The 71,751-nt window shown below is 45.7% G+C and overlaps 1 long non-coding RNA gene across 1 annotated transcript; it reads left to right on the forward strand.

Annotated features, from left to right (window-relative positions):
- Positions 1–47,408: 47,408 nt before the first annotated feature.
- LOC117095296 lies at positions 47,409–58,025 on the forward strand. The gene is made up of 3 exons (XR_004441903.1): positions 47,409–47,635; positions 57,704–57,798; positions 57,905–58,025. It is a non-coding gene; the product is annotated as an uncharacterized LOC117095296 (long non-coding RNA).
- Positions 58,026–71,751: the final 13,726 nt, after the last annotated feature.

A 71,751-nucleotide genomic window follows, 5' to 3' on the forward strand; every position in this document is an offset into this window, starting at 1 on the left:
TGCTATGATCAAGACTTAGAAGTTGCTTAAGAAGCTATCTCGGCCGGGCGCGGTGGCTCAAGCCTGTAATCCCAGCACTTTGGGAGGCCGAGACGGGTGGATCACGAGGTCAGGAGATCGAGACCATCCTGGTCTACACGGTGAAACCCCGTCTCTACTAAACAATACAAAAAACTAGCCGGGCGAGATGGCGGGCGCCTGTAGTCCCAGCTACTTGGGAGGCTGAGGCAGGAGAATGGCGTAAACCCAGGAGGCGGAGCTTGCAGTGAGCCAAGATCGCGCCACTGCACTCCAGCCTGGGCGACAGAGCAAGACTCCGTCTCAAAAAAAAAAAAAAAAAAAAAAAAAAGAAGCTATCTCACCTCCGAAGGTGCTGGAGCTGGTCTGAGTGGGTGAGGGCAGCGGTGCGTGGCGCCGTGTGCATGGTGGTAGGGGAGGTGGGAAAGAGATGGCCAGCCTGGTGGTGCTGGCAGTGGTGGGAGTTGGTGCGTGGCGCCGTGTGCATGGTGGTAGGGGAGGTGGGAAAGAGATGGCCAGCCTGGTGGTGCTGGCAGTGGTGGGAGTTGGTGCGTGGCGCCGTGTGCATGGTGGTAGGGGAGGTGGGAAAGAGATGGCCAGCCTGGTGGTGCTGGCAGTGGTGGGAGTTGGGCAGCAGGGCGCCGTGTGCATGTGGTAGGGGAGGTGGGAAAGAGATGGCCAGCTGGTGGTGCTGGCAGTGGTGGGAGTTGGTGCGTGGCGCCGTGTGCATGGTGGTAGGGGAGGTGGGAAAGAGATGGCCAGCCTGGTGGTGCTGGCAGTGGTGGGAGTTGGGCAGCAGGGCGCCGTGTGCATGGTGGTAGGGGAGGTGGGAAAGAGATGGCCAGCCTGGTGGTGCTGGCAGTGGTGGGAGTTGGGCAGCAGGGCGGCCTTTCCTACGTGGTGTCCGTCCCGTCCCTACATTGGACATTCATGACTTGTTTCTTCTCCCCAGAAGGCACTGTCTGGTACTCTCTGCCTTCGCATCTTCCTCTAGTCTGGGGTCCCTCCTTCTGGGCCACCAACTCCAAGACAGTTTGCAAATGTCACCTCTGGGCAAGAAGCCCCCCATCTGAAACCGTGCTGGAAGCTTCTGGAGCCAGAAGCATTGCTGAGCATAGGTAGTAGGGCCCAGGAAGGCTTCCTAAGAGACGGGGCTGATGCAGGGCCCCAGAACAACTTGCCCGGCCTGAGCTCACGGCCACAGTTTCTGTTATTTGCGGTTTTCGGAGTCTTACCATTTGCCCTGCCATGCTAGGCAATGGGTGACCACCGGCCACTCACAGGCTAGACACCCCCAGATGGGGCTGCACAGGATTTTAGAATTTGTTGAATTAGATGCCCATTCAAAATTTGGGAGATTTCACATGAAGTCAGAATTTCTGACTTCTCTTGAAACATAAGAAGACAGGGCCCCATTTGAGGTGACTAACCATGTTGGTTTCCTGGGACTAACCCAGTTTGGGCACAGAAAGTACCTTGTCCCAGCAAACCCTGGACAGGCTCCCAGTGCCCTGCAGGACAACAGTGAACTGGAGTGTACTTGCTCACCCTCCAGGGCTCGTCAGCCCTGTTAGGGGCTAAATTGTACCCTTTTCAAATATGCATGTTGAAGTTCTAACTGCCAGTATCTCAGTATGTGACCTTATTTGGAAAGAGGGTCATGGCAGATGTAATTAGTTAAGATGAGGTCATACTGGAGTAGGGTGGGCCCCTGATCTGACTTCTGTCCTCGAAAAAGGGGAAATGGGAACACAGACATACACAGGGAGGACACCACGTGCTGAAGACAGAGACTGGGTGACGTGTCTCCAAGCCAAGGAACGCTAAAAACGGCCAACAACCCCCAGAAACTCAGGGAGAGCCCTGGAATGGATCCTTCCCGGTGCCTTTGGAGGGAGCATGGTGCTGCCAACACCTTGATTCCAGGCTTCTGGCTTCCAGACCTATGAGTCAACACAGTTCCATGGTTCTAAGCCATCCAGTTTGTGTGTACTTCGTTACGGCACCCTAGGAAACCAGTACACGCTCCTACCATGCCCTGCAGTTTGGTCATACATTCACCTGGTCTCCCTGCCCCAGAGGCGTTTACCTTCTCACCTGCAGAAAATCTCCTGATGAGTTAAGCCAGATGTTGATGAGATCACTCCAGGGGTCCTGAGAGGGAAGGAGAACGGTGGGTCTGGAGAGCATATGCCCCAGCCCTCAGGGGAGAGAGTGTTGGTGTCCTCAAGTAGCAAGTTCTCCAGTACTTACAGTGTCCAGGTGGTGACCAGAGACCTGGGGATGGGAGATAGGTGGGGCACCTGGGCTGGTACCAGGTGCCCAGCCTTGGCAGAGATCTCCCAAACTGTCAGGGACATTAGGAAACCACACCAGTGAGCCTGGGCAGCAAAGAAGCTGGGGCGACCTTGATGTACAAAAGATTAGGAGCTCTTCCGTGTGTTCAAGGCATCAAAGCCTCCTGGGTTCTGGTGGGTGAAAAGGGAGGTCCCAGTGGAGATGGAAAAGGAAATCTAGGTCAACCTTTCCAAATGATGTTGGCCTTGGAATTCGGTTGATTCAAGAGCAATAAAGAAAGTGTGTTACGGCTGGGCGCGGGGGCTCACACCTGTGATTCCAGCACTTTGGGAGGCCGAGGTGGGTGGATGACTTGAGGTCAGGAGTTCGAAACCAGCCTGGCCAACATGGTGAAACCCCGTCTCTACTAAAAGTACAAATATCAGCTGTGCGTGGTGGCGCGTGTCTGTCATCCTAGCTACTGGTGAGGCTGAGGCGGGGGAATTTCTTGAACCCGGGAGTCGGAGGTTGCAGATAGTGCCAAGATAGTGCCACTGCACTCTAGCCTGGGCAACAGAGTGAGACTCCATCTCCAAAAAAAAAAAAAAAAAAAAAAAGTGTGTTATTTATCCCCACTATACAAGTAAGGAAACTGAAGCTTGGAGCAGATAAGGCTCCCAAGCTCACAGTGCTGGAAAGTAGCAGAGCCAAATCTCTCCCAGCGTTGGGCCACTGGAGAGGCTAGTTTCAACAAGGTCACACTGCCGCCCTCACACTGCAGCTCCCTGTGGGCCCTCATGGGTCTTCTTGGTCAGTACTCACTGCCCGCTGGCTCCGCAAACCTCATTCTCAACCTGCATTTGAACTGGAAGCTTTCGCTCTGATTCTCTCTCTGTTTCCAGGGTGGGTTGTTTTGTTCTGTTTTGTTTTTTGAGATGGAGTCTCATTCTGTCACCCAGGCTGGAGTGCAGCGGTACAATCTTGGCTCACTGCAACCTCCGCCTTCAGGGTTCAAGCAATTCTCCTTCCTCAGCCTCCCAAGTAGCTGGGATTATAGGCACCTGCCACCATGCAGGCTAATTTTTTTTTTCCTCTCTATTTTTAGTAGAGATGGGGTTTTACCATGTTGGCCAGGCTGGTTTTGAACTCCTGGCCTCAAGTGATCAGCCCACCTCGGCCTCCCAAAGTGCTAGGATTACAGGCATGAGCCACCGCGCCTGGCCTCCAGGGTGGTTTTAAGAAGGCAAGTCTGCGGGAGCTGCCAAATCATCTCATGCAGAGCATTCAGGAAGATCATGGTCCCCCTGCCAGTTCCTGCGGTCTTCTTGAGGCCAAATAATATTCTTGTGGTTCACTCATTCATTCATTCATTCACTCACTTACTCAGCAAGCACTGAGGGAATATGTGAGGGACTGTGGATATGGAAGACTGTAGACCTGGTCCCTCCCTCCAGGAGCTTGTGGCGCTTGTGTCTGATGGCAACACGTGGTGTGGAGAAAAGAAAGCTGACCAGCATGTTAGGGTGTGCAGCAGGGTGGAGAGCTGCTGTCATGAACACAGGGAGGTCAGAGGAAGGCTCTGGTAGGTGCTAGTGAAAGTCTGAAAGGTGAGGGAGTCAGCCCAGGGCTCCAGGGGGAAGGGCCTCCGAGGCAGAAGGTACCAGAAATGAAAAGGCCCCGAGTCAGGAGCACACTTCCCTGTGGCTGAAGTGAACCTGGGAGTCCACAGGAATCCATGGGACCCTGTGAGCCATCGTAGAGATTTGGGAAACACTAGAGGGCTGGTCTGGCTGTGTGATGAGGGTGGATGGGGCGGCTGGACGTGCAGGAAGGACAGAGATGCCATGATCTACGTGAGTCGGGACGTAGGATGGACCAGGGCGGCGGCTGTGGGGGTGGGAGGAGCAGTCAGAGTCTGGATGTATGTCTAAGGAGGATGAGGGCTTGGATATGGGGAGGAAGAGGGGGAGCCCTAGGTTTTTGGCTTTCATCTTCTGGCAGTCTTTCCTTGACTTTCCACCACTAGAGCCAGTCTCTGTGTTCATCCTCACCAGGTGGCTGCGACAGGGAGGCCAGGCTCTGTGTCCTCACGTTTGCTAAATCCTCACTCACCTTTACTTGCTTTAGCCCATGGGCTCTGGAATGAGGGGCTCTCGGAGCCCCCCACTTATGATCCTGAGGTGGGGGGTGGACAGTGGAAGCTGGAAGGAGAGCCTTCCTTAGCACACAGCCCCACACCCCGCTTCCCATCCCCTCTTTTGAAGAGTGGAGGGGGAACCCCTGAGAAGCAGTGATGAGGAGTGGACCCCATCCCCACCCCATCTGCACTCTGCTCGAGTCAAGCCCTGAGAAAGCAGCACAATGTCAGGGAGATCCAAGGGGCAGTATGGCAGAGGGTGAGAGAAATAAGACAGCACCTCAGTCTGAAAGTGGAGGCTGTGTGGATGCTGGTGCACGTGAATGGGTGGAGGGGGAGGGAGAAAATCTTCCTGCCACTAGACTGCCCATACCATGCAGACTCGGAGACCTGCAGCCCAGGCTCTGCCCCTCTCAACTCGGGGCTCTCCTCCATCCTGGGGGTGGCCCTGGGCCAGGGCTGTGATACACCGCCCACCCTCACTGCACTTGAGCTCAGCTGAGAGCATATCCTGGGCACCTACCCAGTATCTAGCTTCCCCTTCTTCCTTACTAACAGTATCCTGCCTTTGAGGGGCGGCAAGGTGTCCAGCTCAACTACTCCCTCGGATCCTTTGTATGTAGTGGTGGCTATGTTGATCCAGTTCTGCCCAATGGAATAAGAGAGGGAGTCAGTGGATGGATATTTATTTTTTATTTATTTATTTATTTTTTGAGATGGAGTTTTGCTCTTGTTGCTCAGGCTGGAGTGCAATGGCGCGATCTCAGCTTACTGCAATCTCTGCCTCCTGAGTTCAAGCGATTCTCCTCCCTTGGCCTCCCGAGAAGCTGGGATTACAGGCCCCTGCCACCACACCTGGCTAATTTTTTCTCTTTTTAATGGGGTTTGACCACATTGGTCAGGTTGGTCTTGAACTCCTGACATCAGATGATCCACCCGCCTTGGTCTCCCAAAGTCCTGGGATTACAGGCATGAGCCACCACGCCCAACTGGTGGGTGGATATTTAAAAAGAAACTGATTCAACTGGCATGCTCTTTAGCCTTTCCCTTTGATCTTTGACTTCATCAGTTTCTCCTAACTTTTTGGAAGACAGTTTGGACGCCTGGAGGTGCAGCAGCCATATTCAAACATGAAGGGAAAAGCCAGCTGCTAAGTGTGGTGGAGGAGAACAGGAGGAGTCCTGATGTTCGCTGACCCCTAAGCAATGGCACCAGCCCTTGACTGCCAACTCTAAACTTCCTTTTCTGTATGAGACAAAAAACAAGCAAGCAAACAAACAAACAAACAAAAATCCCTGTTACTCTAGTTTTCAGTTACGTGCAGCTGGACACTGTCCTAATTGATACTCAGGTCATCTCATGCAAAATCTGGTAGCTACTTCTGAAAGCCCAGCACCCACCCCAGCTAGCCTAGGGCAGCCCAGCCTAGGGGTGGCTGACCTCAGGCCATGCCTCTACCCTGACCCCGCTGCACAGAGGTGATGGCCCAGAGGAGTGCAGTATGTGGGGCACAGGCTCAGAGAGGTTGAGCAACTTGCCCAGCATGGCACCACTAATAAAGAGCAGAGTCAAACGTGAATGTCAGATCTCGTGTCTCAGAGGCACTGTCTCTTCTCTAATATCCGCGTGGGTGGAGGTGGGCAGGGAAATGGGAGGTCAAAGCCCAACAATTCTGATGCAGCTCCCTAGGAAGAACCATAAAAGACCATAGAGCATCTCCTTGAAGGCTTTGCCAAATGTTGCCTCGATGAGGCCTGCTCTGATTACCCTGTTCAAAATGCTGGCTCTGGCTCCAGATTCCCCTTACTCTACTCTGTTATGTATTATTTATGTATTTATCTATTTAGTTTTATAGAACATACCACCTTTTAGCACACTACATAACTTACTTTTTAGTTACGTCTGACATATGAAGTCTGTTGCCCCTCCCTCTACCCCCAAAATGTAAACCCCACAGGGACAAGGAATTGGGCTGCTTTGCTCATAATGTATTCCAAGGGCCTAGAATAATACTGGCAGAAAGAAGGTATTTGTTGCACTGAACTAAATAGCAGTGTTTCCTGAGCCCCCTCTGCTATTTAGTTCAGTGCAACAAATACCTTCTTTCTGCCACCACTATTTGGTGACATTAGGGACATTAGGGTATCCCCTAAAAGTCTTATGTTGAAGTCCTAGCCCCAGTACCTCACAATGTGACTGTATTTGGAGATAGGTCTTAAAGAGATAATTAAGTTAAAATGAGGTTGTTAGGATGGACCTTGATTCAATATGACCGATGTCTTTATAAGAAGAGGAGATTGGCCGGGTGCGGTGGCTCATGCCTATAATCTCAGCACTTTGGGAGGCTGAGGTGGACAGATCATGAGGTCAGAAGATTGAGACCATCCTGGTCAACATGGTGAAACCCTGTCTCTACTAAAAATACAAAAATTAGCTGGGCGTGGTGGTGTGTGCCTGTAGGCCCAGCTACTTGGGAGGCTGAGGTGGAAGAATTGCTTGAACCCGGGAGGCAGAGGTTGCGGTGAGCCGAGATGGTGCCACTGCACTCCAGCCTGGGCAACAGAGTGAGACTCCATCTTAAAAAAAAAAAAAAAAATGAAGAAGAAGGAGAAGAAATTAGGACACAAACTCAGGGCTGACCATGTGAAGACTGAGGGAGAAGATGGCTGTCTACAAGCCAATGAGAGAGCTCTTAGAAGAAGTCAACCCTGTCAACACTTGGATTTCAGACTTCCAGCCTCCAGAATCGTGAGGAAGTACACTTCTGTTGTTTAAGGCACCCAGTCTGTGGTCCTGGGTAATGGCAGCCCTGCCAAACTAATACCACACCTATGTCTAGCTCAGTTCAAAGGGTTTTGCATGGGTTGCTCATTTGAGCCTAACCACAACCCTGGTATGATACTCATTTCTCAGAGGCAGGAGCTGAGTGCCAGGAAGTGATGATGAGGGGGCTGGGGAAAGGAAGAAAGGCTAGATCTTGGGGTTCTGGACCTTGTGGGGTTAGGGAAAGGAGCTTTGGTTGCCTGATCTGCCAGGCCCCATCTACATCTGAGCTCTGTGGGCAATCAGGCCTGTGGAGAACTGTGGTGCCCAAACCATACCCCTAAGCCAGCCTATGCTATAGCCCTCCATGGCCCCAGTACAGCAGTGCCCCTATGTCTCTATTCAGAACCCTGGGATCTGAGTCGCTGCCTGGCACTACCCAAAGGAACTCATCTCTATGGTGCAATTTCAGATACTGAGGCCAACAGGGGTGGGGAAGAGAAGTAAGACAGCCCTGGACAGGACATATTTCCCCCATGTACCTTGAAGGATTTAGTCATCATGTACTGACCCTCAGGCCTGCCTGGAGAGTCAGATTCTCTGATATGAGATTGTGTGGAGCCTACTGGTTCTTCAACTACCATTCCCAGTCAAGTTGATAGTATGGCTAGTATTTTTAGAGGTCCTACTATGTGCCAGGCCCTGTCCTAAGTGCATTCTATGGAGTTTCTCATTTAATTATCTTAGCATCCCTGTGAGATGGTCATGAATGTTATCACCATTTTACAGATGAGGAAACCGAGGCTTAAGAGTTCAGCTGTGGAGCTGGGATCCTGTCTGACTCCTATGCTGGCTGTTTTTTTTTTTTTTTTTTTTTGAGACGGAGTCTTATTCTGTTGCCCAGGCTGGAGTACAGTGGCGCAATCTCGGCTCACTGCAATGCCTGATATGCTGGCTGTCTTAACCATTAACTGGCACTGACTGTATACCTTGCCCTGTGCTGCCTTTGGCTGTAGTTGGCTGGACATGTTCCCCAATCCCCTTGTGCTGGGCAGAGAATCAGGAAGGAAGCTTGGGGGTAAGAAGACGGAAACTGCCAACCAGTACCACAAAGATCTGAACTCTTGTTCACGTGGTCTGTAACCGCCTGCCGCTCTCCCTCCCCCACCCATTGTCTCTGCCTGGGAGCTGAGATTATCCCCTTCTGTTTAACTTGGTGTTTGACCCCGGCCACCTGGTGTTCGTTTCATCCAGTTTCCCAGGGACACCCAGACCAGGGCACGGGAGGTGGTCCTGTTTCCAGTTCTTTGTCATTGGTAGCTGGTTGTGAAATGCCCTGGCTGATCCACACCAGAGGAGGGAGAGAAAATGTTCCTGGGCTGGAATTGCTGGGGCCCTTCCTAGAGGAACAAGCACAGCCCAGAGACAAATCTGAAGCCATGGCCTGTGCGCAGCAGTTGGGAACTGCCTGTCCAGGACACCTCCTGCAGAAGACTGGCCCAAGGCCTTGTCCTTCCCTTGTCAGGGACAGTGCGGGGAGGAGAGAGTTCCAGGGGGGTCATGTGAGCTCTGTTTCCAGAGTCTATCTGAGAACCTCTTCCTTCCCTACTGGTCCACATTCCTGGAGCTCTGTGAGTCAGCATCGAGGTGAAGGTGAGCCAGCGCAGGCCCTTCCCTGTGGCCTCTGAGTCTCAGGGATGCCATCCTCTGGGTCTGACGTGCCCTCCTTATGTGCAGGGTGGGGGGTGTAGAAGTAGAGTAAGTGTGCCCGGGAGCCCAATCCATGTCTGTTAGGAGCCTGCCTCCTGCCACTGGTCCCTGGGTGGCACACTGGAAGGTGCTTGGCATAGAACGAGGGCAGTGATATGTCAACGGACCAGACACAGAGGCAGGTGGACTGGGGGCCTTGGTGAGAAGCCAGAGGGCATGTCGAGGCTGCACAAGGCCACGACTGTCTGCTTGAGTCTGCGGAAGCTGCAGGGCCCCTGTTCCAGGTGTCTGCCAGCCACTGCGCCAGGGAAAACGCCTCTGGGCTCACATCAGAGGCTTCTCAAGCTACAGCCACAGGGGCTGGGCTTGGCACAGAGTGACGGAGGAGGGCCGTCAGGGAGGGGGCTGTTCCTGCAGGTTCTGGTAAGGCTCTCGCCTCCTAACCACAGCTGATCCTACATAAAGGCTGGTGTCTAGGCTATTCTTTAGAAAAATTAGCCTAACTGTCTTCCCTTCCACCCGTCCCTGCCCCATGACCTGCAATCCCTCTGAGCCCTTATCTTCACTTCTCAGATGCCCAACACTCTGCTTCTCATTTTCTGAATGACTCCACAGTTCTAGAAATTAAAGCCTGGCATATTCTGAGAAGGTGCTTTCTGTTTCCCCTGGCGAGTGGGCAGCACATACTTAGACTCCACAGGGCAGAATTCAAGGGTCCAGGTACTGAAATTGACTCACTAGGTGGGGGTAGGAGGCACTGAGACCATCTTGGGTGCTTGGAGAAAAGCTGGACAGGCAGGTGGCATGGGGGCAACAGTGGGGTCTAGAAGGGGAGCACTGGTGCATTCCTGACTGGAGGGATGGAGGAGAGTGGTAGGAGAGAGACTGGAAACCAGGGAGCAGCTGGGCATGGGCAGCCCTGGGAAGGCTGCCGAGGTTGAAGATGTGGAGGACACACCAGGCTGGGCAGAGTGGAGCTAAGAGGGCACTAGATAGGCAGGTTATCAAATCAGGGACTGTCCCGGGGATGTGGTCACCACGATTGTGGTCGAGGGCCCTAAAGGCATAGCTGAGCCTGCCTGGGCTCAGGCAGAATGAAGGCATAGGCCCTGCCTGCTCCTACTCCTGCTTCTGCTCTAGAGACTGTTCCAGGGATCATCGGAGGCCTGGGAGGAAGCTGGTGGCTCAGGTGCAGGTCAGGCAGGGCCAGAGGCAGGCGAATGGGGCACTTTCTTTGGGAAGAGCTTGAAGAGGGCCTTGCTGATGCCTCTACCCCAGGCTGTGAGGCACTGTACCCTGTGGGGGGCTGGTGGTTGGAGGAGGGAGCATGTCCAGGAGAGGATCTCTGCAGGACATCTAGCCATCCTGTCACTACAAGGCTGTGGTGGAGACCTGTGGACACATGACCACTAAGGGGACTGCTGCCCCAGTTTATTTACTTTGTTTATTTTATTTTTAAATTGTTACTTTTATTTTTTTGGAGACAGAGTCTCTTTCTGTCGCCGACGCTGGAGTGTAGTGGTGTGATCTCAGCTTACTGCAACCTCCGCCTCCTGGGTTCAAGCAATTCTCCTGCCTCAGCCTCCCGAGTAACTGGTACTACAGGTGCACACCACCACGCCTGGCTAATTTTTTGTATTTTAGTAGAGATGGGGTTTCACCGTGTTGCCGAGGCTGGTCTCGAACTCCTGAGCTCAGGCAATCCGCCTGCGTAGGTGTTTCAAAGTGCTAGGATTACAAGCTTGAGCCACCGCGCCAGGCCCGCTGCCCCAATTTAGGACGCAGACAGAGGCTACTGTTCCTCCAGGGACCAGGGGAGCCCCATACCACTGAAGGGCTGGTTTCTTCCCTTCATGAAGCAGTTCCTTCCAGCCACCCATGGGGACTCAGACATGTGCGGGGCATCTTGGGAGAGAAAGGCAGAGCCCCGTGTCCAACTCAACACAGAAAAAAACCCCGCATTTCTCAGAGCAGCAAAGACTCATGGGAGCATCAGGAGGAGAGGCCATCCTGGTGGTCTGGGGCTGTGGAGCCAGGCTCTGAGGGCTCAGTGGGCCATTGACTTGGGGGTGGGGAGAGCAAGGGCTAGCCAGGCAGAGCCACAGTAAAAATGATGACAGCTAATGGTAATTAGGGGTTGAAATTTGTACCTCCTTTGCTATAAGCATAAAATGAGATGCTCTGAGACAGTGTGCGGGGCCTGGCACTGAGCGCACCTGAAGTTGTAGCTGTGATTATCACTACTCAGGCAGCCACAGCAAACTGAGCACTGTGCCCTGTACCCTGGGTGCCCTTTCTGACTTTCCCTGCCCCCTCACTGCCTGGTCCTTCAGCGCTGGGACCCTGCGTGACAGCGCGACAGGCCTACACCTGTGTGGCTTGTCATGGATTCTGCCACGCCACACACTGGATTAGGATGCCTTGTTCCTTCACGTTCTCCGGGCGGTTTCTACCAGGGGACAATTAGCAAAGTGAGTGCTGTTCTGTGGTACCAGGAGAGGGCTGGGGATGACAGGCTCCCCAAAACAAGAGGGCACTGCCGAGGACTCTGGAGAGATGCCTTAGCTGTCCAGGAGGGGGTCCTGGGTGTCCTTTCGGTTATTTTTGGGCAGCCCTGAGGCACTTTGGAGAATGCTCTAGATCCCAGGCGAGGAAACTCCACCCCAGCCCCAATCCAGGGAAGGAGGAACCTGATTCAAATGATCTCTATGCCTCAAAACCTGTTCCTTATCTGGAGGTAACCAGTAATAACTGTATTGGTTATTCATCTCCTCACCACCTTTGCAACTCCCCACCTACCCACGTGTGCATCCCCCTGACCACTGGTCCACTCTGATGCTCCCATGTCTCCCCTCCTGCCCCCACCCACCTGTGTGCACGTCCCCCCAACCACAGGTCCACTCTGATGCTCCCACGTCTTCCCTCCTGCCCGGGCCCTCACCTGCTCCCATCGGTTACTGCCTTAGCCCCGTTACTGGCTGGCTCCTTCCAGGAACCCCCTCCAGGCCACTCCCACTGAGCGACACAAGAGCCTGGTAGAAATGCAGGTCCCACAGGCTTGTTTCCCTTAATGGCTTTCAATTACCTTCAAGATAAAACCCAACTTCCTGGGCTGGGCCAGCAAGGCCCCCTCCTCCTGTGGACAGGTTGTTACCTCCTACTCAGTCCTTGAAACCCCACACCTGTGAGCCCGCTCCCCCTGCCTGAAACTCCTTCCTACCCCAAACTTTTTATCCCCCGGATGCCTACTCATCCTGAATTTTATTTTCAATGTTGATGTCACTGTCTTATATCTAGGTTTTTTTTTTTTTTTTCACTCCCTCTGCTCACTGCAACCTCCGCATCCCAGGTTCAAGTGATTCTCCTGCCTCAGCCTCCAGAGTAGCTGGGATTACAGGAGCCCATCATCATGCCCAGCTAATTTTTTGCATTTTTAGTAGAGATGGGGTTTCACCATTTCAGCCAGGCTGGTCTCGAACTCCTGACCTCAGTTGATCCACCCGCCTCAGCCTCCCAAAATGTTGGGATTACAGGCATGAGCCATCACGCCTGGCCCACTTTCTTATATCTAGGTTTTTAAATGTTAAATAAAAATGTTAAAAAAAAAAAAGTGTTTGCTGGCTTATAGGAATAATGCAGGATTCTGCAGCTCAAAGGTCGCCGGCTCTGGAGGCCTCCTCAACTCTCTCGTTCTGGGTGGCCCACAAGGGTGAACACTAGGCGGCATGTATGGGGTTGCCCATGGCTGCCTCCCACACAGGACCCTACACTCCTTAGAACACATTTTCAAACATTTAATCCTCAGTGCCCAGCACAGTTCCTGAATTATATTAGGTGCTGAATGCACGGGTAGCAGCAAGTTCTATTTCCGAGCTACAGATTCGAGTTCGAATCAAAAAAGATCTTAATTATTCCACACCTCAGTCTCTATCTAAGGCCCCATTTCTGTCATGGTGGAATCCCACAGTCAGTTCCAGTTAATCCACCACTTCTGACACCCCCGGCCCCACAGTCCACTTTACACTTGATTTATTCCGTTTTCCTTTTCCTCACTTTTGTAGCAGAGTCCAAGTTGGGGGACCCCTGTGAGGAGTCCAGGCATGGACTGGGGGCTGTTCAAGTCTTGCTGGCCTGGGTTCCCTCTTTGTGTCGCAGTCAGCGTCGTCCTGTGGCCTTTGCTGAGCCGCATTTGCCACAGGAAAAAAGGGGACAAGCTCTGGGAGCAGGATCGGGTGGCTTTATTATAGGAATGGGGCCCCGATCCAGACCCTAAGAGAGGGTTCTTGAATCTCATGGAAGAAAGAATTCAGGGTGAGTCCATAAAATGAAAGCCAGTTTATTAAGAAAGTAAAGGGCCAAGTTCGGTGGCTCATGGTTGTAATCCCATCACTTTGGGAGGCCAAGGAGGGCGGATCACCTAAGATCAGGAGTTCGAGACCAGCCTGGTCAACACGGTGAAATCCCCTGTCTACTAAAAATACAAAAATTAGCCAGGCGAGGTGGCAGGCGCCTGTAATCCTAGCTACTCGGGAGGCTGAGACAGGAGAATTGCTTGAACTCAGGAGGCGGAGGTTGTAGTGAGCTGAGATTGCATCATTGCACTCCAGTTTGGGTGACAGAATGAGACTCCCTCTGAGAAAAAAAAAAAAAAAAGTAAAGGAATAAAAAAATGGCTACTCCATAGACAGAGCAGCCCTGAGGACGGCTGGTTGCCCATTTTTATGGTTATTTCTTGAAGATATACTAAACAAGGAGTGGATTATTTATGCCTCCCCTTTTAGACCGTATAGGATAACTTCCTGACGTTGGCAAGACATTTGTAAACTGTCATGGAGCTGGTGGGAGTGCAGCAGTGAGGACGACTAGAGGTCATTCTCACGGCCATCTTGGTTTTGGTGGGTTTTAGCTGGTTTCTTTACTGCAACCTGTTTTATCAGCAAGGTTTTTATGATGACCTGTATTTCGTGCTGACCTCCTATCTCATCCTGTGACTTAGAATGCCTTACCATCTAGGAATGCAGGCCAGTAGGTCTCAGCCTCATTTTAGCCAGCTCCTAATCAAGATGGAGTTGCTGTGGTTCAAGCGCCTTTGACAGCTTCATTCACATCAAAGAGCCCCTTTTCTTTGCCAATCCTGAACCTCAACATCCTACCTGAAAAAAAAGAGCAGTGAGTAGGAGGTGGTGATGAGGCAAGAGAATAGGGCCTGGAGGCAGGGAACCTGGAAACATTTCCGTGATGACAGGAAGTACCTTCTTCATTCACAAAGGCTGTACAAATGACTTTGTAACTTTACTTCATCCTCTTCATTTACACAGTAACCAATGGAAATCTCTAGAGGGTATTTAAACTCCAGAAAATTCTATGACTGGGCCTTAAGGCCGCTGGCTCTGGCTGCTCCCACCATGTGGAGTGTGCTTTCATTTTCAATAAATCTCTATAAATCTCTGCTTCTGTTGTTTTATTCTTTCCTTGCTTTTTTGGTGCGTTTTGTCCAATTCATTGTTCAAAACGCCAAGAACCTGGTAACAGTGACAGGCAGTCAAGTCCCCAGCTCCACCTCCTGCCTCATAGGTGGGGAGGGTAGGAAGGGCACCTTCTCCTAGCTTTGAATATGCAGAAAGGCCTCCCAGGTTCAGGCCAGGGTGGGAAGCAAGGCAGGTGGTTTTTGTAGGTGTCCGCTCATCATGATAAAGTGGGGAGGATGTTTAGGTGGTTGGGGGCAGGGATCGTGGCACCCACCAAGGGGTAGAGCAACTGTGTGGGAGGCTGGCAGAATGGCTGCGAGGCTCAGTAAGAAAAGGAACATCTATTTTGCCACCATCGGTGGGTTGTGACCTGTCTGTCTTCCCAAGATTTCAATAATGTTGGCTACACCCAAGCTGGCGTGCTCGCCTGGGGAAGGAAGGCAGGTTCTTTCTATCCCAGGTTTGAACCATTTCCCACCTCCTTGCCTTTGGGGAGGCTCTGGGGAAGGCAGCTGCATATACCCCAAGACTTTGGTACTGGTGTGACCAGCAGCCAAGTGACCAGTGACCTCCGCGGAGCAGGTGGTTCTGGGAAGGGGTCACCTTTGAGGAGTGGAGTCACCTGTGAAACCTGAGATATGGAGGAGGCAACCACTTCGCCCTCCTTTATGAACACATTGGCGTTTTCAATAAGCACCTAGGGTGATTTTTATGTACACTAACAATCTGTAAAAGAAAAATTGGGCCGGGCGCTGTGGCTCACGCCTGTAATCCCAGCACTTTGGGAGGCCGAGGTGGGCAGATCACTTGAGTTCAGGAGTTCGAGACCAGCCTGGCCAACATGGTGAAACCCTGTCTCTGCTAAGAATACAAAAATTAGCCAGGCATGGTGGCAGGCGCCTGTAATCCCAGGTACTCGGGAGGCTGAGGCAGGAGAATAGCTTGAACCTGGGAGGCAGAGGTTGCAGTGGGCTGAGATTGTGCCACTGCACTCCTGCCTGGGCAACAGAGAGTGAGACTGTCTCGAAAAAAAGAAAAAGAAAAAGAAAAATTGTCCCCAGACTGGTCTGGGACAAAACTTTCTGTGTGTGATGCAATTAACAACTTCCGGCTGGGCGCGGTGGCTCAAGCCTGTAATCCCAGCACTTTGGGAGGCCAAGATGGGTGGATCACGAGGTCAGGAGATCGAGACCATCCTGGCTAACATGGCAAAACCCCGTCTCTACTAAAAAAAAAATACAAAAAACTAGCTGGGCGAGGTGGCGGGCGCCTGTAGTCTCAGCTACACGGGAGGCTGAGGCAGGAGAATGGCGTAAAACCTGGGAGGCGGAGCTTGCAGTGAGCTGAGATCCAGCCACTGCACTCCAGCCTGGGCAACAGAGAGAGACTCCGTCTCAAAAAAAAAAAAAAAAGAAAACAACTTCCTTCTGGGAAAAAAATAATCAACATTCCTGATGAAATGCATAAGCAATTTTCTGATCGACTTTAATGGAATTAAAGCTGATTCTGGGAAACCAGTGCCCCTCCCATCTAGTCGCCTTGAAGAAAGGGGGGCTGGTGGACATGCCTATTTATACATATAAGGACCTGGAAAGAGCTCTTTCTCACCTCCCTCCAGAAAGAGTCTATGATACTGTTATGTATAAAGTTTCAGTGCTGCAAAAGGAATAGCATTCAAATATAAAATTTTCTTTTCAGTTCTCAGTGAGGCAAGTTACTTCTATGTAAAAGGGTGCACCCTTACAGATGGAACAGTGGTGAATGCACATTTGGACAAGGGAGGGGAAGGGGTTCTTATCCCTGAGGCATGTGGCCGCTGCTGCTGTGTCGTTGCTGTATTGGCTAGGGTTAGACCGCATGGGCTCAAATAATTCTGATTGGCTAACTTAAAGAGAATGACGGGGTGAGTGCTTTGGCGGGAGTCAGGGCAGAGCAGGTAGCAGGTAATCGGAATGAGTTAGGGTGGAGCAGGTGATCAGAAAGAGTTAGGGTGGAGTAGGTAATCGAAAAAGGTAGTTTTGTGAGGAATTTTAAAAGTAGAAGGCAAAGAATTGAACATACTGACATATTAATTCTTTGAAAAGAAATGTACAACTCATATCTAACAATACAAAAAATGTTCGCTGCAACAACAATAAAATACATGGTAGAAGGCCAGCCAGAGTTGATGCTGAGATAGATAGAAATGGGCATTCGACGACCTGTGTGCTCAGGTTGGGCCTGGAAGGGAATGCCACATCCTGAGTGGTGGGAGAGCCCAACACCAGGAGCCCGGCCCTCGGTTTCCATGTCCATATGGATACCAGTTGCCTTGCCTCCCTTGCAGGTTGTGAAAATCAAATGAGGGAAGGATTTGATGGGAACATCCTTGGGAAAGTAGAAGGCAGCTTGCAAGTCAGTCAGGGATTATTACTACTGCCATCTTATTCAGAAATAACCTGCCCCATATCAAACAAGCCCAGGATGACTTCTGGCTATACACCCAAAAGAACTGAGGCAAGGATTCAAACAGATACCTGTACACCCATGTTCACAGCAGCACTATTCTCAATAGCTAAAACATGGAAGCTATCCAAGTGTCCCCTGATGGATGAATAGATAAGCAAAATGTAGTCTCTCCATACAATAGAGTATTATTCAGCCTTAAAAAGGAAAAAACTTTTGACAGATGCTACAACAGGGATGAGCCTTGAGGACAGTATGCTAAGTGAAACAAGCCAGTCACAAAAAGACAAATACCTTATGATTCCACTCATGGGGGTACATAGTCAAAATCATAGAGACAGAAAGTACAATGGTGGTGCCAGGGGCTAGGGGAGAGGGAGAATGAAGAGTTACTATTTAATGGATGCAGAGTTTCAGTTTTACAGGATGAAAAGAGTTCTGGAGTGGATGGTGGTGATGGGTGTGAGGCAGAAGAGGGTCTGGAGGCAGGGAACATAAGGCCGATTCATGCTGATTTCCTAGAACGAAATCAAATGGAAACACTTCAGCTATGACAGGAAATAGGACGTACGCCAGGTAACCAGTGGAAACCTCTAGAGAGTACTTAAGCCCCAGAAAATTCTGTAACGGGGCTCTTGAGCCCCTATGCTGGGGGCGCTCCCACCCTGTGGAGTGTGCTTTCATTTTCAATAAATCTCTGCTTTTGTTGCTTTATTCTTTCCTTGCTTTGTTTGAGCGTTTTGTCCAATTCTTTGTTCAAGACACCAAGAACTTGGACACCCTCCGCTGGTCACAGTTGCACAGCAAGATGAACATAATTAACACCCACTGAACATTACACTAAAAAATTGTTAAGATGGTACATGTTATGTTCTGTGTATTTTGCCACAAGAAAAAAAAATAAACTTTTTAAAAAGCAAAGAAAGAAAAACTCAGGATGCATGTTTTATGCTGATCTCCCTAAAATAGGCCTTCATTTCAAGAGCATGTGATTCCCCTGTCACCTGCTTCAAGATTTGTGCATCTGGCCCTCTGCATTTTCTCTGTTAATTGTGTCTGCTCGTGATTTGAAGCACTCTGAATCACGTAGGCTTCCCCGTCTTCCTGACTCTCCTCCTTGTGCCCTCGCACCCAGAATCTCCACCATTCAGGCCACTGCTGCATCAATTGCAGCAAAGCCTGGGCCACAAGAGCTGCTGTTCCCTTGTACGCCCTCTGCAGGCTGTCCTCCGCCTGTCCCCACCCCCAGCACAGGCACCACGTCTGTCTCTCTGCTGATTATGAGATAGCACATGGCTGTTAGGTCTGCTTGAATAAGCTCTTTTGTCCCTGAGAATTTTCCCATGTCAAACATTTAGTCTGTTGTGCTATGGGTCAGTGAACAAGGAGATAAGTCTGAATTCTTAAACAACCTTGTGGACACAAGACATCTGTCTGGAAGACAATCAAACAACATCTGTCACACTGTCCCCAACTTTCAAATCCCTTTCTTAAAAAACAGACCATTATTTTATGCTTTAAATCCTAAAGAAATATGAAAGTCTCTCCTAAATCTCCCCACTCGACCTCTTTTTCCAGCACCTATTAACTATTGCTAATAATTTGTGTCTATTGCTTGGATTTTTTTATCTGCATCTGCTAACACAGATATTATTATCATCATCATCCTTATTATCATGTTACCATAGATATTGTTTTGCAACTTGCTTTTTGACTTAACATATCTTGAACTTTTTTTAGTATTAGGATCTCATTCTGTTTTTTTTTTCTTTTTTCTTTTTAGACGGAGTCTCACACTGTCGCCCAGGCTGGAGTGCAATGGCACGATCTCAGCTTACTGCAACCTCTATCTCCCGAGTTCAAGTGATTCTCCTGCCTCAGCCTCCCGAGCAGCTGGGATTACAGGAGTGTGCCACCACGCCCGGCTAATTTTTTATATTTTTAATAGAGACGGGGTTTCACTGTGTTAGCAAGGATCGTCTCGATCTCCTGACCTGGTGATCTGCCCACCTTGGCCTCCTAAAGTGCTGGTATTGCAGGCTTGAGCCACCTCATCCAGCTTTGGATCTCATTCTTTTAACAGTTACAAAATGTTCCATTGTGTCTGTTAAGACATATTTATTTAATGAGTTCCTTATTAATCGGTATTTGAAATTCTACTTATCCCCTCCCAATTTCTATAATCCTTTATATAAACAATACTGCAATGGATATCCTTGAATATATATTTGTATACTTGCGATAATGTTTGCGGGTATAGGATATATTTCTAGAAGCAGAAATACTGGGTCAAAGGTACATATTTAACATTTAGTAGGGGCCAGGCACTGTGCCTCACGCCTACAATCCCAGCACTTTGGGAGGCCAAGGTGAGTGGATCACCAGAGCTCAGCGGACCAGCCTGGGCCACATGGTGAGACCCCGTCTCTACAAAAAAATAAAAAAATTAGCCAAGCATGGTGGTGCACGCTTGTGGTCCCAGCAACTCAGGAGGCTGAGACGGGAGAATCACTTGAGCCTAGGAGGTGGGGTTGCAGTTGGTCAAGATTGCACCACTGCACTTCAGCCTGGGTGACAGCGTAAGACCCCTTCTCAAACAAAACAAAGCAAAGCAAAACAAAGTAAAACAAAACAAAAAATTTAGTAGGCATTGCGGAATGGACAAGGCAAGTATAGTTATGGATCAGCTTGTGGAATAGTTGAAACTTGAAAATGCCACTGGGTACCTGGAGGAGGAACTAGTACCAGCAATGAGAAGAAACCATGGTGTACCCTGGGTACATCTGACGGTGTTTCCTTTTTTCTTGAGACAGAGTTTTGCTTGTTGCCCAAGCTGGAGTGCAGTGGCGCGATCTCAGCTCACTGCAACCTCTGCCTCCCGCTTTCAAGTGATTCTCCTGCCTCAGCCTCCTGAGTAGCTGGGTGTACAGGCACGCGCCACCACACCCAGCTAATTTTTTGTATTTTTAGTAGAGATGAGGTTTCATCACGTTGGCCAGGCTGGTCTCAAACTCCTGACCTCGGGTTATCCACCTGCCTCGGCCTCCCAAAGTGCTGGGATTATAGGGGTGAGCCACCAAGCCTGGCTTCCTGATGGTGTTTCTCCAGGTGCTTGTAAGATTTTGTGTGAGTGGACCAACCTAGGAGAGGATAGGGGCATGAATCCTTGGTCTGGGAAGGAAGAAGGCATCAGTTGAGTGAATTCCAAGAAAGCTGGATCTGAATGGTGTGGATATCTATGAGCTTGTCTGTCTAGCACCTATCCATCTTTTGGAAACAGTATATCCCATTGGAGAGGCCTTCTTTAGGAGACCTCTCCCCACCTCCAACGCCAACCACAGGGGCCTCATGGAAGCTGCCTATTCTATTGTTGGCCAGACAAGCCAGGGGTCAGTATAATCTCTGGCTAGTTAGAAGCCTTCCTTAGCAATTTTTGAATGGGAAGTAAATGAAAAGAGGTCTTGTTCCAAATGAGGGGACTGGAAATATGTGTGTCCAGAGTCTGCTACGGGCCATGGATTGTAGAAAAAGACATTTGGAATTAGCTGGGCATGGTGGCGCACACCTGTAATCCCAGCTACTCAGGTGGCTGAGGCAGAAGAATTGCTTGAACCTGGAAGGGGGAAGCTGCAGTGAGCTAAGATTGTACCACTGCACTCCAGCCTGGGGAACAGAGGAAGACTCTGTCTCAAAAGAAAAGAAAAAAAAAAAAAAAAGCAAGCAAGCAAGCAAGCAAGCAAGAAAAAGACATTTGGAGAGACTGAAGCTAACTTCTAAACAGAAGCTGAGACAAAAAGCTAAGAAAATTCCAGAGCCCAGGTGGTGACTGGAGCCCTAATTCTTGCCATCTCCAATGCCAAGGATTTCTGGTTCCTTTCTATACTCTTGTCATAGGTCAAAAAATTAGCTTTGTCTATTTTTGACTTTCATATAATGGAATCATACAATTTCTACTCATTTCTCCTAGCTTCTTTCACTCAACAGTAGGTGAATGAGATTTTATCCAAGTGGTCACACATAGTAGGAATCTTTCATTTTTTTTCTTTGAGACGGAGTCTTGCTCTGTCGACCAGGTTAGAGTGCAGTGGTGCGATCTTAGCTCACTGCAACCTCTGCCTCCTGGGTTCAAGAGATTCTCCTGACTCAGCCTCCTGAGCAGCTGGGATTACAGGCACCCGCCACCATGACCAGCTATTTTTTTTTTTCTTTTTGTATTTTTAGTAGATACGGGGTTTCACCATCTTGGCCAGGCTGGTCTTGAATTCCTGACCTCGTGATCCACTTGCCTTGGCCTCCCAAAGTGCTGGGATTACAGACGTGAGCCATCGCACCCGGCCGAGTCTTTCATTTTAATTGCTTCATAGTATTCCAGTTATCTTGCGTGGAATTTTGGGGGTCAGATGGTAACTCTGTGAACCTTTTGAAGAACTGCCAAACTGTTTTCCAAAGTAGCTGCACCAATTTAAGCTCCTACCATCAAAATACGAATTTCTCCACAACCACACCAATACACATTATTGTGTCTTTGAGTATAGTTATCCTAGTGGGTGTGGTTTTGATTTACATTTCCCTAATGACTAATTATATTGAACATCTTCCCACGTGCTTGTTGGCCATTTTTATGCCTTCTTTGGAGAAATGTCTATTCAAGTCCTTTGCCCATTTTTAAATTGGGTTACTTGTTTCTTTTATTGAGTTGTAGTAGTTCTTTAAATATTCTGGATGCTAGACCCCCCTCCCTCTTTTTTTTTTTTTTTTTTTTTTGAGACAGTCTCACTCTGTCACCCAGGCTGGAGGGCAGTTTCCCGATCTCAGCTCACTGCAACTTCTACTTCCTGGATTCAAGCAATTCTTATGCCTCAGCCTACTGAGAAGCTGGGACTACAGGCACATGCCACCATGCCTGGCTAATTTTTTGTATTTTAGTAGCGACGAGGTTTCACTGTGTTGGCCAGGCTGGTCTCGGACTCTCAACCTCAGGATGTTACGGGAAAGGGGTCAGGATTCAGATCCCAAGAGAGAGTTCTTGGATCCTGTGCAAGAAAGAATTCAGGGCGAGTCCATAAAGTAAAGTGAAAGCAGTTTATTAGGAAAGTAAAGAAATAAAAGCATGACTACTCCACAGGCAGAGCAGCCCCGAGGGCTGCTGGTTGCTTATTTTTATGGTTATTTCTTGATTATATGCTAAACAAAGGGTGGGTTATTCATGCCTCCCCTTTTAGACCATATAGGGTAACTTCCTGACGTTGCCATGGCATCTGTAAACTGTCATGGCGCTGGTGGGAGTGTAGCAGTGAGGACCACCAGAGGTCACTCAGGTCACTCTCTTGGTCATCTTGGTTTTGGTGGGTTTTAGCCAGCTTCTTTACTGCAACCTATTTTATCAGCAAGGTCTTTATGACCTGTATTTTGTGCTGACGTCCTGTCTCATCCAGTGACTTAGAAGGCCTAACCATCTGGGGATGCAGCCCCGTAGGTTTCAGCCTTATTTTACACAGCTTCTAATCAAGATGGAGTCACTCTGGTTCAGATGCCTCTGACAAGGTGATCCACTCATCTTGGCCTCCCAAAGTGCTGGGATTGTCACTGCCCCAACACCTCAACGCTATCTTGTTTTGTTTTTCTTATTAAGAAGACAGGAATGTCAGGCCTCTGAGCCCAAGCTAAGCCATCATACCTCCTGTGACCTGCATGTATACATCCAGATGGCCTGAAGCAACTGAAGAATCTCAAAAGAAGTGAAAATGGCCAGTTCCTGCCTTAACTGATGACATTCCACCATTGTGATTTTGTTCCCTCCCTACCTTAACTGATGGATTAACCTTGTGACATTCCTTCTGGCTCAGAAGCTCCCCCACTGAGCACCTTATGACCCTCGCCCCTGCCTGCAAGAGAAAAATCTCTTTGACTATAATTTTCCACTACCCACCCAAATCCTATAAAACTGCCCCACCCCTATCTCCCTTCACTGACTCTTTGGACTCAGCCCATCTGCACCCAGGTGATTAAAAAGCTTTATTGCTCACGCAAAGCCTGTTTGGTGGTCTCTTTACACGGATGCATGTGACAGAGATTACAGGCATGACCCACCGTACCCAGCCTAGGCTAGACCCTTAATCACATGTGGATGGCAGATATTTTCTGGAGCTGCTTTGTGTTTTTAAAAGATCTCTCTGCCTGCTAGTTTGACAGTAGATTGTGCGGAGGAAGTGGAGCTACAAGCAGGGTGAACAGAGAGGAGTGAATGCAGTCATCTAGAGAAGAGATGACAGTGGTCAGAATAAATTTCGACTCCCTAAGGTGTGAGGCACAGCCTTGGGTCTGCTTCTGGCCCTGGCACTGCCTTTGACCCTGGCTTCTCCAAACCTCTAGATTCTGATGTGTTTTCCGTCCATAGTTTTGCTCACCCAAGCCTGATTTCCGTTTATGTCTGTGTCCCCATTTTCCCTTCAATTTCCTTATATATTAATTTTTTTACAGGGTCTCATTCTGTTACCCAAGCTGGAGTGCAGTGGCACGATCATGGCTCACTGCAGCCCCGAACTCCTGAGCTCAAGCGATCCTCTCACCTCAGCCTCCAGATAGCTGGGGTTGCAGTCGTGTGCTACCATGTCTGGCTAATTTTTTTAAAAAATGTTTTTGTAGAGAAGGGATCTTCCTGTGTTTTTCAGGCTTCTATACTAATTTTGTCTTTCCAAATTGTAGGCAGTTTTGTGCATCACTTCACATCCGTTTTGTAATGAGAAATGGGAATCAGCATGAGAAGATGTAGGGGGGTAGATAGGAAGCTGAAGGATGGACTTCTGGCCTCCGTGGACTCACAGAAGCTGAGCCACCGCTCCTTCTCTTCATGCTGCCCTTCCCCCAGCTAGTATGGCTCTGACTTGAAGTTCCATTTCCTGGATTTCCAGTTGCCTGTGATGCACTGGGAGCCTGGTAAGTGACTCAGGAGTGGAGAGGGGCAATAGAAAGCTTTGGGGGAAAGCCCACAGATCCTTGAAAACACAGACACTCCATTGTTTTCTAGTCTGAAACATCACTTTCAGAATCTGCCTGTCACTGAGCTTTCTTAGGCATGAACCGAATCAGGAATGTCCCACCCTTTATTCTGGGAGTTAAGACTCAAATACAAAAGTTGCTGGATACAAAGTCTATATGCAAGAATCAATGCGATTTTTACAAACTAGAAACAAACCAGTAGAAATAATTTTTCTCAGCTGGGCGCAGTGGCTCACGCCTATAATCCCAGCACTTTGGGAGGCGAGGTGGATGGATCACCTGAGTTAGGAAGTTCGAGACCAGCCTGGCCAACATGGGGAAACCCCGTCTCTACTAAAAATACAAAAATAAGCCAGGTGTGGTGGCACATTCCTGTAATCCCAGCTACTTGGGATGCTGAGAAAAGAGAATTGCTTGAACCCAGAAGTTGGAGGTTGCAGTGAGCTGAGATCGTGCCACTGTACTCCAGCCTGGACAACAGAACAAGACTCCATCTCAAAAAAAAAAAAAAAAAAAACACCCAGGCTGGAGTGCAGTGGCACGATGTCGTCTCACTGCAACCCTTTCTTCCTGGGTTCAAGCGATTCTCATACCTGTGCCTCAGCCTCCTGAGTAGCTGGGATTACAGACACCTGCCACCACACCTGGCTAATTTTCATATCTTTAGTAGAGATGGGGTTTCACCATGTTAGCCAGGCTGGTCTTGAATTCCTGATCTCAAGTGATCTGCCTGCCTCGGCCTCCAAAAGTGCTGGGATTATAGGAGTGAGCCACTGCACCTGGCCAGTTTTTCTTTTAAATTTTAGAGACACGGTCTTGCTATATTGCCCAGGCTGGAGTATGATAGCTATTTACAGGCACAATCATAGAACACTGCAGTCTTGAACTCTTGGCCTCAAGCAATCTTCCTGCCTCAGCCTCTTGAATAGCTGAGATTACAGGTGTGCACCACTGTGCCAGCCCCAAACAATTTTTTTTTTTTTTGAGTCTTGCAATCATGGTGAAACCCTGTCTCTGCTAAAAATACAAAAATTAGCTGAGTGTGGTGGTGAGCTCCTGTGGTCCCAGCTACTCGGGAGCCTGAGGTGGGAGGATCATCTGAGCCCAGGGAGGTCAAGGCTGCAGTGAGCCAGTATGGTGTCACTGCACTCTGGCCTGGGTGACAGAGTGAGACCCTGTCTCAAAAAAAAAAAAAAAAAAAAAAAGACTGAATTTTACTGTAGGTAAATTACACTTTAATTTTTAAAAAAGGAAAAAACAAAGTAAGGCCCTTGGGCTGTTGGAAACTAGCTGCCCTGACGTAGATCAGCCAAAGTACCCCAGCTCTATAAGCTCACATCATGTGAGCTGGAGCCCTGTATGCACTTCGCCCCACTCTTAAGGGCACCACAGAAGGAAATGGAAAGTTCAAGACGCAGGAAGAAGTCAGAAGAGCCATGTGATGAATATCTAACTCTATTCAGCTTCAGTTTCAAGATGTGGTGAATATGCAGAAGAGAATGAAAATCTCCCACTGCCTCTTGTCCCCAGGTTTTAGGCAGGAAACTTGATTATCAGTAAAATAATTAAGTGATTGGTTTATTGGATAGACAAGTGACAGGAAACATCCCACCCTCACCCCCGCCCTCCTGCCCACTCACACCTGCTGTTTGACATCATCTTGTCTATTTCTGCTGTCTTGGTTTGGGTGTCCCTGGAAACAGACCCTGAGGCATGAACTGGGTATAAATAGCGAGGAAGTGAGATAGGAAAGGGAATGGGCCATTAAAGAGTGAGTCTTCAGGCCAGAGGTCACAGCATTATCCCTTGGCGGGGGGGGGCAGGAAGCTGTGGTACTTAGCCAATGACTTCCTGTCCCTCCTTGGTTGAAGACTACTTCCAGGCACTTGACCCCTCCAGCACTTCCTGTTTGCCTTGCTCGAGGGTTGAGCACCCTCCCTGGCTGGATAAAAGCCCTCAGGCAGAGGCTTGGGTATTGGCAATACAAGCCTTCCTGCATAGGTTGAATGCCCGGGATGTGGGCACAACAGGGCTCACTAGACCTGGTTAAAATCTGGGGATGACCCATAGTTTTTCCAGGACCTTTTAGTTATAAGAAAAGACTCCTTTTAATAATAAAAAAGTCTTATCTCTTCTAATATTCAATATTTTATCCTACTAACGTCCTCTACCCTGCTTCAGCTGGGGCCTTAGTCCGGGAACTGTGGGGAGTGGTCTGATCGCTTTTCTGACTCTCAACCTCTGGCCTCCTTCACCACCTGTTCTTTTGGTCTCTGCAGAACTAGAGTGGGCAGGGGAAGAGAGGTGAGGAGCAGGAAGGGCTTTGGTTGACCTGCTGTGTTGTAATTTTAAGCGGGAAATCCAGGGAACTGGATGACTCCTGCTGCCCAGTTAGTCACCAATGCAAGGCTCCTGCTTTCTGATTCATTCGCCTGCTTTACTTGCAGCAAGTTCTCCTGGGCAGAGTCTCTCTCAAGGAGACCTGGCCCAGCTCCCTTCAGCGAGCCCATCTCTGGCCTCCGGGAGATGCACATCCATCCTTGTCCCACCAGGCTCTGGTGCAGGCCCTTCCCACCACCGTCATGTCTCTTCCTGTATTTGCCAAGCAGGGTGAGTTCCAGCCATGGCCTCCAGGCTTTAGACTCTTTGGGTGTGGCTTCAGCCCCGAGTCCTTCATGTCTATCTCTCCAAGGGATTCCTTATTTTGTAATTTATTTATTTATTTTTGTCTTTTGAGATGGAGTCTCACTCTGTAGCCCAGGCTGGAGTGCAATGGTGTGATCTTGGCTCACTGCAACCTCCACCTCTTGGGTTCAAGTGATTCTCCTGCCTCAGCCTCCTAAGTAGCTGGGATTACAGACATGTGCCACCATGCGCGACTGATTTTTTATTTTTAGTAGAGATGGTGTTTCATCATGTTGGTTAGGCTGGTCTCAAACTCCTGACCTCAGGTGATCCACCCACCTCGGCCTCCCAAAGTGCTGGGATTACAGGTGCCAGCCACCGCAGCCAGCCTCCAACAGATTCTTTTATTTTTTTTTTTTTTTTTTGAGACGGAGTCTTGCTCTGCCGCCCAGGCTGGAGTGCAGTGGCCGGCTCTCAGCTCACTGCAAGCTCCGCCTCCGGGTTCACGCCATTCTCCTGTCTCAGCCTCCCGAGTAGCTGGGACTACAGGCGCCCGCCTCGTCGCCCGGCTAGTTTTTTGTATTTTTTTTTTAGTAGAGACGGGGTTTCACCATATTAGCCAGGATGGTCTCGATCTCCTGACCTCGTGATCCGCCCGTCTCGGCCTCCCAAAGTGCTGGGATTACAGGCTTGAGCCACCGCGCCCGGCCAACAGATTCTTTTAAAGCCCCTCACTTGGCTTAAGGTGGTACAATCTGCCCTGTGTTGCCAGCTTGTCAGCTGGGAAGCTTTGGGTTGCAGGAACGCCAAATCTCAGTTAAACTGGTTTAAACTGTAAAGCCTTTAACTAACTATAAGACGTTCGTTGTTCCAGGGCAGACTGATCTCGTGGTTTTAAGACATCTCCCATGACCCAGGGCCTTTAAGTCTCTCTGCTCTGTTGCCCACCCTGTTGGCGGCATCTGAAGATGGCTGTTACCAGATGTAATCCAAGCCTTATGCTTTCTGGTTCATGTCTAGTGGTTCACATCCTTCTCAAGGAGCCCTCTGTCCTTCTATTCTAAGGAAGAGTGTTGAGAGTCACTCTGATCGGCCCAGTTAAAGATGTGTCCACCTCCAAACCAACGACTTATGGAGGAGAAAATAAAACATGCTGATTGGCTAAGCCATCTCAATGGTTTCCTGTATGCAGAAGGGGTAAATATACAAACGAAAATTTGGGTGTTGTTAGGAAGAGGGGAATGGATGCTGAGTAGACAACCGCATTAGTTTCCTGGGGCTGCTATAACAAAGGACGGTCATGCGTCGCCTAACAACGGATATATTCTGAGAAATGCATCAGGGGATTTCATCAATGTGTGAACATCATAGGTTGCACTTACACAATCTAGATGGTGTAGCCTCCTGCTGGTACCTAGCGCACCTAGGCTACATGGTATAGCCTACCGCTCCCAGGCTATGAACCTGGACAGCATGTTACTGTATTGAATACTGCAGGCAATTGTAGCACAATGGTATTTTGTATACCTGTTTTCTTTTCTTTTTTTTTTTTTTTTTGAGATGGTGTCTCGCTCTGTCTCCCAACCTGTAGGGCAGTGGTGCTATCTCGGCTCACTGCAACCTCTGCCTCCTGGGTTCAAGCGATTCTCCTGCTTCAGCCTCCCAAGTAGCTGGGACTACAGGCGTGCACCACTACACCTGGCTAATTTTTGTATTTTTAGTAGAGACAGGGTTTCTTTTTTTTTTTTTTTTTTTTTTTTTTTTTTTTTTTTTGTTGAGACGGAGTCTCGCTCTGTCGCCCAGGCTGGAGTGCAGTGGCCGATCTCAGCTCACTGCAAGCTCCGCCTCCCGGGTTTACGCCATTCTCCTGCCTCAGCCTCCCGAGAAGCTGGGACTACAGGCGCCCGCCACCTCGCCCGGCTAGTTTTTTGTATTTTTAGTAGAGACGGGGTTTCACTGTGTTCGCCAGGATGGTCTCGATCTCCTGACCTCGTGATCCGCCCGTCTCGGCCTCCCAAAGTGCTGGGATTACAGGCTTGAGCCACCGCGCCCGGCCAGTAGAGACAGGGTTTCATCATGTTGACCAGGATGGTCGTGATCTCTTGACCTCGTGATCTGCCCGCCTCAGCTTCCCAAAGTGCTGGGATTACAGGGGTGAGCCACCATGCCCGGCCCAATTTTTATTTTTATAGCCTATTTTTCCTGTAATTTTCTATGTTTTGATATACAAAATATCGCTGGGCGTGGTGGCTGACACCTGTAATCAGCCAGCACTTTGAGAGGCTGAGGTGGGCTGATCTGTATTTCTATCCAATGTATTATTTTTTATTACGTAAACAAATGTTTAAATTACATAAACAAATCATGTTTCTTGTAGATCAAGTGGTTTTGGGGGGTGTGATTTTGTACCCCAGAAGCAACATGTCACAGTCTGGAAACATGTTATTTGTCACAGGTTGGGGTGCTACTGGCATCTAGTAGGTAGAGGCCAGAGGTGTTGCAAAACATCCTACAAGATACAGGACAGTCCCCGGGACAAAAAGTATTTGGTCCTAAATGCCAATAGTGCTGAGGCTGAGAAACTCTGCTACAGGACAACATAAAGTTCAAAGAAGCAGATGGAAAAATAATGACAGCTGGGGATTTCCACAACGAACATTTTGGCTAAATTCTTTCAATTTGCAATGTACAAAAATATATATGGAAATAATTACAGATGTATAAAGAAAGAAATGTGATTATCATATACATGCTGTTTTGAAACCCAACTTTTTTCACATAATAATATTGTTCCAAGTCAGTAATTTTATATCTGTTACATCATTTTTTCTCATTAGAAAACTAGCTTTTTAAAAATAAAAATGTAACACTCATGTGGTTAAAAAATAAGAATTGCAAAAGTTCAAAAGAGCAAATGTGTTTTCACAGTAGTTATGTGTATTTTAGAACATGTGAACTCTTAATCCACAAATTAGACTATGCAATGGCACTGCTGTGTATTTTGCTTTCATTATTTAATAATATATTAAATATATTAAATAATGTACTCATATTTAATTATGCTTACTTTTGCACCAGACTAATATATTAAGTAATAAATTATATTAGGACAATTTCCATACCCACACATAGAGACCCACCCATTCTTTTTTTTTTTTTTTTTGAGATGGAGTTTCGCTCTTGTTGCCCAGGCTGGAGTGCAACGGTATGATCTCGGCTCACCTCAATCTCCGCCTCCCGGGTTCAAGCAATTCTCCTGCTTCAGTCTCCTGAGTAGCTGGGATTACAGGCATACGCCACCATGCCTGGCTAATTTTATATTTTTGGTGGAAATGGGGTTTCACCATGTTGGTCAGGCTGGTCTTGAACTCCTGACCTCAGGTGACCCACCTGCCTCGGCCTCCCAAAGTGCTGGGATTATAGGCGTGAGCCACTGTGCCTGTCCCACCCTATTCTTTTATTTTTTTTTTTTTGAGACGGAGTCTCGCTCTGTCGCCCAGGCTGGAGTGCAGTGGCCGGATCTCAGCTCACTGCAAGCTCCGCCTCCCGGGTTCACGCCATTCTCCTGCCTCAGCCTCCCAAGTAGCTGGGACTTCAGGCGCCCGCCACCTCGCCTGGCTAGTTTTTTTGTATTTTTTAGTAGAGACGGGGTTTCACCGTGTTAGCCAGGATGGTCTCGATCTCCTGACCTCGTGATCCGCCCGTCTCAGCCTCCCAAAGTGCTGGGATTACAGGCTTGAGCCACTGCGCCCGGCCCACCCTATTCTTTATAATGCTGTATAGCATCACCTATTATCTTATTGACAGGCTGTTGGCTCTTTCTATTTTTGCTATCACAATCATTGATGTGTGGTCATTTGTATACAACCTCTCTGCAGGCTCTTGTGAACACACCCTGAAGAACTGGAATTGGTGAATTGAAGGATACATTCTTACATTTTCATAGCTATTGCAAAGGTACTCTCTAAAGAGTTTGCCTTGTTTATGCCTTCCACTGCCTCCTTCCCCACAGCCTCCTTCCTCATAGCCTCACCAATCAAGTATTTAAATGTTGCTAAATGGATTTAATAAAAATGGTATCTAGTTGTTTTCATTTGTATTTCTTTTAAAAAACTGACACATAAACATTATACATGTTTATGGAGTACATGTGATATTTTGTCTTATTTTTATTATTTTTTATTTTTGAGAAGGTGTTTCACTCTTGTCGCCCAGGTTGGAGTGCAATGGCGCGATCTCGGCTCACTGCAATCTCTGCCTCCGGGGTTCAAGTGATTCTCCTGCCTCAACCTCCTGAGTAGCTGGGATTACAGGCACCCGCCGCCACACCCGGCTAATTTTTGTATTTTTAGTAGAGATGGGGCTTCAACATGTTAGCCAAGCTGGTCTTGAACTCCTGACCTCAGGTGATCCACCCGCCTCGGCCTCCCAAAGTGCTGGGATTATAGGAGGGAGCCACTGCACCTGGCCTGTTTTGGTGTTAAAAGTTTTAAAATGGCCGAGTGCAGTGGCTCACTCATGCTGTAATCTCAGCACTTTGGGAGTCCAATGTAGGTGGATTACCTGAAGTCAGGAGTTCAAGATCAGCTTAACCAAAATGGTGAAACCCTGTCACTAATAAAAATACAAAAAATTAGCCAGGCATGGTGGTGGGTGCATGTAATCCCAGCTACTCGGGAGACTGAGGCAGGAGAATCCCTTGAACCTGGAGATGGACATTGCAGTGAGCCTATGTTTTGCCATTGCACTCCAGCCTGGGCAACAAGAGCAAAACTCCATTTCAGAAAAAAAAAAAAGTTTTAAAACTTGCCATGGTGTTCAGGCTGGATTCAAACTCCTAGTCTCAAGTGACTCTTTAGCTCTCAGAGCAGCTGGGAATACAGGTGCACCACTGTGCCTGGCTCACCATGTTTACATGCATTACACATGCCTACAATGTATAATGACAGTACGTAGCATACCAACCCCCTCAAACACTTACCATTTCTTAGTGTTGGGAACATTCCAAATCTCTTCTAAGCTATTTTTTTTTTTTTTGAGACACAGTCTTACTCTGTCACCCAGGCTGGAGGGCAGTGGCATCATCTTGGCTCACTCCAACCTCCGCCTCCCAGGTTCAAGCAATTCTCCCACTTCAGCCTCCCGAGTAGCTGGGATTACAGGTACTCGCCACCACCCACCAGCTAATTTTTGTGTATTTTGTAGAGACAGGGTTTCACCATGTTTGCCAGGCTGGTCTCGAACTCCTGACCTCAGGTGATCTGCCTCAGTGATCCACCTGCCTTGGTCTCCCAAAGTGCTGGGATTATAGGCATAAGCCACCACACCCAGCCTGTTATCTTGAAATATACAATAAATTATTAACTATAGTCACCTGTATTTCTTTAATTACTAAAATTATGTATTTTTTTCATGCTTAATGGCTGTTTTTATTGTTTCCTATCAACTATTCATTCCATTACCCATTTTTTTTCTACTTGGGTTATCTCTTATATTGTCGATTATTAAGACTTTATTGGATTTAAGTAAAGTAGCCATACATCTGTAAATACTTTCTCCTGGTTTGTCTTTTCTTGAAGAAGTCTGAAGTTTTTATTTAGACAAAAATTAAACAAAATTTTCCTTTTATGGTGTCTGAATATATCATGCTACAAAGGCCTTCTCTATGCCAAGAGTGTAACTAAATTCATATGTTTTCCTCTTTTATGACTTAATTTTTGCATTACATTAAAAAAAACTCTATCTTAAATTTATCCTGAGGGTAAGAATGAAAGATCGCTAGTAGCCGTGAGACCATTGATTGAATCATGTATCCCACTCTAGTAATTTAAAATGATACCTTCCTTTTATTCTTTATCCCATAGGCACTTGGGGGCTATTTCTGGACTTTCTGTTTTATTTCATAGATTGGTCTATTTTTGCTCTGATGACAAACTTTTAATTACTTGTGCTTTATAATGTGCTTTTATATATAGCAAGTCTAATCCTCCCATTTTTCTTCCTTTTCAAAAATTTTCTGAATAATTTAAATATTTGTTTAAAAATAATTATGTAGGGCCGGGCGCGGTGGCTCAAGCCTGTAATCCCAGCACTTTGGGAGGCCGAGATGGGCGGATCACGAGGTCAGGAGATCGAGACCATCCTGGCTAACACAGTGAAACCCCATCTCTACTAAAAAATACAAAAAACTAGCCGGACGAGGTGGCAAGCGCCTAGAGTCCCAGCTATTCGGGAGGCTGAGGCAGGGGAATGGCGTGAACCCGGGAGGCGGAGTTTGCAGTGAGCTGAGATCCGGCCACTGAACTCCAGCCTGGGCGACAGAGCAAGACTCCATCTCAAAAAAATAAAAAAATAAAAAAAAAATAAAAATAATTATGTAGGCTGGGTGCAATAGCTCACACTTATAATCCCAGCACTTTGGGAGACCGAGGTAGGAAGATTGCTTGAGGCCCGGGGTTCAAGACCAGCCTGGGCAACATAGCAAGACCCCGTCTCTACCCAAAATTAAAAAATTAGCTGGCCATGCCTGGTGGCTTATGTCTGTAATCCCAGCACTTTAGGAGACCGAGGTGGGTGCATCACCTGAGGTCAGGAGTTCAAGACCAGCCTGGCCAACATGGTGAAACCCCATCCCTACTAAAAATACAAAAAAATCAGCTGGGCATGGTGGCGCATAACTGTAGCCCTAGCTACTCAGGAGCCTGAGGCAGGAGAATCACTTGAACCTGGGAGGTGGAGGTTGCAGTGAACCAAGATTGCGCCACTACACTTCAGGCTGGGCGACAGAGCAAGACTTCGTCTCAAAAAAAAAAAAAAAAATTTTGCTGGGTGTGGTGTCATGTGCCTGTAGTCCCTGCTACTTGAAAGGCTGAGGTGGGAGGATTGCTTGAGCTCAGGAGGTCACGGCTGCAGTGAGCCATAATTGTGCCACTGCACTCAACGTGGACGGCAGAGTGAGACTCTGTCTCAAATAATAGTAATAAAAAAACAATGTAATAAATCAAATATATAAAAATGTACAGAGAAAAATATAATGAACATCCACTTAAAAAATAAACAATGGCTGAGCGCTGTGGCTCACGCCTATAATCCCAGCACTTTGGGAGGCTGAGGCAGGTGGATCACCTGAGGTCAGGAGTTCGAGACCAGCCTGACCAATATGGTAAAATCCCATCTCTACTAAAAGTACAAAAATTAGCCGGGCATCATGGTGGGTGCCTGTAGTTCCAGCTACTTGGGAAACTGAGACAGGAGAATTGCTTGAGCCCAGGAGGCGGAGGTTACAGTGAGCAGAGATCGCGCCCTTGCACTTCAGCCTGGGTGACAGAGCAAGACTCCATCTCAAAAAAACAAAAAAAAGTTACTAATACAGCTGAGGCTTCCTAGACCACATCTGCTGCCTCTTTCAGTGGCAACAATATTTCTGAATCTAATGTTTAGCATTCTCATGGATTTGTTATGCTTTTAACCTCTCTTTATATTTATCCTTAAGACTATTAAATATACGCAGTACTGTTCACTCTGTCAGGGTAGAATGGCTGTAGACACAGTCAAGTTTTCAAATCTTTGGTGATATCCAGAGCCCCCAGCCATCAGAGGTGGGTGGGACTTGGATGGGCCCTCCCCCTGGCCCGGACCCTGGGCAGTTCCCCACCAGAGTCTGTGGAGGCCTCCAGCTCCGGCAACATTCTCCCCAAGTGCCTGGGCTCAAGCCTTCTGTGCCTGGGAGATTTCTCAGATGCCATGGGGGCTTGCAGGACTGCAAGCTGGAGAAAGAGAAGCTCCCCACAGTTATGGCCCCTGGAACAACCCCAACCAGGGGAGGATGGGAGAGAGCAAAAAGTGGCCCAGCAGCCTGCACCCCCCGCACCCCTCCAACCCCCTGCCACGGGTGAGTTCTAGATGCTTACCCAGAGGGTTCCTGCTGGGAAGAAACCCACATGTCCACCCCTCACAAATGGGCCGTCTGATGGCTTTTCTCCTCCTACTCCCATCATATGTGGGTCCTGAATTTGTCTCTCACGTAAGTGCCTGGCTCCCAAGCCCTTGCTCAGGCCTGTCTGGGGAGCAGGGAAACTGAACTAGGTCAGCCTCAGTCTCCCACTCCTCCTAAAGCTCTTACAGTGAAGCAGGTCTTCGAGTGAATCCAGGATGCGTCACAGAAGTACAGGGAGGGGGCCTGGTAGATAATGTTGATGACTTTGGTGTTTAAGCAAGATGGGAGCTGTTAGAGGATTTTTTTTTTTTAAGGCCTTAATAGACTTTACTTTTTATTTTAAAATTTTATTAATTAATTTATTTAAGACAGTCTCACTCCGACACCCAGACTGGAGTGCAGTGGTGCGATCTCAGCTAGCTGTAACCTCTGCCTCCTTCTTTCAAATGATCCTCATGCTTCAGACTCCCTAGTAGCTGGGATTACAGGCACATGCCACCACAACCAGCTAAATTTTGTATTTCTAATAGAGACAGGGTTTCTTTTTTTTTTTTTTTCCTTTTTGTGGAGAACGGGGTCTCACTGTATTACCCAGGCAGGTCTCGAACTCCTGGGCTCAAGCTATCCTCCCGCCTCTGCCTCCCTGAGAGTTGGGATTACAGGCGTGAGCCACCGCGCCCGGCGAGACAGGGTTTCATGATGTTGGCCAGCCTGGTCTTGAACTCATGACCTCAAGTGATCCACCTGACTCAGCCTCCCCAGGTGCTGGGATTACAGTCATGAGCCACCACACTGGGCCAAATAAACTTTAGAGCAGTTTTAGGTTCACAGAAAAATTGAGCAGAAGGTACACAGATATTTCATATACCCCATGGCCTCACACATGTACAACCTCCCCCACTGTTAATATCCTCCACTGGAAGGTATATTTGTGAGAAGTGACGAACCTACAATGACAATCATAATCACCTAGAGTCCATAGTTTTACATTAGAGTTTACTTTTGGTGTACATTTTATGGGCTTAGACAAATGTACAATGACATGTATCCACTACTATAGTATCATATAGACTGGTTTCACTGCCCCACAAATCCTCTGGGCCCCACCTATTTATCTCTCTCTCCCCTAATCTTTGGTAACCATTGATCTTTTTGTTTGTTTGTTTGTTTTTTGAGACTGAGTCTCGCTTTATTGCCCAGGCCAGAGCAGAGTGGCATGATCTCGGCTCACTGCAACCTTCACCTCTTGAGTTCAAGCAACTCTCCTCCCTCAGCCTCCTGAGTAACTGGGATTACAGGCACCCACCACCATCCCAGCTAATTTTTGTGTTTTTAGTAGAGACGGGATTTCACCATGTTGGCCAGGCTGGTCTTAAACTCCTGACCTCAGGTGATCCACCTGCCTCGGCCTCTCAAAGTGCTGGGATTACAGGCGTGAGCCACTGTGCCCGGCCACTATTGATCTTTTTACTATCTCCATAGTGTTGCCTTTTTCAGAATGTCATGTAGTTGGAATCATGAGGTATGTGGCCTTTTCAGATTGGCTTCCTTCACTTAGTAATACACATTTAAGTGTCCTCCATGTCTTTTCATGGCTTGGAAGTTTGTTTTTAAGCTCTGAATAGTATTCCAGTGTCTGGATGTACCACAGTTTATTTATCCATTTACCTACTGAAGGACCTCTTGTTTGCTTCCAAGTTTTGGCAGTTATGAATAAAGCTGCTATAAATATTGGCGTGCAGACTTTTGTGTGGACATAAGTCTTCAGCTCCTTTGGGTAAATACCAGGGAGCATGATTGCTAGATTTTATGTTAAGAGCAAGTTTAGTTTTGTGTAAAAGAGTATATTTGGTATGTTTAGAAACCACCAACTGTCTTCCAAGGCGATAGCACTATTTGCATTTCCACCAGTAATGAATGAGAGTTCCTATTGCTCCACACCCTCGCCTGCATTTGGTGCTGTCAGTGTTCTGGATTTGGGTTATTCTAATAGCTGTATAATAGCTCATGGTTTTAATTTGCATTTTCCTGATGACATATGATGTGAGCGCCTTTTTGTATATGTATTTGCCAACTCTTCTTTGGTGAGGTGTCTGCTAAGGCCTTTGGCTCATTTTTCAATTGGGTTGTTTTCTTATTGTTTGCTGAGTATTCAGAGTTCTATGTAAAGTTCTATATAAAATATATAAATTTTGAGCAGGGGGCAGTGGCTCACACCTGTAATCCCGGCACTTTGATAGGCCAAGACAGGCGGATCGCCTGAGGTCATGAGTTCGAGACCAGCCTGGCCAACATGGTGAAACCCGGTCTCTACTAAAAATACAAAAAAATTAGCCAGGTGTGGTGGCACGTACCTGTAGTCCCAGCTACTTGGGAGGCTGAGGCACAAGAATTGTTTAAGCGCAGGAGGTGGAGGTTGCAGTGAGCCAAGACTGTGCCATTGCACTCCAGCCTGGGCAAAAAGAGTGAAACTCCATCTCAATAAAATAAAATAAAATAAAATAAAATAAAACAAAATAAAATAAAATAAAAATTTTGGATAATAGTCCTTTATCAGATCTGTCTTTTGCAAATATTTTCTCCCAGTCTGTGGCTTCTGTTTTTATTCTGTTGACAGTGTTTTTCACAGAGCAGAAACTTTTAATTTTAGTGAAATCCAGCTTATCAATTATTTCTTTTATGAATTGTGCTTTTTGTGATATATCTAAAAAAATCATTGCCAAACTCTAGGCCATCTAGATTTTCTCTTATGCTATCTTTTAGGAGTGTCTTAGTTTACTTTCTGTTGCTCATAACTGGATAACTAAAACTGGGTAATTTATAAAGGAAAGGAATGTCTTACAGTTATGGAGGCTGAGAAGTCCATGGTGAAGGGCTGCATCTGGTGAGGGCCTTCTTGCTGTGGGGACTCTCCATACAGTCCCAAGGTGGTGCAGAGCATCACAAGAGGAGGGGCCTGAGTGTGCTAGATCAAGTCTCTCCTCTCCTTTTAAAGCCACTAGTCTCATTCTCATAGTAATACATTAATCCATTAACCCTTTAATCCATTAATCCATAAATGGGTGAATTCATTCATGAGAGCAGAACCCTCATGACCCAATCACCTCTTAAAGGCCTTAATCATGCCACATTGGGGATTCAGTTTCAACAGGAATTTTGGAGGGGCAAACACCTAAATCATAGGCAGAAGTTTTATAGTGTTCCATTTTCCATTTAGGGCTGTGATCTATTTTGAGCTAATTTTTGTGAAGGCTGTAAGATCTGTGTCTGGATTCATTTTTTATAAGTGGATTGTATTATTCTGTTCTCACACTGCTATGAGGAAATACCTGAGACTGGGTAATTTATAAAGGAAAGAGGTTTAATTGACTCACAGTTTCTCATTGCTGGGGAAGCCTCAGGAAACTTATAATCATGGCGGAAGGCAAAGGAGAAGCAGGCACTTTCTTCACAGGGCAGCAGTATGGAGTGAGTGCAAGCAGGGGAAATGCCAGAGACTTCTAAAACCATCAGATCTTGTGAGACTCACTCATTATCAGGAGAACAGCATGGAGGAAACCTCCCCCATCATTTGGTTACCTCCACCTGCTCCCACCCTTGACACATGGGGATTATTACAATTCAAGGTGAGATTTGAGGGGGGGACACAGAGCCAAACTACATCATGGATATTCTGTTGTTCCAGCACCATTTGTTAAAAAGACTATCTTTGCCTCACTGTATTGCCATTGGAGGATTTTAAGCAAAGGAGTGATGAGGTATAAATCACACTTTAAAGGATCATTCTAGCTCCAGGTGGAGATGTTAAGTAAGCAGTGGGTGTTCAGGTGAGCGGTCTGGCTAGCTGACGTGGGTTTGAGACTCATCAGCATGGAGCTGGAACCTACAGCTGTGAGACTGGATGAGGTCTCTGAAAAAGAAGTCTAGTCAGGAAAGGGAAGAGATCCAAAAAGTGAGGCTGGGACACCTCCACATTTAGAGGTCTGGGGTTTAGAGAAGCATCAGCAAAAGAGACAAGAAAAAAAAAGCCCAGCTGGTGAGATGGGAGGAATTCAGGAGGGGTGACGTCCTGGAAGCCAAATGCAAACAATATGTGAGGAGGAGGGAGTGGCTGGGTCTGTCAAATGCTGCCAAGAGCTTCAGTCAGCTAGAGGATGAAAGTCAACCATGAGACTCAGCAATATGAAGTTTGCTCATGACCTTGACCAGAGCGGTATTGGTGAGTGGTGGGAGCAAGCAAGGAGAGGAGGAATTGGAGGAAATAAACAGAGCCCTCTCTTGCTCTCTTGGGAGCAGCTGGCTATAAAGGCAAGGAGAGAAAAGGGGGAGGGGCTAGAGAGGGCAAAGGAGCAGGGGAAGGTTTTTTTGTTTTGTTTTGTGTTTTTTTTTTTTTTTTGAGACGGAGTCTTGCTCTGTCACCAGGCTGGAGTGCAGTAGCACCATCTCGGCTCACTGCAAGCTCCGCCTCCCGGGTTCAAGCGATTCTCCTGCTTCAGCCTCCTGAGTAGCTGGGATTACAGGCACGTGCCACCATGCCCAGCGAATTTTTGTATTTTTAGTAAAGATGAAGTTTCACCATGTTGGCCAGGATGGTCTTGATCTCTTGACCTCGTGATCTGCCCGCCTTGGCCTCCCAAGGTGCTGGGATTACAGGTGTGAGCCACCTCACCCGGCCAGAAGGTGTTTTTAGGATGGGAGACTATAATAGCCTGCCACACAGAGCTGCCTGCTCTACAGATGACCCCAAACTGCTGGAATAATTTTCTTTTAAAAATTCATTTCACTGCTCAAGTGTTGCTTACCTCTGTTATTTATCTATTTATTGAGATGGAGTCTCGCTCTGTTGTCCAGGGTAGAGTGCAGTGGTGCAGTCTTGGCTCACTGCAACCTCTGCCTCCCAGGTTCAAACTATTCTCCTGCCTAAGCCTCCCAATTACCTGGGATTACAGGTGTGTGCCACTGCACCTATACTTATCTATCTATCTATCTATCTATCTAATCTATCTAATCTATCTATCTCACTCTGTCACTCAGGCTGGAGTGCAGTGGCACAATCATAGCTCACTGCAGCCTCGAATTCCTGGGCTTAAGCGATCCTCTTACCTTAGCCTCCCGAGTAGCTGGAACTACAGGTGCAAACTACCATGCCTGGCTAATTGAAAAACAAATTTTTTATAGAGGTGCGGTCTCGCTATGTTACCCAGGCTGGTCTCACATTCCTGGACTGAAGTGATCTTCCCACCTTGGCCTCCCCAAGTGCTGGGATTACAGGTGTGAGCACTGCATCCAGCCACGTGTTATCTCGTTAAAGAGATCTTCCCAACCTCTGCAGCCTATTAGTCACCCCTTTTTATTGTCTTCCTAGTCCTATTTACCATTTGAAAATAGCTTGTGAATCAATCAATCAATTCTTTGATCTTTCCCTTCTAGAACATATGCTCTCCTGGGGTTATCACCTTGTCTGTTTTGCTCATTGCTCTTTTCTCACTGTCCAAAACAGTGACTGGCCAGTGGTTCGTGGCAAACCAACTCTCTGAGGGGAAAAACGTCCTGATTTGTAGCATTTGCCAATTACTATGGTGTCAATATTCCTACCATGGTTGATTTCAAACTACCAACATGACATCATTAAACGTGGAATTGGAAAGGAACATGCACAATTGGTTTTCCTGCACTGGTGCACACTGGCTGGACTGTCCATAGCATGTAGGTGGTGCTCAGTTAATATTGGTTGAATAAATGAGTGAATAATCATTAGCTTGAACCATTATTTCACTAATGGTAGGTCCCTGGATATTCTTGGAAGGTTTATATTTTCCCTGTTGCTCCTTAGTCATCTATCTTTTCCTCCCCTGGGAAGTTCTGCCTGTCTCCCACACTGCCTTGTTGAAAACTGCCCATAATGCTGCATATATCAAACTTATACTGAAGGTGTGAGGCAGTGGAGGGGAGTTCTGTTGGGTCCTGAGCCAGGGAGCATCTTCCCAGTTGTTTCTGCACAGAGTGCCAGCTGGCTGGCTGTGTTCCTTCCTTTTCTTCTCCACCAGCTGCCTCATAAGAAATGAAATGTTTCCTCCAGTTCATCTCTCTTTAGGCCCGCCACACTAAGCGTGGATGCCTAGCTTTCCATAACCAAAACCCCTTTAATATGTTCCTTCACCCTAAAGTGCATCTCTACTCAGTATCTTCTAGCATCGCAGTGCAGTAGGAGAAACCCTGCAATTTTTCATTTTCTCCTGGGTAAGGTTAAAATTGTCAGCAGGGTTGCTTTCCTGGTTCTCCTCTCCTCACTATTCCTCAGTAATTTTACACAGCTTAGATGACAAAAAGTCTTCAGTGAACTTATTTTTTCTTCACTGTAGAAAAGTCCCTTCCTTCCTTCCTTTCCTCCCTCCCTCCCTCCCTTTCCTTCCTTCCTTCCTCCCTCCCTCCCTCCCTTTCCTTCCTTCCTTCCTCCCTCCCTCCCTCCCTTTCCTTCCTTCTTACTTTCTTTCTTTCCTTCCTTCCCTCCTTCCTCCCTCCCTCCCTCCCTTCTCTTTCTCTCTCTCTCTCTTTCTCTCCCTCTGTCTGTTCCTTCCCTCTTTCTCTTTCTTCCAGTCTTCACTCTTTTGATCAGACTGGAGTGCAGTGGCTTGATCACAGCTCACTGAAACTTGCCTCCCAGGCTCAAGCAATCCTCCCACCTCAACCTCCCAAGTGACTAGGACTACACATGTGAATCACCATGCCAAGCTAATTTTTGTATTTTTTATAGAGATGGGGTTTCGCCATGTTGCCCAGGCTGGTGTCAAGCAATCTGCCTGCCTTGGCCTCCTAAAGTGCTGGGATGGCAGGTGTGAGCCACTGCACCCAGCCAAAAAATCTCTTCTTATAAGAAGAAAGAGTGTAAATGGGTTGAGAATGACAGATGCAAAAGCAGTCACTGGGTGTCATATTGAAATGACTTCACAGTTTGGGCTGCAAGTGTTTGATGGTGTCTCTGGTCAGTATGTCTGTCTTAGCCATTACCTGGAAAGTTTTCTAACTTAAGAGTTGAGAAAGATAGCAGGGCCGGGCGCAGTGGCTCATGTCTGTAATCCTAGCACTTTGGGAGGCTGAGGTGGGTAGATCACTTGAGGTCAGGAGTTCAAGACCATCCTGGCCAACATGGTGAAACCTTGTCTCTACTAAAATTACAAAAATTATCTGGGCATGGTGGCAGGTGCCTGTAGTCCCAGCTACTCAGGAGGCTGAGGTGGGAGGATCTCTTGAACCTGGGAGGCAGAGGTTGCTGTGAGCTGAGATCATGCACTTCAGCCTGGGTGACAGAGTGAGACTCTGTCTCAAAAAACAAACAAACAAAACAAAAAACAAAAAGGACAACAGAAAATTAGTAGCTATAGGAAGTTCTAAGATGAATTTCTGATTTCTGATTCTTCTTGAGTCAAAACTCACCTGAGCAGTGCTTTGGAATAGTTACTTCTCTGGTCCCACCTGGATTTCTCTTTCATTCTGTCCCAGTTCAGCCCATTTGGTTCCAGGTGTCCTACAGAGATGCTGCCCTGCCCTGTGTAGCTGGGAACTCCATAACTCAATTATCAATGGCAGGAACATTTCAGTCTCTCTGCCTGCAGCTGTTCCAAGTGAAATCAAATCCTTTTTCAGCTGTGATGGAGAGTACTTTGTTCTAGTGATTTCTGCAAAAAGATTTGTTGCCAGTTATTTGTAAGCTTGGAAATGAAATGATTTTTTTCCTTTTTCTTTTTTTTCCAGACAGGGTCTCACTCTGTCACCCAGGCTGGAGTGCAGTGGCGTGATCTTGGCTCACTACAACATCTGCCACCGGGCTCAAGTGATTCTCCTGCCTCAGCCTCCTTAGTACATGGGATTACAGATGTGTGCCACCATGCCCAGCTAATTTTTATATTTTTAGTAGAGACAAATTTCACCATATTAACCAGGCTGGTCTTGAACTCCTGACCTCAGGTGATCTACCCGCCTCCGTCTCCCAAAGTGCTGGGATTACAGGCGTGAGCCACCATGCCCGGCCAAGGGCATTCCTTTCTTATGATGTGTGTTTATTACACACAAATATAAAGGCCATTAAACTTCCTGTGTAACTCTCTTAAGCTTCTTCCCTAAGGCTGGGAGATTTTCTGTTTTAGCATTTTCCTCTCATGAGCTGTTAAACTCCCTTGGCAACTTTATGAACTGATTAAACACTCTCTTCAACTTTTCATTTCTTCTCCAAACAACAGTGAAAATGGAAATAATGGCAAAAATAGTTAACGTTTATAGAGTACTTACCACAGGCCAAGAATTCTGTTCTTTGCACATACTTTTTAAAATGTATCTTTCAGAACATGTTATAGTTATTTATATTCTCATAGAAGGAAATAAGCACGTAGAAAGTAATGTGCCCTAGGCCAGGTGCAGTGACTTACATCTGTAATCCCAGCACTTTGGGAGGCCAAGGCGGGTGGATCACCTGAGGTCAGGAGTTTGAGAAACCCAGTCTCTACTAAAAATACAAAAATTAGCCAGGCATGGTCATAGGGACCTGTAATCCCAGCTACTTGGGAGGCTGAGGCAGGAGAATCACTTGAACCCAGAAGGCAGAGTTTGCAGTGAGCTGAGGTAGCACCATTGTACTCTAGCCTGGGCAACTGAGCGAGACTCCATTTCAAAAAACAAAAAAACAAAAAAACCCAAAAATCACACAAACCACACACACAAAAAAATGAAAGTAATGTGCCCTAGGCCACTCAAAGTAAATGACATTTTTAGAAATCCAACCGATGGCTGCCTGACTCCAAGGTGTCTTGGTTCTAACCTTCTCAGTAAATTTTGAGATTTGTCTCTTCCAGGGCTCGTTGCAGCCAGAATATTTTCTGGGTTGGAGCGACAGTGACCAGAGCCATATTCACCTTCATTGTAATGAAATTAAGTCAGGGGCTAGCGTTGCCCAGTGAATGGAGGATTGCCACCTTCAGATAGCTCATGCTCTAATGACTTCTGTTTCTCTGATCAGTGCCCATTGAGGTTGCCTCTTTAAAAATTATTTACAGGGGCCGGACGTGGTGCCTCACTCCTGTAATCCCAGCACTTTGGGAGGCTGAGGCAGGCAGATCACCTGAGGTCAGGAGTTCGAGACCAGCCTGGCCAATGTGGTGAAACCCCATCTCTACTAAAAATTCCAAAAAAAATTAGCCAGGCGTGGTGACTGGCGCCTGCAATCCCAGTTACTTGGGAGGCTGAGGCAGGAGAATTGCTTGAACTCGGGAGAGGGAGGTTGCAGTGAGTGGAGATCTCACCACTGCACTCCAGCCTAGGCAACAGAGTGAAACTCCATCTCAAGAAGAAAAAAAATTGTTTACGGGGAGGTCCAAGAGATATCCAACATCATGGAAAGCATTTATTGCTCTGCATTAGATAGTCTAAGATGACTAATGTAAGTGAAATGGACGCATCTCATGATGATGAGGATGATTTTTTTTTTAGTTGGAGCTTATTTCTTGACCTTGCGACCAAAATGTCAGAATCTTGGACTTTTCTTAAAAGATGTTTTTATTCCTCTGGTGGGTGCAAGGAGCCGTCTTTCCTGGTAACACTCTGCTTGTAATGAAAAGCCCTTTTCTCAAAACTTGACTAGACTCCAGATGTACCTTCTTCTTTGGGAACTTGAAAGAAATGCAAATTCTTTGGCCTCGAACCAGAGTACTGAATCTGAGCCTTCGAGGGCGAGGCCCCACAATCTGTGTTTGAGAAGCCCTCCAGGTGAGTGAGCTGCACGCTCGAGTTTGAGAAGCACAGGGTATCGTCACTCACACAGCTCCTCTTACCCACTCACCCTCCCAGGCAATGTCAGCCACCCCCGAGGCTTCAGTGGCTTCCAGACCTGATCTGCAGCCCAGGCTGGCTTTCTTTTTTTTTTTTTTGAGACGGAGTCTCTCTCTGTTGCCCAGGCTGGAGTGCAATGGCACGATCTCAGCTCACTGCAACCTCCGCCTCCTGGGTTCAAGCAATTCTCCTGCCTCAGCCTCCAGAGTCGCTGGGATTACAGGCATGCGCCAAGACACCCGGGTAATTTTGTATTTTTAATAGAAACTGAGTTTCTCCATTTTGGTCAGGCTGGTCTCAAACTCCCTACCTCAGGTGATCCACCCGCCTTGCCCTCCCAAAGTGCTGGGATTACAGGTGTGAGCCACCACACCTGGCCCAGGCTGGCTTTCTGAGCTGTAGACTTATTATAAGCACCTGTCCAATGACGCGGCTACTTGGATCTGTCACAAGAACCTCAAATTCAGCATCTTAATATGTATTTGTTTCAACTTAAGTGGTGCTTTCTCATTGGACTAGGTTTGTCTGACTTGCCATCTCTGCTATTACATTTTATTAAAATTCCTTATTTAAACTATGTGTTGCACTATACCAGGAGCTCAGGGATGGGATCGGTTTAGGGATGGCTCACTTAGGATCACAGTTAATATTAACTGTGTGAATGAATGAAAGCTCCTGTATTCTCTCTACCAGAGGTAGACAAATTGTGACCCATGTGCCAAATCCAGCCCATGGCCTGTTTTGTAAATAAAGTTTTATTGGAACACAGCCATGCCCATTTGTTCATAAGTGGTCTAAGGCTGCTTTTGTGCTACAGTGGCAGAGTTGAGTAGTTGCTACAGAGACTTTACGGCCTGCAAAGTCTAAAATATTTACTATCTGGTCCAGTATAGAAAAAGTTTGCTCCAAGGGCCTCCCTGATGTGTCTCCAGGAAGGCCAGGCTCAGGTACTCTTCTGCGTTGTGATTACACTGAACTCTCTAGAATGCCAGCCTGGCTTGCCAGGACTTCAGGCTGCCTCCCAGCTGGCAGAAATGCACCTGAGCAAAACCCAGTGCTACAGGGGGAAAACTACTAATGGGCTCAGAATTTATAAAGGAGTTTTGGCATTTACATAAACCACATTTTCAGAAAGGAGAAGGCTGGAGACCAATAGCCCAGTTTTCCTTAACACATCAAATCCATACACTTTAATCTATACATTTTCAAGAACAATTAAGAGATGACTGAGAAGCTGGGCATGGTGACTCATGCCTGTAATCCCAGCACTTTGGGAGGCCGAGGTGGGTGGATCACCCGAGGTTAGGAGTTCAAGACCAGCCTGGCCAACATGGTGAAACCCTGTCTCTACTAAAAATACAAAAATCAGCCGGGTGTGGTGGTGGGCACCTGTAATTCCAGATACTCGGGAGGCTGAGGCAGGAAAATTGCTTGAACCCGGAAGACGGAGGTTGCAGTGAGCTGAGATTGTGCTCCAGCCTGGGTGACAGAGTGAGTCTCCATCTCAAAATAAAATAAAATAAAATAAAATAAATGACGGAGTATTCCTTCAATGCAGTGGTTGCTATGTAATTTTGATTAACTTTTTATTAGCCAGGGTATTTTACAACTCTAAGAGGTAGAGGTTAACTTGCAGAAAAGGAATAATAAAATAAAGATTCTTATTTGAAAGTTTTGTAAATGATTCTAGCCCATAGCAATGAAAATGCATTTTGCATTGGAGAGATATCATTATTTACTGTCTTGTAGAAAAGATGATTTATATAGTTTATTGCCTAGTAGTATTTTAACCAGTTTTGCATAGATTAGCAAATTCATCTCAGCATTCCTTTGACTGGACTGACAACGTAAATCTCAATTCTTCAAGTTCTCCTTTGAACCAGTTTCAGCGTATTTCTGGTTCCCTTGTTAATGAAAGATTTGAATCAAACCATTGACATGTTCATTTTATATTTGCATGTTTCTAAAGTGTTTGAAAATTCTAAATATAACCTACTGATCCTTCCATGAATTGCTGTGAGGCAGCTGGGCAGGAAGGGCCTCATGGCAGGCAGGGAGGGAAGATGACGCCGTGTGACACTCAGCAGCGGTGGGAAGGTGAAGCAATATGGTCCACTGTCAACATTCTTCAAAAAGGCCAAATGAAAAGACTACTGATCACAAACATTTGAAAGAGGTCGCAGTCTTCATCTAGTAAGCATTTCGGATTTATGAACGATTCTGTGTTGGTGCTGGGGAGATGTTAAGATTTCTTTGTCGCTTGCAAGTTTTAACTTTCAGGATTTGTGGCATGAAGTTCTCTCGTTTACGGCGGCTGCTTCTCTTTCCACAGAACAGGGAAACGGGCAACTCCAGGTGCTGTTGTACTTGCTGCGAACGCCTAGTTGCCCCTGGCGGATGCTATGGCTAGATATTTCCTGGGGCCGGAGCTGTGAGGCCATCTTAGCCATGGCTGTCAGTCGGAGAAGACATATCTCTTTCTGTATATGGGACCCCTCCCAAGTGTTTGAGGTGTTTGGTTCTGTGTCTGCCAGAGAGAGCTCCCACTGGTGAGGGGCCCTTTCAAAGCCAGCTCTGTCTGGGATCCATTTCCACATCCGCCACCTCCAGAGCAACGGTCAGATGGCGTGCATTCATTCACGCCGTGCGGATGAATCCCCTCCCCGAGACGGCACCCACTTACAACAACCCACTTCTTATCTCCCCTCGAAAAGACAACTGTCTGCCGTTGTTAAGCTCACTCCATAACCCAGTGTTTTCTTCTCTGCTCAGGCCACCTCTGAGTCTCCACTGAAAGCAAGCCCTCACAATGTGAGAATCTACAGAGCAGGCCACGGAAGCTGGCAGGCCCCGTGCTCCAGTGGAGGCCGTGCAGTTGGGTATCTAGGTGCCACTTTACTTCTCTGCAACTTCAGTGTCCCCTGCATCACTGCTGTGTGCCAGTAGAAGTCCGAGTTGCTCTGGAGGCCGCGCTTCAGAGCATTCTAGCCTAGAGGGAAATGCAGGGTGGGCAGAAGTACATTGTTCCTGGAGACTCCCAGGTCCCCAGTGACCTAGGAGGATGGAAAGATCATAAAGGGGATGCAAGAGCATCAAAGACACAGTATCCACGTCACAATTTGAATGAAGTGTTCTCTGTGTGGGCCATAATCCCATTTGTGGGCACATGAACTGCCACATACCAAAACCATCTCGTGCACCTATTCTTTATGTTATTCCACCTTCATTTAGAAGTAAATAATGGCACTGTGACCTTGATTTTGTGATCTTCGTTTAGAAGGTTGAGAAGAGTTCTATTTTTCCGGGATGGACAACAGGTTGACTTACAAGAAGAAACGTTACAGGATGCTTTGAAAGGAGACTGTGCAATAGCAACATTCTGCCACGAGAGGGCAGTGTAGACTTTCTGGAGAATCTGAAGAGAGGCATCAGGTTGGGGTGAGTATGGGAATTTTAGGGGAGAGAACCCGTGGTCAAACGCAAATTTCAAGTAGAGTTTTACTTGCTAAAATCAGAATAAAAACCAACCTTTGTTCTGCCTTTCATTCTGTGTGCTCCTACTGATCAGAACTGACACCTGCAGAGGTCAGGAGCAGGTTCCAGGAGGATTCCTGATGTCAGGTTGTTCACTGGGAAGGTCTAGGGAGGGTGTCCAGGGCAACAGAGGGTGGAGGGAGAACCTCGAACGGTGTGTATGGAGAATAATTTCCCTCTGCACTCTAAGGAGTTGGTAGCTGAGTCTATGAAATAAACTATCAGGCCCTGCATGGTGGCTCACGCCTGTAATCCCAGCACTTTGGGAGACTGAGGTGGAAGGATGGCTTGAGCCTAGCTGTTTGAGACCGCTTGGGTAACATCATGAGACACTGTCTCTACAAAAAACAAGAAAATTGGCTAGGCTGGTTGTGCATGCCTGTAGTCCCAGCTATTTGGGAGGCTGATGTGGGAGGATTGTTTGAGACCAGGAGTTCCAGGCTGTAGTAAGCTATGATGGCACCACTGCATTCCAGCCTCAGCAACAAAGCAAGACCCTGTCTCTAAAAAAATTTTAAAAATAGGTTGGAGGCAGTGGCTTGTACCTACAATCCCAGCACTTTGGGTGGCTGAGGTGGGAGGATCGCTTGAGCCCAAGAATTTGAGACCAGCCTGCACAACATAGTAAGATCGCTTCTTTAACAAAAAAATAAATAAAATTATCTGGGCGTGATGGTGGCGTGCTGTAGTCCCAGGTACTCAGGAGGCTGAGGCAGGAGGATCACCTGAGCCTGGGGTGTTGAGGCTTCAGTGAGCTGTGATTGTGCCACTGCACTCCAGCCTGGGTGACAGAGCAAGACCCTGTCTCAAAAACAAAAACAAACAAACACTAGCCAGGCTCACACCTGTAATCCTAACACCTAATACTTTGGAAGGCTGAGGTTGGAAGATCACTTGAGGCTAGGAATTTGAGACCAGCCTGGGCAACAAAGTGAAACCCCATTTACACACACACACACACACACACACACAGCAGGCCAATTACATGAGCAAAGGCACACAAATTTATTATGTGCACTGGGGCATCACAGGAAAGAAAAGGGAACACTTTCAAACTAGTGAGACTGAGGAGCTTGAATACCCTCTTCATAGTGGAGACGGACAGGGAGATGCAGGCAGCTTAGAGAGGAATAAATGGTTTTGGGGAGAGATGAATGGGACCTCAGAAGCAGAGATAATGGTTTGTGACAAAGTTTGTCCAGCTCTGGGGTATTCTTGTCTCCTCTCCTGGGGTAGAAGTTAATCCTCCCTAGTCCCTATTTATTTATTTATTATTCTTCTTTAAATTCTGGGATACATGTGCAGAACATGCAGGTTTGTTACATAGGTATACACGTGCCATGGTGGTTTGCTGCAGCCATCAACCCATCATCGACATTAGGTATTTCTCCTAATGCTATTCCTCCCCCAGCCCCCAGCCCCCAACAGGCCTTGGTGTGTGATGTTCCCCTCCCTGTGTCCATATGTTCTCATTATACATCTCCCACTTACGAGTGAGAACATGTAGTGTTTGGTTTTCTGTTCCTGTGTTAGTTTGTTGAGAATGATGGTTTCCAGCTTCATTCATGTCCCTGCAAAGAACATGAATGCATCCTTTTTTATGACTGCATAGTATTCCATGGTGTATATGTGCCACATTTTCATTATCCAGTCTATCATTGATGAGCATTTGGATTGGTTTCAAGTCTTTGCTATTGTGAATAGTGCTGCAATAAACATACATGTGGCATGTGTCTTTTTTTTTTTTTTGAGACAAAGTTTCACTTTTGTTGCCTAGGCTGGAGTGCAGTGGCAGGATCTCAGCTCACTGCAACCTCTGCCTCCTGGGTTCAAGCAGTTCTGCCTCAGCCTCCCGAGTAGCTAGGATTACAGGCATCCACCACCATGCCCAGCTAATTTTTTATATTTTTAGTAGAGACGGGGTTTTACCATGTTGGCCAGGCTGGCCTTGAACTCCTGACCTCAGGTGATCCACCTGCCTCGACCTCCCAAAGGTGCATGTGTCTTTTTAGTAGAATGATTTATAATCTTTGGGTACATACCCAGTAATCGTATGACCCAGTAATGGCTGAGTCAAATAGTATTTCTGGTTCTGTATCCTTGAGGAATCGCCACACTGTCTTCCACAATGGCTAAACTAATTTGCAGTCCCGCCGACAGTGTAAAAGCGTTCTTATTTCTCCACATCCTCTCCAGCATCGTTGTTTTCTGACTTTTTAATGATTGCCATTTTAACTGGCGTGAGATAGTATCTCGTTGTGGTTTTGATTTGCATTTCTCTGATGACCAGTAATGATGAGCCTTTTTTCATATGTCTGTTGGCTGCATAAATGTCTCCTTTTGAGAAGTGTCTGTTCATATCCTTTGCCCACTTTTTGATGAGGTTGTTTTTTTCTTGTAAATTTGTTTACATTCTTTATAGATTCTGGATATTAGCCCTTTGTCAGATGAGTAGATTGCAAAATTTTTCTCCCATTCTGTAGGTTGCCTGTTCACTTTGATGGTAGTTTCTTTTGCTGTGCAGAAGCTCTTTAGTTTAATTAGATCCCATTCATCAATTTTGGCTTTTGTTGCCATTGCTTTTGGTGTTTTAGTCGTGAGGTCCTTGCCCATGCCTATGTCCTGAATGGTATTGCCTATGTTTTCTTCTAGGGTTTTTATGGTTTTGGGTCTTACATTTAAATCTTTAATCCGTGTTGAGTTAATTTTTTTTTAAAGTGTAAGGGAGGGGTCCAATTTCAATTTTCTGCATATGGCTAGCCAGTTTTCCCAACACCATTTATTAAATAGAGAATCCTTTCCCCATTGCTTGCTTTTGTCAGGTTTGTCAAAGATCAGATGGTTGTAGGTTTGTGGTGTTATTTCTGAGGCCCCTGTTCTGTTGTATTGGTCTATATATCTGTTTTGGTACCAGTACTTTGCTGTTTTGGTTACTATAGCCTTGTAGTATTGTTTGAAGTCTGGTAGCGTGATGCCTCCAGCTTCGTTCTTTTTGCTTAGGATTGTCTTGGCTATATGGGCTCTTTTATGGTTCCACATGAGATTTAAAGTAGCTTTTTCTAATTCTGTGAAGAAAGTCAATGGTAGTTGGATGGGGATAGCATTGAATCTATAAATTACTTTGGGCAGTATGGCCATTTTTATGATATTGATTCTTCCTATCCATGAGCATGGAAGTTCTTCCATTTGTTTGTGTCTTCTCTTATTTTGTTGAGCAGTGGTTTGCAGTTCTCCTTGAAGAGGTACTTCACATCCCTTGTAAGTTAGATTCCTAGGTATTTTATTCTTTTTGTAGCAATTGTGAATGGGAATTCACTCGTGATTTGGCTCGCTGTTTGTCTATTATTGGTGTACAGGAATGTTTGTGATTTTTGCACATTGGTTTTGTATCCTGAAACTTTGCTGAAGTTGCTTATCAGCTTAAGGAGATTTTGGGCTGAGACAATGGGATTTTCTAAATATACAGTCATGTCATCTGCAAACAGAGAAAATTTGACTTCCCCTCTTCTTATTAGAATATACTTTCTTTCTTTTTTTTTGAGATGGCGTTTCACTCTTGTTGCCCAGGCTGGAGTGCAATGGCATGATCTCGGCTCACTGCAACCTCCACCTCCTGGGTTCAAGTGATTCTCCTGCCTCAGCCTCCTGAGTAGCTGGGATTACAGGCATGCACCACCATGCCTGGCTAATTTTGTATTTTTTCCAGTAGAGATGGGGTTTCTTCATGTTGGTCAGGCTGGTCTCAAACTCCCGACCTCAGGTGATCTGCCTGCCTCGGCCTCCCAAAGTGCTGGGATTACAGGTGTGAGCCACCGCGCCTAGCTGAGTACCCGCTATTTGTTTCTCTTGCCTGATTGCCATGGCCAGAACTTCCAATACTATGTTGAATAGGAGTGGTGAGAGAGGGCATCCTTGTCTTAGGTTGGTTTTCAAAGGGAATGCTTCCAGCTTTTGCCCATTCAGTATGATATGGACTGTGGGTTTGTCATAAATAACTCTTATTGTTTTGAAATATGTCTCATCAATACCTATTTTATTGACAATTCTTAGCATGAAGCAGTGTTAAATTTTATCGAAGGCCTTTTCTGAATCTATTGAGATAGTCATGTGGTTTTTGTCATCGGTTCTGTTTATGTGATGGATTATGTTTATTGATTTGTGTGTATTGAACCAGCCTTGCATGCCAGAGATGAAGCCAGCTTGAGTGTGGTGGATAAGCTTTTTGATGTGCTGCTGGATTCAGTTTGCCAATATTTTATTGAGGATTTTTGCATCAATGTTCACCAGGGATATTGGCCTGACATTTCCTTTTGTGTGTGTGTGTCTCTGCCAGGTTTTGGTGTCAGGTGATGCTGCCCTCATAAAATGAGTTGGGGAGGAGTCCCTCTTTTTCTATTGTTTGGAATAGTTTCAGAAAGAATGGTACCAGCTCCTCTTTGTACTTCTGGTAGAATTTGGCTGTGAATCCATCTGGTCCTGGGTTTTTTTGGTTGGTAGGCTATTAATTACTGCCTCAGTTTCAGAACTTGTTACTGGTCTATTCAGGGATTCGACTTCTTCCTGGTTTAGTCCTGGGAAAGTGGATGTGTCTAGGAATTTATCCATTTCTTCTCAATTTTCTATTTCATTTGTGTAGAGGTGTTTATAGTATTCTCTGATGGTAGTTTGTATTTCTGTGGGATCAGTGGTTATATCCCCTTTATCGTTTTTTATTGTTTCTATTTGATTTTTCTCTGTTTTCTTCTTTATTATCTGGCTTGTGGTCTATCTGTTTGTTGATTTTTCAAAATATCAGCTCCTGGATTCATTGATTTTTTGAAGGATTCTTCGTGTTTCTATCTCCTTCAGTTCTGCTGTGATCTTAGTTATATCTCATCTTCTGCTAGTTTTTGAATTTGTTTGCTCTTTCTTCTTTAGTTCTTTTAACTGTGATGTTAGGGTGTCAATTTTAGATCTTTCCTGCTTTCTCCTGTGGGCATTTAATGCTATACATTTCCCTCTAAATACTGCTTTAGCTGTGTCCCAGAGATTCTGGTGCCTTCTGTCTTTGTTCTCATTGGTTTGAAATAACATTTATTTCTGCCTTAATATCGTTATTTACCCAGTAGTCATTCAGGAGCAGGTTGTTCAGTTTCCATGCCATTGTGCGGTTTTCAGTGAGTTTCTTAATCCTGAGTTCTAATTTGATTCCACTGTCATCTGAGAGACTGTTTGTTATTATTTCCATTTTTTTTGCAGTTGCTAAGGAGTGTTTTACTTCCAATTATGTGGTCAATTTTAGAATAAGTGTGATGTGGTGCTGAGAAGAATGTATATTGTGTTGATTTACAGGTGGAGAGTTCTGTAGATGTCTATTAGTTCTGCTTGGTCCAGAGCTGTGTTCAAGTCCTGAATATCCTTGTTAATTTTCTGTCTTGTTGATCTGTCTAATATTGACAGTGGGGTGTTAAAATCTCCCACTATCATTGTGTGGGAGTCTAAGTCTCTTTGTAGGTCTGTGAGAACTTGCTTTATGGTTCTGGGTGCTCCTGTTTTGGGTGCATATATATTTAGGATAGCTAGCTCTTTTTGTTGCATTGATCCCTTTACCATTGTGCAATGCCCTTCTTTGTCTTTTTTGATCTTTGTTGGTTTAAAGTTTGTTTTATCAGAGACTAGGATTGCAACCCCTGCTTTTTTTTTTTTTGCTTTCCATTTGCTTAGTAAATATTCCTTCATCCCTTTATTTAGAGCCTATGTGTGTCTCTGCTTATGAGATGGGTCTCCTAAATACAGCACACCAATGGGTCTTGACTCTCTATCCAATTTGCCCATCTGTATCTTTTAATTGGGGCATTTAGTCCATCTACATTTAAGGTTAATATTGTTATGTGTGAATTTGATTCTTTCATTATGATGCTAGTTGGTTATTTTGCCCATTAGTTGATGTAGTTTCTTCATAGTATCGATGGTCTTTACAATTTGGTATGTTTTTGCAGTGGCTGGTACCGATTTTTTCTTTCCATATTTAGTGCTTCCTTCAGGAGCTCTTGTAAGGCAGGCCTGGTGGTGACAGAATCTCTCAGCATTTGCTTGTCTGTAAAGGATTTTATTTCTCCTTCACTTATGAAGCTTAGTTTGGCTGGATATGAGATTCTGGGTTGAGAATTCTTTTCTTTAAGAATGTTGAATAATGCCCCCCCCTCTATTCTGGCTTGTAGGGTTTCTGCAGAGAGATCTGCTGTTAGTCTGATGGGCTTCTCTTTGTGGGTAACCTGACCTTTCTTTCTGACTGCCCTTAACATTTTTTCCTTTATTTCAACCTTGGTGAATCTGACAGTTATGTGTCTTGGGATCGCTCTTCTCGAGGAGTATCTTTGTGGTATTCTCTGTATTTCCTGAATTTGAATGTTGGCCTGCCTTGCTAGGTGATGGAAGTTCTCCTAGATAATATCCTGAAGAGTGTTTTCCAACTTGGTTCCATTTTCCCTGTCACTTTCAGGTACACTAATCAAACGTAGATTTGGTCTTTTCACATAGTCCCATATTTCTTTTCATTCTTTTTTCTCTAATCTTGTCTTCACGCTTTATTTCATTAATTTGATCTTCAATCTCTGATATCCTCTCTTCCACTTGATCGATTTGGTTATTGATACTTGTGTATGCTCCTCGTGCTGTGTTTTTCAGCTCCGTCAGGTCTTTTTTGTTCTTCTCTAAACTGGTTATTCTAGTTAGCAATTCCTCTAACCTTTTTTCAAGGTTTTTAGCTTCCTTGAATTGGGTTAGAACACGCTCCTTTAGCTCGGAGGAGTTTGTTATTACCCACCTTCTGAAGCCTACTTCTGTCAATCTGTCATACTCCTTCTTTGTCCAGTTTTGTGCCTTTGCTGGTGAGAAGTTGTGATCCTTTGGAGGAGAAGAGGCATTCTGGTTTTTGGAATTTTCAGCCTTTTTGCTCTGGTTTTTCCTCATCTTTGTGGATTTATCTAGCTTTGGTCTTTGATGTTGGTGACCTTTCCATGGGGTTTCTGTGTGGTTGTCCTTTGTGTTGATGTTGATGCTATTGCTTTCTGTTTGTTAGTTTTCTTCTAACAGTCAGGTCCCTCTTCTGCAGGTCTGCTGGAATTTGCTGGAGGTCCACTCCAGACTCTGATTGCCTGGGTATCACCAGCAGAGACTGCAGAACAGCAAAGATTACTGCCTGTTCCTTCCTCTGGAAGCTTCGTCCCAGAGAGGCACCTGCCAATTGCCAGCCAGAGCTCTCCTGTATGAGGTGTCTGTCGACCCCTGCTGAGGGGTATCTCCCAGTCAGGAGGCACAGGGGTCAGGGACTCACTAGAGGAGACTGTCTGTCCCTTAGCAGAGCTTGAGTGCCGTTCTGGGAGATCTGCTGGTTTCTTCGGAGCCAGCAGGCAGGAATATTTAAATCTGCTGAAGCTGCACCCACAGCCGCCCCTTCCCCCAGGTGCTTTGTCCCAGGGAGGTCGGAGTTTTATCTATAAGCCTCTGACTGGGGCTGCTGCCTTTCTTTCAGAGATGCCCTGCCCAGAGAGGAGGAATCTAGAGAGGCAGTCTGGCCACAATGGTTTTGCTGAGCTGTGGTGGGCTCCACCTGTTCTGAACTTCCCAGTGGCTTTGTTTATGCTGTGAGGGAAAATCCACCTACTCAAGCCTTGGTCATGGTGGACACCCCTCCTCCTACCAAGCTTGAGTGTCCCAGGTCAACTTCAGACTGCTGTGCTGCCAGCAAGAATTTCAAGCCAGTCAGTCTTAGCTTGCTGGGCTCTGTGGGGGTGGGATCTGCTGAGCTAGACCACTTGGCTCCCTGGCTTCAGCCCCCTTTCTGGAGGAATGAATGGTTCTGTCTCCTGCTGCTCCAGGTGCCACTGGGTTATGGAAAGAAAACTCCTGCGGCTAGCTTGGTGTCTGCCCAAATGGCTGCCCAGTTTTGTGCTTGAAACCCAGGGCCCTTGTAGTGTAGGCACCTGAGGGAATCTCCTGGTCTGCGGGTTGCAAAGACCATGGGAAAAGTGTAGTATCTGGGCTGGAGCGCACTGTTTCTCATGGCACAGTTCCTCATGGCTTCCCTTGGCTAGGGGAGGGAGTTTCCTGACCTCTTGGGCTTCCCGGTTGAGGCGACGCCCCACCCTGTTTTGGCTCACCCTCTGTGGGCTGCACCCACTGTCTAACTAGTCTCAGTGAGGTGAGCCAGGTACCTCAGTTGGAAATGCAGAAATTACCTGCCTTCTGCGTTGATCTTGCTGGGAGCTGCAGACTGGAACTGTTCCTATTTGGCCATTTTGCCAGCCACCCCCACCTAGTCCCATTTTTAATTTTTTGAGGAAACTTCACACTGTTTTACAGAATGGCAGCACCAATTTACGTTCCCACCCACAACATATACCTATTTTCTCTACATCTTTGCCAACACCTTTTACCTTTCACCTTTTGATGCTAGCTGTCTAACAGGTGTGAGATGGTATGTCACTGTGGTTTTGATTTTCATTTCCCCAAAACTCCCTGGGATTGGGGATTGTCTTTAGGCAGATAGGGGGAGTTCAGGGAAAACATCCCTCTGCTTTTGGTCTTTCTCAAGTGTCTTCACCTCGAAGTGATCAGCACACCAAAGTGGCATATTTTGGGGTGGCATTTCCTCAGTTCTTTCAAGGGGCTCAGGGCAGTGGCTTTTCCCCAACTGGGTTAAAAGCACGCTAATGCTTCAGTTCTGTGTAGGGCTTTAGTGCAGCATCCTAGCTGGACATCAGCCCCACCAGGTATGGGTGGGGTTCTGGGAAAGGGCCCAGGCTCTCAGGAGGCTGTACTTGTGACAGCAGCTGAATTCCTGTAAGTGCACTGGTGCAGGAGGAGTGAGCCCTGCTTCCTGTGTTGCTGGGGGTTGGGGGTGGGGGGAACAGAGGGGAAGCCCGGCCCTTGAACTTGACTTTTTGTCATGCAGGCACTGCAGCTGGGGGTTGGAGGCTTCCTGGAGGGTGCCTGAAACGGACTCTGGCAGTGCAGCTCCTTCTTCGGGGCAAGAACCCTGAGCTGGGGCAGTGATTTCCCTCCCCTTGATTTCCTCACTTTTGTTTTGCTTTCTCTTTTTTTTTTTTTTTTTTGAGATGGAGTTTTGCTCTTGTCACTCAGTCTGGAGTGCAGTGGCATGATCTTGGCTCACTGCAACCTCTGCCTCCTGGGTTCATGCAATTTTCCTGCTTCAGCTGCCCGAGTAGCTGGGATTACAGGTGTGCACAGGTGTGGTGACACCTGGCTAATTTTTGTATTTTTAGAAGAGATGGGGTTTCACCATGTTGGTCAGGCTGGTCTCGAACTCCTGACCTCAAGTGATCCACCAGCCTTGGCCTCCCAAAGTGCTGGGATTATAGGCCTGAGCCACTGCACCTGGCCTCATTTTCTCTTAAGCCATTAAATTGGACAGGTGTGGTGGCTCGCACCTGTAATCCCAGCACTTTGGGAGGCCGAGTCAGGAGGCTCACTTGAGGTCAGGAGTTTGAGACGGCCACCATGGTGAAACCCCCATCTCTCCTAAAATACAAAAATTAGCTGGACATGGTGGCGAGGCCTGTAATCCCAGCTACTGGGAAGGCTGAGGCAGGAGAATCGTTTTAACACGGGAGGTGGAGGTTGCAGTGAGCCAAGATCACATCACGGCACTCCAGCCTGGGAGACAGAGTGAGACTCGGTCTCAAAACAGAAAACAAAAAACCCCCAAACTCCCCAAACTATTAAGTTTTGCAGCCAAACCTCATTCACGCTGGGTGTGGCTGAATCCAGGGAGGAGGGGAAAGCTCCATTACTCGGGTTTCAGGCCCACACCTGTGTGGCTGTTTTGCAGCCACCTGAAACCAGCAGAAAAAGCAGCTCAACTGTGGCTCTGAGAAACTTCTGATATTGGTCATTTTCATTCTCTACAAAATCTCACTCTCAACTAAGCTGAGTCCCCCTGCCCCTGCCAATTTATTTTTCTGTTCCCAGTTATGCTCGGCGCTATCGTCTGTCCCCACGCTCCAGAGAGCAGCAGGTGATAGGTTAGTTGGACGACTTAACACGAAGCTCCACATTCAGATAACGTGAGTCCCCTCCCATTATCATTATTATTTATTGTAGCAAAGTATACATAGTAGTTATTTCATCGTTAATATATCAATTATTTATCATTACCAATTTCTCATTTAGTCTGCCTGCCTTGGCCTCCCAAAGTGAGCCACCGTGCCTCGACTGTATTTTTAATTTTTTGAGGAACCTTCACACTGTTTTTCAGAATGGCTGCACCCATTTACATTCCCACCAACAACATTTAAGTGTTTTCTTTACATCCTTGCCAACACTTGTTATCTTTTGGCCTTTTGGTGGTAGCCATCTGACAGGTGTGAGATGATGTCTCATTGTGGTTTTGATTAGCATTTCCCTGGTGATTAGTGATGTTGAGCACCTTTTCATATACACTTTAACCATTTGTATATCTTTTTTGGAAAAATGTCTATTCAGGTCCTTTGCCCTTTTTTCAATTGGGTTATATATTTTTTTGCTATTGAGTTGCATGAATTCCATATATATTTTAGATATTTAATCCTTATCATACACCATAAATATCCCTACTATGTACTCACAAAAATTAAAATAAGTATATTTTAAAAAGATATTAAAACTAAAGAAAAAAACACTGATCAGATACACGGTTTGCAAATATTTTCTCCATTCCATAGGTTGCTTTTTCATTTTGTTTTTTCCTTGACTGCTCAGAAGTGTTTTAGTTTGCGGTAATTCCCCTTGTCTATTTCTGCTTTTGCTGCCTGTGCTTTTGGTGTCATACTAGAAAGAATCTTTGCCAAGACCAGTGCCATGGAGCTTTTCTCCTCTCTTCTTCTAGAAGTTTACAGTTTTAGGTCTTACATTTAACTCTTTAATCTATTTTGAGTTAATTTCTGCATATTGTGTAAGGTAAAGATCCAATTTCATTCTTTTGCATTTGGATATTTCATGTTTCCAACATGATTGATTGAAGATACCATCATTTTCTCCTTGTGTATTCTTGGTGCCTTTGCTGAAGGCTAGTTGACCATGTATATATGGGTGTATTTCTGAATTTTCCATTGGGTTCAATCAGTCTATGTGCCTGTTTTATTTATTTATTTATTTATTTAAGACGGAATCTTACTCTGTTGTCCAGGGTGGAGTGCAATGGTGTAATCTTGGCTCACTGCAATGTCTGCCTCTCGGGTTCAAGTGATTCTCATGCCTCAGCCTTCCAAGTAGCTAGGATTACAGGTTCCCACCACCATGCTCGGCTAATTTTTGTACTTTTAGTAGAGATGGGGTTTCATGATGTTGGCCAGGCTGGTCTCAAACTTCTGACCTCAGGTGATCCACCTGCCTCAGCCTTCCAAAGTGCTGGGATTATAGGCATGAGCCACCATGCCTGGCCTATGTGTCTGTTTTTAATACAAGTATTATACTGTTTTAATTACTGTATCTTTGTAATATACTTTGAGATCAGGATGTATGATGCCTCCATCTTCATTGTTCTTTCTCAAGATTGCCTAAGCTATTTGGGGTCTTTTTTGGCTCCACACAAATTTCAGGATTTTAAAAAAATTTCTGTGAAATACATCATTGAATTTTCATAGGGATTGCCTGAATCTGCAGATCACTTTGTATAGTATGAGCATTTTAATGGTATTAATTATTCTATTTGTGTCTTCTACAATTTCTTTCATCCGTATTTTATAGTTCTTATTGTACAGATCTTTTACCTCCTTGGTTAAACTTATTCTTAAGTTTATTCTTTTTGATGCCCGTTTAAATGAGAATGTTTTCTTAATTTCATTTTCAAGCAGTTTGTTGTTAGTATATATTATAGAAATGCAACTAATTTTGTATTTTTCAAATTTTATTTTAGGCTCGGGGGGAGGTATAGATGTGCACATTTGTTACAAAGGTCTATTGTGTGATGCTGAGGTTTGCAGTACGATTGTACCTGTCATCTAGGCAGTGAGCTTAGTATCCCATAGGTGGTTTTTTTAACTCTGGCCTTCCTCCCTCCCCTCGCTTTAGTCCCCAGTGTCTACTGTTCCCATCTTTATGTCCATGTATATCCAATGTTTAGCTCCTACTTATAAGTGAGAACAAGTAGCATTTGGTTTTCTGTTTCTGCATTAGTTTACTTAGGATAATGACCTCCAGCTGCAGCATGTGGAGAATCATTTTTTTATTGCTGTGTAGTATTCCATGGTGTATGCATGCTGCAGTTTCTTTATCCACTCCACCACTGATGGGCACCTGGGTTGATTCCGTGGCTTTGTTATTGTAAACAGTGCTGCAGTGAACACATGGGTGCATGTGTCTTTTTGGTAGAATGATTTATTTTCCTCTGGGTATGTACCCAGTAATGGGATTTCTGGGTTGAATGTTAATTCTGTTTTTAGCTTTTTGAGAAGTCTTCAAACCACTTTCCCGAGTGGCTGAAGTAATTAACATTCCCAAGAACAGTGTGTAAGCCTTCTCTTTTCTCTGTAGCCCTGGCCGACATCTCATATTTTTCTTTTTTGTGTAATAGCCGTTCTGACTGGTGTGAGATAGTATCTCATTATGGTTTTAATTTGCATTTCTCTGATGATTAGTGATGATGAACATTTTTTCATATGTTTGTTGGCTACTTGTATGTCTTTTTTTGAGAAGTGTCTGTTCATGTCCTTTACCCACTCTTTAATAGGATTATAATTATTTTAAAAAAAATTTATTTATTTGAGACAATGTCTTGCTCTTCACCCAGGCTGCTGTGCAGTGGCACAATCTCAGCTCACTGCAGCCTTGACTTCCTGGGCTCCAGCCATCCTCCTGCTTCAGCTTCCTGAGTAGCTGGGACCACAGGTGTGTAATGTTATTTTTGTCATTTCTGACTGTGCTTATTTGTATCTTCTGTTTTTCTTTGTTAATTTAGCTAGCAGTCTATGTATCTTGTGTATCCTTTCAAAGAACCAATTTTTTGTTTCATCGATCCTTTGTATGCATTTTTGGATCTCAGTTTTGTTTGATTTTCCCCTGATTTTGGTTATTTCTTTTCTTCCTCCAGCTTTGGGGTTTCATTCTTGTTTTTCTAGTTCCTCTAGGTGCAATGTGAAACTGTTAATGTGAGCTCTTTTTAAATTCTTAATGTAGGTGTTTAGCATAATAAACTTTCTTCTTAATGCTGCTTTTGCTGTATTCCAAAGATTTTGGTATGTTGTGTCTCTGTTTTGATTAATTTCAAATACCTTTTTGGTTTCTGCCTTAGTTTTGTTGTTTACTCAAAAGTCATTCAAAAGCAAGTTGTTTAATTGCCATGTAATTGTGTGGTTTTGAGATACCTTCTTGGTATTGATGTATATTTTTATTCCACTGTGATCTGAGAGTCTGCTTGGTATGATTTTAATTTTTTTGAATTTATTGAGACTGACTTTATGGCCAAACGTGGTTAATCTTTTTTTTTTGTTTTTTTTTTTTTGTTTGTTTGAGACGAAGTCTCACTCTGTTGTCCAAGCTGGAGTGCAGTGGCACGATTTCGGCTCACTGCAACCTCCACCTCCCGGGTTCAAGTGATTCTCCTGCCTCAACCTCCTGAGTAGCTGTGACTACAGGCATGTGCGGCCATGCCCGGCTAATTTTTGTATTTTTAGTAGAGACGGGGTTTTACTATGTTGGCCAGGCTGGTCTTGAACTCCTGACCTTGTGATTCACCTGCCTTGGCCTCCCAAAGTGCTGGTATTACAGGCATGAGCCACTGCACCCGGCCATGGTTAATCTTAGAGTGTGTTCCCTGTGCAGATTAGAAGAATGTATACTCTGTGGTTGCTGGGTAGTGTATTCTGTAGAAGTCTGTTAGGTCCAATTGGTAAAGTGTCAAATTTAAGTCTAGAATTTCTTTGTTAGTTTTCTGTCTTGACAATCTGTATAAAGTTGTCAGTGGGGTGTTTAAGTACCTCACTGTTATTGTGTGACTGTCTACATCTTTTTGTAGGCTAGAAGTACTTGTTTTATGAATCTTGGTGCTCCAATGTTGTGTGCATGTATATTTAGGATAATTAAGTCTTGTTGTTGAATTGAACTCTTTATCATTATGTAATGCCCTTCTTTGTTCTTTTTTACTGTTGTTGGTTTAAAGTCTGTTTTGTCTGATATGTGATAGCAACCCTTGCTTTTCTGTTTTCTGTTTGCATGATAGATCTTTCTCCATCCCTTTACTTTTAACCCATGACTGTTGTTGCATGTAATATGGGTCTCGTGGAAACAGCAGACAGTTGGGTCTTTTTTTTTTAATCCAAATTGCCACTCTGTGACTTCTTTCTTTCCTTCCCCCCCCCCTTTTTTTGAGACAGAGTTTTGCTCTTGTCTCTGCCCAGGCTGGAGTGCAGTGGCATGATCTTGGCTCACTGCAACCTCCACCTCCTGGGTTCAAGTGATTTTCCTGCTTCAGCCTCCTGAGTAGCTGGGATTACAGGCACACGCCACCATGCCTGGCTAATTTTTGTATTTTTAGTAGAGACAAAGTTTTGCCATGTTAACCAGGCTGGTCTCGAACTCCTAACCTCAGGAGATCTGCCTGTCTTGGCCTCCCAAAGTACCGGGATTACAGGTGTGAGCCACCATGCCTGGCCCACTCTGTGACTTTTAAGGAGGGACATTTAGACTGTTTACATCCAAGGTTAATATTGATATGTGAGATTTTGTTCCTGTCATGATGTTGTTAGCTGGTTGCTTTATAGTCTTGATTGTGTAGTTGCTTTACAAGGCCTGTGGGCTAAGTATGCAAGGGTGTTTTTGTAGTAGGAGGTATTGTTCTTTCATTTCCGTGTTCAAAACTCCCTTAGGGATCTTTTGTAAGCTTAGTCTACTGGTAATGAATTCCCTTTGCATTTGCTTGTCTCCAAAGGATTTTATTTCTCCTTTGCTTATGAAGTTTAGTTTGATGGGATATACAATTCTTGGTTGGAATTTCTTTTCTTTAAGAATGCTGAAAATAGGTCCCCACTCTTCTGGCTTGGAAGGTTTCTGGTGAGAAGCCTGCTGTTAGACTGATGGGGTTCTCTTTGTACATGATCTGACCCTTTCCTCTAGCTGCCTTTAAGGTGTTCATTTTTGCATTGACCTTGGAAAGTCTGATGACTGTGTGTCTTGGGTGTGGTTGTCTTGTACAATATCTTACAGGTGTTCTCTGAATTTCTTGAATTTGCATATTGACTCCTCTAGTGAGATTGGAGAACTTCCCATGAACAGCATCCTCAGATATGTTTTCCAAGTTGCTTCCTCTCTCTTCTCTCTGAGGAATGCCCGTGAGTTACAGGTTTGGTCTCTTTATATAATCCCAAATTTCTCAGAAGTTTTGTTCATTCAAAAACATTTTTTTTTCTTTATTGTGTCTGACTGTGTTGATTCAAAGGGTCAGTCTTCAAACTCTGAAATTCCTTCCTCAGCTTGGTCTAGTCTATTGTTAAGGCTTCCAGTTGTATTTTGAAATTTCTGTAGTAAATTTTTCAATTCTACAAGTTCAGTTTGGTTCTTTCTTAAAATGCCTGTTATTTTTCAATTCTTGGATCGTTTTACTGGCTTACGTGGATTGGGTTTCAACTTTCTCTTGAATCCTATTAAACTTCTTTGCCATCCAGATTCTGAACTCTGTATCTGTTATATCAGACATTTCAATCCATTGCTGGGGAGCTAGTGCAAACCTCTCTTGAATCTTGTTAAACTTCTTTGCCATCCAGATTCTGAACTCTATATCTGGTATTTCAGACATTTCAGTCCATTGCTGGGGAGCTAGTGCAAACCTCTGGAGGCAAGGAAATACTCTGACTTTATGCATCGCCAGAGTTCTTGTGCTGATTCTTTCTCATTGGAGAAGGCTGGTGTTTCTTTATCTTTTGAAGTTGCTGTCATCTGGATAGGGCTTTTTGTTTATATGTTCTGTTTTTCCCATGAGGGTTTGACTGTGGTGTCTGTTGTGTGCAGTTGATTGACTTTGTTTCTGGGTGCCTCCACGGGGCCAAAGCTCTGTACTTGTTTCTTAGTTGTGGCTAATTTCCTGTATTGTGTTTCACAGGCAATGTGTGTTGAAGGAGTTTATTTTTGTGTGGTGGTATAATTCAGGCTGTGATCCAGTCAGTAGTGTTTAAGAGTAAGGACCAGCAGACAGGTCTTACTCAGCTATGTGCTTTTTTTTTTTTGTATTTCAGTGTGTTTGCTGCAGTGCTCTGGGGAAGGGGAGTTGGGGGGATGAGAAATGTTTCTCTCACCAAGTTTATTCCTGGGCCTTGGCCAAGTTTATTTCTGGGCCTTGGCTCCAAGGCCCAGGAGGGCTGTACTTCCCTCTTAGGGGCGGTCCGAGCTAAAGCTAAAGGTTAGGTCACCGGGAGACCTGGAAACTTCCTGGGGACCTGTTGGTTCTCTGTGCTTGGCAGAATCAGGGTGGGTTGTAGGGTATGTCTGTAGGTGGTCTGTTGGTGCAGTGGGTCAGGGCGGAGGATTCCCTGGGCAGGGTGGTGGTGCTGTGGGTAGGCAGCTGGTTGGCACCTGTGGCCTGGGGTTTTTTACCCAGCAGACTGTTGTGGACCATGCAGTTCATTCTCCCCCAACTGGATCACCCACCGCTGTCTGCCCCTGGGGTAGGCCTGACCAGCTAGTTTTACCCTTAGCCTTTTGTGCCCAGATCACTGGGCTATTAGGTGTTCTGGGCCATGGGGCTCCATTGGGCAGAGGCTGCAGCTGACCTTCACTCTACCTGGATGGGTCTAGTGAGGGATACATGCCAAGCTCCTGCACCAGCGCGTGAACCCGAGCTTTCCTCTTCTCAGTGTCTGAGAGTGGGGGCTCCTCTACTGCTTGAGCTCAGGCTACAGATCCCAGCTCAATACCCCTGAGCAGTGTACTCAAACCCCGGGCAATTGGGACTAGGACCGTGGCTTTGTTCTCTAGTCCCTCTAGGTTGAGCACTGGATTTTATGAACAAAATTAATTTAGAAATACATACTAGGTATGATGTCAAATAAGGTAAGTCAATGTAAAAATGTACATATTACAAAAGACTCATTTTAATTGTTTGCTCCATTTTTGACAAGTAGAAAAAGCATTTTTTAAATGGGAGTTCCCACCATGTATTTTTGTTTTTGTTTTTGTTTTTGTTTTGAGACAGGGTCTTCTCTGTCACCCAGTCTGGAGTGCTGTAGAGTGAACATGGCTCACTGCAGCCTTGACCTTCTGGGCTCAAGTGATCCTCCCATCTCAGCCTCTTAAATAGCTGGGACCGAAGGTGCACGCCACAACACCCAGCTAATTTTTCAAATGTTTGTAGATATGGGGTCTTGCTATGCTGCCCAGGCTAGTCTCAAACTTCTGGGCTCAAGCTGTCCTCCCACCTTAGCCTCCCAAAGTGTTGGGATTATAGGCCTGAGCCACTGCCCCTGGCCTTTACCATCTAGTTTTAAGAGCTGTAGAATGTCTTAAACACTAGAAGTCTATTTGTTACATATGAAAACCATTCAAACGGGTTCTATTCTGGGTTAAGGGAGGTTGAGTGGGACTCAGGGCAAGGAGGGAGGAGGAGAGATCCACATACCCATTCAGGGACCCATCTTCAAACATTGCCCCAGGCAAGAAATAGAAGCAGAAGAAATGTGTGTGATTTTTGACAGCAAGTTTCCTTAGTAAGAAAGTGTTCATTCAAAAAAGAGGATTCTGGGTAAGCATATTTGATGAAAAAAATAAAGAGGAGGATTGTTATGATTTTTTTTCTTTGCTGCACAGTGTTTTATTTTCTGAAACCCCCACAGTGGGGGGTTGTGACTTTATATAGCTGAAGCAAGTTATTTTTTTTGTTGTTTTTTTTAGATGGAGTCTCGCTCTGTAGCCCAGGCTGGAATGCAGTGGTGCCATCTCTGTTCACTGCAACCTCTGCCTCCCGGGTCCTGGTTCAAGCAATTCTCCTGCTTCAGCGTCCTGAGTAGCTGGGATTACAGGCATGTGCCACGATGCCCAGCTAATTTTTGTATTTTTAGTAAAGACGGGGTTTCACCATGTTGGCCAGGCTGGTCTTGAACTCCTGACCTCATGCTCCACCTGCCTCGGCCTCCCAAAGTGCTGGGATTACAGACAAGAGCCACCGTGTCCAGCTTAGCTACAGCAAGTTCTTAGGAGAAGTGTTGTTTCCTGTTAACTTCGCAGCTGACTTTGTATCTATTAATCCAGTCTCATGAATAGCAGGGCAGATTTTTACTTTATATTTTCTCGTTTTACTTTTTATTTGTCATTGAACACATGGTGGTTTATCAAAGGGTTTTGCAAAAACTCTGTAACTTTACAACAATCATGAAATGTAAGCAGAATGAATTACTGATTGCCCTGTTTTATACATGACAAAAGCAAAGCCCACAGATGCCTAAGGTGACTTTTCCCTCCTCTTTTTACAATGCCAAATAGGGAATTAAAGGAAGAGCTGGAATTGCCAGCTTTGATTGCTAGAATTCATTTTTATAGCTGTCATTTTCCTTAGAAAGGTAGAGATACACAGAGAGAAATGACCATCACATGATCTTGTTTCTGTTTTCCTCTCATTGCTTTATAATTACCTGGCTATTGGGGAGAAATCTCTGAAAATGCATGTTAGGAAAAGAAGTATGTCCAAATCAGAATTCTTGGTATACAAATGAACTTAAAAAAATTTCTATGAAACATTAAATATGATTGTGAAATCATTCACAAGTAAAACAAAAAATTCTAAACAGTCTAGATTCATCTTTTTTGTTAGTTAGGGTACGCTATGTTATATTAAATAGACCCTGAACTTTTGTAATTGCTAAAATAAATAGGAATTAATTCTTGCTTTGTGGACAATCTACAGTGTTCTAGGTCATGAGAGGAGTTGTGGGGGCATTGGGAGAGAGGTTAGGGGTCTGTGACCCCCATAGTCATTTAGACACCTAGGATGCTGGAGGCTTTGCCATTTTTAACATTTTAACACTTATCTTCCAAGATGATCCAGGGAGAGAAAAAGAATAAGAGTCAGAAGAGGTGCGTAGAGACAAGTAGGAAGGGTAAGTAGCAGAATGGCAGTGAGGTGTAGGAACATGACAAGCAGGATGACAAAGCAGAACTGCCCGTGGTAGGTAAAGTTTTCTCTGTCTCTTGCAATAGTGCTGCTGCCACATTAACCTCTGCTGGTGAGATGCGTCTGAGAGTCACACCAGAGTGGTGTCGGGTGGGCCTGGTCCTACTCCTGAGTTCCTGGAGCTTCCCAGGTGTCCCTCGTCTTGTTACGTGATTTCCTTCTGTGTTGGCTCCTTGGGCACCACTAAAACCTCCGAGGGGTTTTAGTTCTCTGTTTAGAGTTTAGTAGGGGTTACTCTGCAAGTGACTGATAGAGTAATAGGAAACCTCTAGCTCAGCACCAAGAAGTGGTCCACGCAAGGAAGATGCCAAATGGCCACAAACAGGGCTTGAAATTAGAATTACTGTTTCCTGATTAAATTTACTCTGATTGCAATTCATTTTACCTGGGTATCTCAGTTTTTTTTCCCCTGCTGCTATAAAAGAATACCTGAGACTAGGTAATTTGTAAAGAAATTTATTTCTTAATTCTGGAGGCCAGGAATTCCAATATCAAGGTGCTGGCATCTGGTGAGGGTCTTCTTGCTATGTCATTCTGTGGTGGAAGGTGGAAGGGGAAGAGAATGTGAAAGAGAAAGGGGAAGTGAGCAGAAACTGTGCTATTAGGAACCCACTCTCAAAATAACTAACCTACCCCCAGGATAATAGAGTTAATCCACTAATTAAAAACAGAGCCTCACGACCTAATTACTTCTCAAAGATCCCAGTTCTCAGTGCTGTTGCATTGGGGTTAAGTTTCCAACACATGAACTTTGGGGAACACAGTCAAACCATAGTACTAGGTGTTTGGGGGAAATAATGATACACAATCAATAACTTTAAACTCATGGTAACAGAATGATTTCTATTGTCATTTAGTCACAACCTTGAAAAGACCTTGAAAGACAGCTGAAATTACTACCTAGAATTTACAGAAAGAAATATTTTAGATGAATCACTTTCAGACAGATATAATAGTTTTTATACATGTCATATAATAATTTTAATAATTTAAAAATTTGTTTTGCCTTTTAAAAAACACATTTTTTATTGAAGTATAACATACTTACCAGAAAAGGTACAAACCATAAGCCTACAGAATAATTATCACACAATGAACATACCCGTGCTACCACTATAGAAATCAAGACAGAAACCGATCACCCCAGAAACCACTCGGTGACCCCTCCCAACCACCAGACTCCCCCTCCTTTCCAAAGACAAAAACACTATCCTGATTCTCAACAACAGAAGCCTGCAACAATGTGGAGAATCTCACAAATGTTAAGTTCAAGTGAAAGAAGTCAGACATAGAGATTACTTTTTATAAATTCCACTTATATATTAAAATGTACCACAGTGTTTTTACCCATTCTACTGTTGATAGACCTTTGGGTTAATTTCAGTGCTGAGGTATTATGAATAGTGTTGTTACGAATATTTGCAAACATGCCTGCCTTCCCATTGACTATGTATGCCTGAGTGAAACTGCTGAATTATTGAGTATGTACATGTCCAACTTTAAAAGACTATGCCAGTTTTCCAGTGTGATTGCACCAACTACTGACACTACCACTATCAGTTTATAGAAGTTCCCATTTTTTCATATCCTTGCCAACATTTGGTATTGGCAATTTTTTTTAGCCAATTTAGGTGTGTAGTGATATTTCATTGTGATTTGAATTTGCATTTCCCTAATTGCTAATGAGATAGAGCACTTTCGTGTGTTTAGACTGACCTTGGGAATATCCACTTTTGTGAAGTGCCTATTCAAGTATCTTTACTTTTGGGGTTGACTGCATTTCTCCTATTGAAGTATAAGGGTCCTTTAGATACTCAGAATATGAGCCTTTGTTTGGATAAATAGGCTTCAAAAATCTTTGTCTACTCTTCGATTTGCATTTTCATGGTCTTAATGGTATTTTTTTTTTTTTTTTTTTTTTTTTTGAGACGGAGTCTCGCAGTCGCCCAGGCTGGAGTGCAGTGGCCGGATCTCAGCTCACTGCAAGCTCCGCCTCCCGGGTTTACGCCATTCTCCTGCCTCAGCCTCCCGAGTAGCTGGGACTACAGGCGCCCGCCAACTCGCCCGGCTAGTTTTTTCTATTTTTTAGTAGAGACGGGGTTTCGCCGTGTTAGCCAGGATGGTCTCGATCTCCTGACCTCGCGATCCACCCGTCTCGGCCTCCCAAAGTGCTGGGATTACAGGCTTGAGCCACCGCGCCCGGCCTTTAATGGTATTTTTAAAGGACATTTTTTACTTTTAGTGTAGTCCCGTATATAAATTATTTCCTTTATGGTTAAGTGCTTTTTGCATTCGGTTTAAGAAATCTGGCTGGGTGCAGTGGCTCATACCTGCAATCCCAACACTTTGGGAGGCTAAGGTGGGCGGATCACCTGAGGTCAGGAGTTCAAGACCAGTCTGGCCAACATGGCAAAACCCCGTCCCTACTCAAAATACAAAAATTAGCTGGGCGTGGAGGTGCACACCTGTAATCCCAGCTACTCGGGAGGCTGAGGCATGAGAATTGCTTGAACCCAGGAGGCAGAGGCTGCAGTGAGCCAAGATCGTGCCACTGCAATCCATCCTGGGCAACAGAAGAGACTCCATCTCATAAACAACAACAACAACAAAAAACCAAAAAAAAAAAAAAAACCACTTTTCCTACCCACCCAGGGGTTATGAAGATATTATTTTAGATTATCTTCTCAAAATGCTATTGGTTTACTTTTTACATTTTTATCTAAAATCCACCAGTAATTGCTTGGTGTGGATTAGAGGGTCTGGATTTCTTTTTCCTCAAGATTTATTAGATGTAGTTATCCAAGTAACTGAGTACTGTCTTTGCCACACAGTTTTGCCCTGTCACCTTTGTAGTAAATCAACTGTCCAAATATGCATGAGTCTTTTCTTTCCACTGACTTATCTTCTATCTTTGAGACAATACCATTTAATTAGAGTAGCTTTATTTAAATCTTGATATCTTGTAGTGAAGTCCTTTAGTTTTGTTCACCTTTTTCAAATTGTCTGGGTTATTTCCAGTTCTTTGCACTCCCATATTACATGTTAGAATCAACTGGTCAGTTTCCACAAAAATGTTGACGTTTCAAATGGAAACAATATGTGTTGTTTCTATAGATCATTTTGAGGAGAATGGACAATATTCATTTTCCAATCCCTGAACATAATATATCCTTCCAGGCCGGGCGCGGTGGCTCAAGCCTGTAATCCCAGCACTTTGGGAGGCCGAGACGGGCGGATCACGAGGTCAGGAGATCGAGACCATCTTGGCTAACATGGTGAAACCCCGTCTCTACTAAAAATACAAAAAAACTAGCCGGGCGAGGTAGCGGGCGCCTGTAGTCCCAGCTACTCGGGAGGCTGAGGCAGGAGAATGGCGTAAACCCGGGAGGCGGAGCTTGCAGTGAGCTGAGATCCGGCCACTGCACTCCAGTCCGGGCGACAGAGCGAGACTCCGCCTCAAAAAAAAAAAAAAAAAAAAAAAAAATATATATATATATATATATATCCTTCCATTTACTCAGGTCTTCTTTAATTTTTCTCAACAATGTTCTAGAACTTTCTGTATAGATTTTTATACATCATTATTAGATTTGTTTTCATATGTTCTTTTCGTAGTATGGAAAATGTATATTTCAACACTTCGTGTAGTAACTGTTCTTGGTTTGTAAAATGCATTTCATTTTTGTAACTTGACACAGATCTAGAAAACCTGCCAAACTATTTATTAATTTTAGTGATTTACTGATAGGTTCTTTTGGATTTTCAGTGTATTCAATTTCATCATCTGTGAAAAATAAGTTTCATATGTTTGTTTTTGGTCCTTTACCATATATTTATTTTCTTTGAGTTTCTGCACCAGCAAAGACCTCCAGTATGATGCTGAATAAAAGGGGTAATAGGACACTGTGTCTTGGTCTCATCATCATCAGAAGGCTTTCAACTTTCCATCATTGAGTGTGAAGTTTGCTGTGGGTATTTTTTTTTTTTTCTTTTTGAGACAGAGTCTCGCTCTGTCACCCAGGCTGGCGTGCAGTGGTGCGATCTCAGCTCACTGCAAACTCTACCTCCTGAGTTCAAGTGATTCTCCTGCCTCAACCTCCTGAGTAGCTGGGATTATAGGTGCCACCATGCCTGGCTAATTTTTGTATTTTTAGTAGAGATGGGGTTTCACCATGTTGGTCAGGCTGGTCTCAGACTTCTGACCTCGTGGTCTGCCCGCCTCGGCTTCCCAAAGTGCTGGGATTACAGGCGTGAGACACCATGCCCAGCCATGCTGTAAGTATTTTATGGATACCCTCTATTAAATTAGGGAAGTGTCCTTCAATTCCTAGTTTGCTAAGTTTTTCTTAAAAGAATTATGAATGGATATTGACTTTTTTTTTTTTTTTTCCCAGACAGGGTCTCACTCTGTCACCAAGGCTGGAGTGTGGTGGCACCATCATGACTCACTGCAACCTCTGCCTCCCAGGAGCAGGTGATCCTCCTGCCTCAGCCTCCTGAGTAGCAGGAACCACAGGTGTGTGCCACCAATCCCAGCTAATTTTTTCTTTGTATTTTTTGTAGAGATGGGGTGTCGTCACCACACCATCTTCCACAATGGTTGAACTAATTTACATTTCCATCAACCATGTAAAAGCGTTCCTATTTCTTTGCAACCTTGCCAGCATCTGTTGTTTGTTGACTTTTTAATAATCGCCATTCTGATTGGCATGAGATGGTATCTCTCTGTGGTTTTGATTTACATTTCTCTTATGATCAGTGATGTTGAACTTTTTTTTTAATGTTTATCGGCCACCTGAATGTCTTTTGAGAAGTGTCTGTTCATGTCCTTTGGCCACTTTTTAATGGAGTTGATTTTTTTTTTTTGTAAATTTGTTTAAATTCCTTG

Source organism: Trachypithecus francoisi, unplaced genomic scaffold (genome assembly GCF_009764315.1).
Source record: "Trachypithecus francoisi isolate TF-2019V2 unplaced genomic scaffold, Tfra_2.0 Lachesis_group13, whole genome shotgun sequence".
In the NCBI taxonomy this organism is placed as follows: domain Eukaryota; kingdom Metazoa; phylum Chordata; class Mammalia; order Primates; family Cercopithecidae; genus Trachypithecus; species Trachypithecus francoisi.